This window comes from Ochotona princeps, chromosome 19 (assembly GCF_030435755.1).
Source record: "Ochotona princeps isolate mOchPri1 chromosome 19, mOchPri1.hap1, whole genome shotgun sequence".
NCBI lineage: Eukaryota > Metazoa > Chordata > Mammalia > Lagomorpha > Ochotonidae > Ochotona > Ochotona princeps.
In genome coordinates this window covers 3,409,452-3,480,755 of record NC_080850.1, presented here as the reverse complement: position 1 = coordinate 3,480,755, position 71,304 = coordinate 3,409,452, and the positions used below count along the sequence as shown (strand labels likewise).

General features: G+C 49.6%; 1 protein-coding gene across 3 annotated transcripts; it reads left to right on the top strand.

Annotated features, from left to right (window-relative positions):
- The first annotated feature begins 17,717 nt into the window (after nucleotides 1–17,717).
- On the top strand, nucleotides 17,718–64,176 carry HRH2 (histamine receptor H2). 3 transcript variants are annotated; one of them, XM_012927628.2, is made up of 3 exons: nucleotides 17,718–17,834; nucleotides 45,353–46,902; nucleotides 63,712–64,176. In XM_012927628.2, exons 2-3 carry the CDS (start codon nucleotides 45,818–45,820, stop codon nucleotides 63,902–63,904), a joined length of 1,278 nt encoding a protein of 425 aa, XP_012783082.2. In that variant the 5' UTR covers nucleotides 17,718–17,834; nucleotides 45,353–45,817; the 3' UTR covers nucleotides 63,905–64,176. The 3 variants fall into 3 exon arrangements, with proteins under 3 accessions (XP_012783082.2, XP_058533798.1, XP_058533797.1); XM_058677815.1 differs by lacking the exon at nucleotides 63,712–64,176 and adding an exon at nucleotides 59,494–59,586; XM_058677814.1 differs by lacking the exon at nucleotides 17,718–17,834 and adding an exon at nucleotides 42,096–42,169.
- Nucleotides 64,177–71,304: the final 7,128 nt, after the last annotated feature.

Genomic DNA, 71,304 nt, shown 5'->3' with positions numbered 1-71,304 from the left:
AGAAGGAAGCCACAGCCTGACTGGGAAAGCAGAGAACAAAGCAGCACAGTAGCCTAGTGGCTAAATCCTCACCTTGCTTGTGCCGGTATCCCATTTGGGTGCCAGTTCATATCTGGACTCTTTCACTTCCTTTCCAACTCCATGCTTCTGGCCTGAGAAAGCAGTCAAGGACAGCCCAAAGCCTTGGGACCCTGCACCCACGTGGCTCCTGGCTCCCGGCTTTGGATCAGCTCAGCTCCAGTCATTGCGGCCACTTCGGGAGTGAACTAGTGGATGAAAGATCTTTCTCTCTGTCTCTCCTTCTCTCTGTAACTCTGCCTTTCCAATTAAAATAAATAATTTATTTTAAATGCAGGCCCTGGCTGACTGCCCACAGAGTGGGATGCCTTGAAATCTATGGAAAGCCTACCAGCAGGACTGTCCAGCAGCGCCAGGACCAGACCCAGCTATGCATTGTCAAGGCCAAGCTTGTCCTTCTCCCAGGAGCAACACTCAACCCAGAGACTGTGATTGTTCCCCACACCACCACCAGAAAGTCTGGGATGGATCAAGCTGCCTTCCATTCAGCTGGGGCTAACAGGAGTGTCCTACTGTCTCATGCTTTCTAATCATTAGCTCTTCCAGGAAAGTCAGAACCACCCTCCCCCTCCCTCCCTCCACAGCCCTCGGGCATCCCGCCCCTTGTGCAGGGAGCATCTGGTACAGGGTGTCTAGGGCAGGCTCTCCGTGTGGAGCCGGGATGGGGTAGAATTAGAAAGATGAACTCATGTTTTTTTTCCCAAGCACAAGATGTGAGCCAGAATTAGAATGTGGGAAAAGAGATCTTGAGGTACCTAGGGATGCAGTTCAGCTGCTAGGGGAATTGTTTAAAAGAATTTCTTGGGAAAGTCAGTTTGAAATATGTTCAGTAATTTGCTGATTTTTTTGAGGGGGGGGCAGATTTTCTGCTCCCTGAGGAAAAAGGAAGTACCTCCCCGAATGCCTGGGAACTTGAGGCCAGGGAGCTGCCACAGTAAATGCAAACAGGGCTTGTTTATGCAGGCTTGAGAGCATTGTCCTGGGAACAGGTTGAACTGTTCTGAGCTTCCTCACCCCTCCCCACCCAGGTGGGTGACCTCTCTTCTAGTGCTTCGCCTCTGTCCCTGGTCTGGGAGCTACTTGACACCAGGCAACCAATCCCCAGAATCTGTACTTTCTCCGTGTCCAGGGCGGGGTCCACACTAATTGCTCAGTAGAAGTATGAAGGTAGTGAATTAAGGTCCAGGACCTGAAAGTGGTTGGAATAACAATGCCATGCGTAAGCTTGTATCTTCACTAAAATATTGATTTTATCTGGAAGTGGAATTGTCTTAGCCCAGTTTGGGGACATGAAGGTGGACACTCTATAAACCAGCTCCCACTTCTGCAGGTTCAAGAACATTTCAGAGCCCGTGTGGTGGTGCAGCAAGCTAATCCTCCACCCGTGACACTAGCAGCCCATACGGGCACTTGTTCTAGTACCATGTGCTCAGTGGAGGATGGTCCGAGAACTCGGGACCCTTGGCTTCAGATCAATTCAGCTCTGGCCATTGCAGCCATTTGGGGGGTGAACCTATGGATGGAAGTTCTCTTTCTGTTGCCCCTCTCTATCTCTGTAAATCTTTCAAGTAAAAATGAAGAAATCTTTGAAAACATATCTTCTTTGCTTATGAAAATAAACAGAACTGGTGCCAGCATCCTGGTAAGGGCCTTGCTGGCTGCGGCCCAACATGGTAGAGAAGCAGGAAGAAAACTGGCCCCAGGCTGGTGGGGGCAAGGGCATGGATGGCCTCACTGCACAGCAAACTGTTCTTGAGGGAACTCACTACCTCCAAGACACCAGTGGTAGCCCCTCTGGGAGTGCTGCAGCCATGTTGTAACCTCCTCCTGCTAGACTCCAACCCCTCAAAGTTCTGTCAGCTCAGCTTCAGCTCCAAATCCCAGTCAGAGCAAGCGTGTTCACAGGGGGCGGTTGGGGGTCATTGAGTGGCGTTCACTGTTGTGATTAAGTCCTTGTAGAGGGAGGACATTGGGGCACAGAGAAGAGCTGAGGAGACAGCTGGGAAGGCCAGGGAACAGGTTCTCAACTCCACCCTCAGAAGGAACCCACCCTGCTCACACCTGAATGTTGAACTTACAGCTTCTGGAAGGGTGGGGGGCAACGAATGTCCATTGTTTAAATCACCCAACCTGTGCCATTTTGTGATACAGTCCCAGGAAACTAATATGGACACAAAAATGAGAGATTACCAGCACAGTGTTTTAAAGGACACAGGTGTGTGTTCATTCATTCATTCTTTCATTATGTAAATTTGAGGGTACTTGGAAAAGTGTGGGAAAAAATCCAAAGATAAGTTTGGGGGGGTTGGTGTTGTGGCATATTGCAGGTATCTGTAATGCTGGCATCCTATATGGACACAGGATTGTGTTCTGGCTACTACACTTCTGGGCCAGCTCCCTGCCAATGTGGCTGGGAAACGCAGCAGAAGATGGCCAAAGGGCTTGGACCTCTACATCTGTGTGGGAAACCAAGAAGAAACTCCTGGCTCCTGGCTCCTGGCATTGGCATGGGCCAGCTCCAGCAGTTGTAGAATAAACAAGTGGATAGAAGACCTTTCTCTCTCTCTCTCTCTCTCTCTCTCTCTCTCTTTCTCTCTCTCTCTCTCACTCACTTTACCTTTCAAATAAATCAGTAAAACCGTTTTTTAACAAAGAAGTTTATTGTGCTACAAAAAATATTTTGAAACCCATCCATAATTTTTCCAGAATATACATTTGTCATGAGTTTTGTGAAGACCCCTCCTACGCATAGATTTCAAAAGTTTTTAGCCTTAGAATAACTGACTTTTAAATTTCACTTTCCGTGAACTTGTTCTGTGCCCTTGGACATGCTGAGAGTACTGTCCCTGTCCCCTGCCCTGCCTTGAATAAGGCAATGATCTTGTTGCTTGGGTTGTCTGTCCAGCTTTCTTGTTGCCCTGCCAATGGCTCGCCCACCTTCTTGTCCTGATTTTTTAAGATTTATTTATTTTTGTTGGAGAGGCAGATATACAGAGAGGAAGAGAGACAAAGAGGAAGATCCATCCGATGGTTCATTCCCCAAGAGGCCGCAATGGCTGAAACTGAGCCGATCCAAAGTCAGGAGCACAGAGCTTCTTCTGGGTCTCCCATGTGGGTGCAGGGTCCCAAAGCTTTGGGCTGTCTTCGACTGCTTCCCAGGCAACAGGCAGGGAGCTGGATAGGAAGTGGGGCATCCGAGATTAGAACCAACACCCATATGGGATCCTGGCGTGTTCAAGGCAAGGACTTTAGCTACTAGGCCATCTCGTCGGGCCCTTTAACTGCCTTTCAAACAGCTGAAAAATAATGAAATGTTGAAATTTGCAGCCATGTGCTAATGAATGGCGGGAAAGTGTGTTGCTCATTGACATTGTGGTTGTGTGAAAGGTGACCTACAGCTGGACATGACCTTCTGATGCAAGCCACAGATGTCCTAAACACGAGGTGTCAGAGGGGCTGCTACTGAGCTATATAACACACTTTGAGATAGCTTCTTTGAGTACCAGAGGAGTGTGCTCTAATATTAGGATGCACAGAATAGCCTAACAGATACAGACAGCAGTACCAGAGGGGCTTATCATCACTACCCAGTATCCCACACTGGACACAATTGCAGGGACTATAACTTCACAAAACTGACTGTGTATTGTTATGTTAACAGCAGGATCACCTTACACTTAGATACATTGTGCGATGACACTCAGTGATGGGATTGCAGCTCTGACTTCATCCTGTAGGACCACCCTGCTGAGTGAGATGCCATTGTGTGACGTATCATGACCGTACTCATCACAGCCCGGGACGAAAGTTCTCTTACACTTGTAAGAGGGGAGCCAGCTGGGGAGAACAGAGGGGAGGGAGATGAGCTTGAGCTCATCCTACTGGAAAGTGATGGAGCTGGATTCTCTGCCTCTCCCATTCCAGGGAGCCTAGCTTCCCACCCCCCCCCCCCACCCCCGGACACAGGACGAGACCTGGTGCTGGACTTTGGAGTTGAGATGCTGGAGCCTTGCAGCCATCAGGCAGCCTGGTAGCTGTCATTGGCTGTTGGTTTTGATTCTTCACACTGTCTCACCCCGAGGGAAGCACTTGAGTCAGAAGAGCCAGTCCTGCTTGCAGCCCTGCCTTAAACATTTGGAAGCATCCCAGCCTTAGCACATTTCAAGGAGCAGAAGATGTGGAGGGGATATTACCACGCACGCATGCAAGCGGCTCCCCCGATGTACTGATGCCACATGGTGACACAGCCGTGCGGGGTTCCTCAAGCTTGACTCAAGGCCAGGAGACCTGACTCCAGGTCCCAGTTCCAACACTCAGAAGCTGGGCAACCTGACCCAAGTGCCTAACCTCTCTGGACTTTCATTTCTTTATAAGCAAAATAGAGATGCTGCTGCTCAAAGTGGCCACCTCCAGGGGTTGTGGTGGGGGAGTCCATGAGCTGAGTTAAGCAAGGACCAGCCATGAAGCCTCACTCACAACTTGCTCTCTCAGGGACTGATGCCCAGGGCCCAGCTGTGATGAACAGCCTCCAGCTCTCTGACCCCCAAACCTCATGTAACAAGGGCTTATGGCTTCCCGGCTTGCAGCTGTGTTGTACCAAGGAACCTGGCCAGTAAAGCAGGAAAGAGACAGATTGAGGGGCTGTGTTCTCAACTTCTCCACTGAAGAACCCACAAAGGAGCTGCTCTACCAGGCGGTTTGGGGTCTGAGCTGCTCAGAATATCTGAACTTGGCCATGAACATGGGTAGGGGACGAAGCAGTGGCATTGGGGTGTAGATTTCCCTCCCAAATCCTCACTACATCTGCCACTTGCTCTCTACACCCCCTTATACCCTGCCTTCTGTGCTGTCTCCCCAAGTTTTTTCTCTCTGTATCTCATTCATCCCACCCAGCACTTCATGTCCCATCCCCAGTTCTCCACCAGGTCTTATAGTAATCCCACACTCCCCTACTCTGCACCTTTGGAGTCAGCATCAACATCCCCCTTAAGAACCCCCCAAAACATCCCTGGACTGAGTAATAAGTGGCAAACAGGGCCAGCCTTTAGTCACCAAAAAGGCAGAGCCAAGGGTGCGGTGTCAGAAATGATTTTTGCATACAGTAATACAAAATACTGAGCTTGAGAACACACAGCTTAGAGTTATTAAATATTTAAGGCCATAACATCCCTAAGTAATCCCAAGAGCAGACATTTCTTACAGATTTGCACTGATAAGAGGCACCACCCCAAGAGTTTCACCTACAAGGGTGTGCTGAAAGTGATGGCAAGCCTGGGAGAGCAGATGTGACTGCTGGAACAGACTCAGGGAGCGAGTGCGCTTTCTCAAGGTCACATACTCACCAAGTGGGCACCCACCCAGATCTGCTGCTTGGCAGAGCCAAGGACTTCTGACCAGCCTTTCCAGCATGAGGGATTCTAACCCAACAACCTATGTGCTCAGCTACTACTATGCTGGAAAAGAGGCACCCCTCAAACAAGCTAAAGGAAACCAAGTACCCAGGAACAGGCATCCAGGCATCCAGGCATCCAGGCATCCAGTCATCCAGGCATCCAGGCATCCAGGCATCCAGGCAAGGCCCTCAGCAAGGGACGAGGCTGCTATGCAAAAACACATAAGAAAGTGTGAGGAAAAGGCAGCGTGGATCATGTCCCTGGGTCATAGCGAAGGCCGACTCTGCAAATGGACTCCTGTTCATTTGTGGTGATGCTATTAAAAAAAAAAAATCCCACGAGTACTTTAAAGAAAGTTTGGACAACTAAATAAAATTAATTTGTGAGAAAAAAAAAGTTCTCTAGAGTAACCCAAGGAGTAGATTCAGGAGGGGAGCTCACGTTTCTCATTCATTACTCATGACTGAAGCTGCTACTGCAGGTATGGAGGGTTCAGGAACTGCCCTGTCCTCAAGAAGCTCACCATCTAGAGAGCACTGAACTATGCTGCCCAACAAGGGCCATGCCAAGGGTGGGACGTGCAGTGGACTAGGCACAGGAAGCAGGCATAGGTGCGTGAGGGTCAGGGCGATAATGAGGATGTCACAATCATGAAGCTATTTGATGAAACAATTGGCACGCAGCTCCTCATTTGAGTCCACAGCAACCCTGTGAATCCTGAAGACTGCCACTTGACAGATCAGGACACAGAAGCCAAGGAATGTTCTGTGATATGCTCCAGGTCACAGAGCCAGTCAGTGGCAGGGTAGAAGCCAGACCCAATGTCTGTCCCACTCAGATTGCCCTGTGGGTGACCAATGCAGATGGTAATACGACCAGACATCAGGGTATATTAGTACAGTAGAGAAACAAAGGCCACTCAGGCACCTGTGCTGGGAGCATGACTGGCGCAATGACTGATTAGGTCAGAAAAGCAAATTGGAAATCAGACTGACATTTAAATGTAAGGCATTGTGCTGTGACAAACTAAGCCACTGCTTGCAATGGTGGCAACACACATCCGAGCACTGGTTCATGTTCCAGCTGCTCTAGATCTGATCCAACTCCCTACCAATTCATGTGGAAAGGCAGAGGATAATCCAAATTATTTAGGCTCCAGCCTCCCATTTGGGAGATTTTTAAGTTTTACTCTGGCCCAGCCCCAGGCATCGTGGCCATTTGGAGGAATGAAATAACAGTAGATGGGAGATTTCATTCTCTCCTTGTCGCTTTGCCTCTGGGTGAGTGAACCAGCGGATGGAAAATCTTTCTTTCTCGGATTCTGTCCTTCTCTCTCTCTGTAACTCTGACTTTCAAATAAATACATCAACCTTTAAAATTAAAATAAAATCAAGTAAAGGGGAAATGCCTATGAATATAGAATGAATTAAAATTAGGTCTTCGCAAAATCTGACGGAGACAGGGGAGGCAGGGAGATTGGAGGTGAGCAAGGGAGTGAGGGCAGTGCAGCTATGTGTTTGGAACTGCACCTGTGGAATACACACCCTCTCTTTACTTTAGTGAAATGATTTCAATGCAGGCCTGAGTATGTGTTCATTTTTAAGTGCAAATATCTAACTAAAACAAGAAAAGGAAGCAGGTCTCATAAACTTGAATTGAGACGGGCCATTGTTGGTATGGCCAATGCCAAGGCTAACAAATCTAAATATGCTGAATGTAGATTTTTTTTTTAAAAGAGTTACTTATTTTTTAAAGAGTCATTAATCCTCCTTGAAAGTCAGAGTTACAGGGAGAGAGGGAGAAACAAAGAGACTGCTTCTATCCGCTGGGTCATTTCTTAATGGTCACAATGACCAGAGCTAGGTTGATCCAAAGCTAGGAGCTAAGAGCATCCTCTGGGTCTCCCATGTGGGTGCAGGGTCCCAAGGCCTTGAGTCACCCATCACTGCTTTCCCAGGCAGGAAGCCACATCAGAAGTGGAGCAGCTGCAACTTGAACCAGCACCCACATGGGCTGCAGGCACTGAAGGTGGAAGACTCACTCACTACACCAATGCACCTGAATACAGACCTTTTGTATAGTAAGAGGCATGGATACAAATAAGAAAAATGTAATTAGCAAAATCAGGACAACTTTTGATATTCAAGGAGCATGTCAGTGTCAGTATGGAGAAAAACAAAAAAAGAAATGAACCAATAGAGAAATAGAAAGAGGGCAGGAACAAGCCATGTTGGAAGGCGAAATTGAGGAGGATGTTGAACAAACTACTTGCTCAGTCATCATTTGCCTCCCTTCCAGCTCCTAGGACGGGCAGTCACGCATGGTCACTTGCTGGCATGAGACCCACATGAACTCCTTTTGGGGACCTGAGTGAAGAGATGTGTCACAGAGCTGTCGGCTGGTGAAGAGTCAAGCAGAAAGGGTACTCTTGGTCAAGGGCAGGGCCACTGCCATCAAGTCAGACCTAATGATAGGGGGTGTTGGGAATGACAATGGGCGACACCCAAAATGTCCATCAGTGGAGACGCTGTGAAGATCTGCATTTCACTCATATTGTGGGACACCATTCAGTACTGAATGCACCTTTTTTCCCCCCAAATTTATCTATTTTTATTTGAAAGGCAGATTTGTCTGAGAGAAGAAAACAGAGAGGTGTTCCAGCCTTTGCAGAGTGTCATTCCCTTGAGCAATGCTTCTAGCGAACAGAACACCTCCACACTGGCGGAGCATCATGTCCGTGCCTAGGCCACAGGAGATTCTGGTTTCTTCTTACTGGCACATGCTGTTCCTTGCTGGTTTTGATGAAGCAAGCCACCGTTGTTGGAAAGGCCCACGTGGAAGGATCTGAAGGCAGTTTCTGGCCCACAGTCACTGAAAAGCTGAAGCCTTCAGGTCAACACCCCAAAAGGATATAAACTCGTTCAACAACTATGCAAGTGAGTTTGGAGGTAGGTTGTCTTCTGTAACTGGTAAGTGAGAACTTGGGATTGGATGAGTTACAATAACAGCTTTGCTTTGGCTCACAGGTGTGGCTCAGGGTTAAAGGCCAGGATCTACTGAGGGTCTCGTGGCTGGCAGAGTCCTAGAGTGACGCACAGCAACATGGACAGAAACAGGAATGCGCATGTGTGTGTGTCCTCTGGCCTCACTCCCTCTTCTTACCAAGCAACCAGCATTCAGTCCTGATCTAATCCTAAACAGCTCTCAAACACCCCACGTCTTAACATCATAGTTGGATTAATTTTCACTTTCTTCAGTAAATCACAGTGGGGATTATATTTCAACATACAGATCCTTGGGGGACACTCAAACCATCTGTGTCAAATCATGGCACAGATCCTTCCCGGTCAAGCCCTTGGATGAGAGAGAATGCAGTCTTGGCAGATCCCCAGTTCAGTTCAGCAGAAGATTCTGAAAGAGAGGAACCAGATAGGCAGAAACTGTGAGACAAGAAGCCTGTGCGACTGAAGCCACTACATTTGTGGCAACTTGTTACACAGAACGTGAATGATGGTGCCATGTAAAAGAGCTAAGTTCTACCCATTTATATACATAATATATAACATTATGTATTTATAATAATATATACATTTATACACATGTATATATTTTCTGATATATATATATATCAGAAAATGTCCATGCTATCCTTACATTAAAAACTAGATAACAGGAGGTATTTTGACATGACCCCATCTTTAAAGTGCTTAAAAGATTTTTACAGCTAGATGAAATCTGAGTGATATACAGATTAGCTTGTTCTTAAAGTTTTCTCTGAAAGGAATTGGTTTGAGGAGATTCATGTGTGGCCAATGCGATTTCTATTTGTACAAGCTTTATTGCTTTCAAATTAGAAGAAAAAAACATTTTCATTTGGAAAAAAGAGAAAAACTTTATGCGTAAAACATCAAGGAACTTAATACAATATTCTATCATTTATGGATGATGTTGCCCGGTGGCCAATCCAACACTTCCATTTTTCGGTCCCTTTTTTCCCCTACCCTGTTTTAGTGTAGAAGATAGAAATGTGAATTTGCCCCTTTGCAAGTCTTCTTTGTAGCTATGGGCAGCCATGGGAGGTGTGAGCAATGAGAAGTAGGTGGAAGGTTCCTAAAGGAGACAAATATTATCCAACCAACCACATGTCAGCTACTAAAAAGACAAGTGTAGACAGGCAAGGAGGTGAGGAAGAGTGTGCTGTGATCCAGCCTGGCTGCTTAAAGATCTTATCTAAGTTTGGCAGGAGAACAGGTGGCCAATACAAAGAAAGTCCAAAGAGGAAAGTTAGGTGACCACACCCTGGAAGGGTACCACATTGGGATGATGGTCATATTATATCTGCGTTTGGAATTTCATCCTTGAATTGGGATATGTTCAACTGTCAGTAGCAGGTATCTTGATCCACATCAGCCTACCCTACCAGGAGTTTCACTAATACCCAAGAAAAACAGTTGGAAAGTAGGTGTTTCTAAGATTGATCCAGGAGCCCTAAAAAGTCTATATTCTAAGCTCATTTCTATTCAGTTTTGATTATCTCAAATTACAAGATCAAAAGGAAGGGGGGCATGGGACAGGCAGTCAGGGCAGAAGGAGAAAACATCTTGTATCTGTCTTTCTTATCACAAACATGAACTTCTCCGCCCTAGCCTCCCATTGGCCAAATGAGATCACGTGACAATCGCTGGCTGCAATGAACGGTGAGAAAGCAGGTGTCTGACTTTGGAGCCATTGAAGTGAATAAAAGGGAAGTCACAGATCTGGAAACGCTCGCAGGGCTCCCTGCATCTGCCTACACCAGGCACAAGCTTCCCAAGTCTTCCTGGGCCAGGTCCCGCACTCATTCATCTTTACCCTGCCTCACAGGACTTCAATGAATGACACAGCCAGGTTCCCAGGGCCTGAGTTCAGCTTGACTCTTGGACTGCCTTTCCCTTTATTCTGGACCCTTCTTTTCCTGGGGTCTCTCGTCCTGGGCTGCCTGTGTCAGTCACTATGTCACTGCCTACCTTGCCCTGCCCTGCCCGCTCTCATCCATCCATCCATGATTTCTGACTCTGTGTAGTACTTTGGGCTCTCCAGAGAAGGTACAGCCAATAGGATACATGTGTGTGTGTGGGGGGGGGGGTAGGAAACAGAATTAAAGGACACATTTATTCTGGTCCAAAAGCATTTTGAAATTCACGTGTAGGTTTTTCCTAATATGCATTTTCTATGAATTTTCTAAAGACTTTTCATCTGATAGTTCTTTTTTCAAAAAAAAAGTCTTTTTCAAATCCATACCTAGTCGCTGTAGAAAACACATCTTTTACATATCACAAAAAAATGTTTGCACCAAAATAAATTCATACTTTTTTCAATTTTTCCATAAATATTGTGAACTCCGCGTGTGTGTATGTGTGTACAGAGAGAACTTTATTTTAAGGAATTGACTCATACAACTGTGGGAAATGACAAGCCCAACATCTGTAAGGTGGGTGGGCTGGGGACCCAGGAAAGAGTTGGTACTGCAGTTCATGTGCAAGTTCTGCTGGCAGAATTTCTACTTGCTTGGGGGAGGTCAGTCTTTTTGTTCTATTCAAGTCTTCCACTGATTGGATAGATCCACCCACAAGAAAGAAGCAATCTGCTTTACTTAAAATCCACCCATTTACATGAAAAGCTCACCCAACACACCCTCACAGAAACATCTAGAATAACGTTTGACCAAATAGCTACGCACCATGGGCCAAACAAGTGAACACAGGAAATTAACACTTGTATCCAGCCACTTCTTTGCTCTTTGACTTTGAATACATATCTACCCCTCTTAGTCCGGTGTGGATGGATACTATTGACCCACAAGACAACTGTAGGTTTCAGGGAGATGTTACTTTAGCAAACATTCAAAAAAGGTTACTTCCTTCCTTTTCTGTTAGGTGGGCTTTTTAAAAAAATTATTTTACTTTATCTGAAAGGCAGAATTATAGAAGGAGAGACAAAGAGGTCTTCCGTCCACTGGTTCATTCCCCAAAAGACAGTCAGAGATGAAGCCAACCTGAAGCCAGGAGTCAAGAGTTTCTTCTGGGTCTCCCACATGAGTGTAGGGTCCCAAGGACTTGAATTATCTTCCAGTGCTTCTCCATGCCACAAGTAGGAAGCTGGATCAGAAGTGGGGCAGCAGGAACACGATACTGGCATCACATTTGGAGGCTTAGCCTGCAACACCATGGCTCTTCTGTTAGAGGTCTTGCAAGGTCTTTCCTGAGATCATTCTGTCTTGTGAGCTGAGTTAGGAGACGGAAGAGCTCCAGCTTACTCTTGGTGGAACCCAGAGTTGCTGTCATGTAGCTTTGAGGCCCCAGCAATGAGCCAAACCGCAAAACTGTGGACGTACAAATGATGGAGAATCTGAGATGACGGACGTGAAGCTGCTCCAGAAGACAAAGAACATGGTGTGCTGGCCGAGGTTGTAAAGAGGATGGAAGTTGTCTTAAGATGGCCAAGGCTCCGCTCAACCAAGCTGAGTGTCCTCTCTGTTACCCCCTGAACATTGCCTAAAAGTTTTATTTCCAGAAAGTCTTGCCTATGTGGGCTGGTTTTGGGCATCTCGGTACCTGGCAAGCAGAAGACCCAAGTCACTTTTCCTTTTCCTAATTGTCTCCATGGAGTTATTCTCCCAAGTTATTAGGATCTTATCCCACCCTAACTCTCCATCCCCATCACCCAACCACATCACTGCTCCTTCATTTCATCATCCCACTCTCCAGCCCACCAAAGTGCCTTCTTCCTGATGAACAGCCCAGACTCCCACCCTTCTACACCTCGTCTCTGCCTGAATCATCCCTTGTCGTCCCTTCCCATGAGCCAAGCTCCATTTGTGCTTCCAGTCCTGCAGCACACCCTCCCAACCCCAGCTGAATCATTCCTTACTCTGAATTCCAGAGAAGTTGATTTTGCTGATGGACTGGATCCAGAGGTCAGAGGCCTTCAAAGCAGGGGCTTGATTGAGCAAATCCTCCAGCTACCCGTGGGACCTTGGAGGAAATCTCTGACTTTGAGAGGCTTCAGTTTTCATCTCTGGGACAACTCGCTGGCTCATGGGGCTGTGGGAAGGACACAAGAATAATATGGAAGAAAGGCAGTGGCTATGTTTTGTCTCATAAGGAATCACAATGGGGCAGTAATTTCACAGACACTGGGGTAGCATCCGAGAGTAGACTCTCCAGAGTGGCCCTGAGGGGACAGGCACCAGTTGCTGCCATCCAGGCACTCAGCCTTGAGACCTACCCGAGGCCTGTTGCAAGCTTTCAGCACATGATAACCAGCAAATCCTGCACCCATACACCTCCACCCAAGTCACAGACTCAGAATCACCACTGCGCCCAGGATGGAGGCCAGAAATAAGCGATGACACCAACGAGTAGGCTTTCATTGGAACTTTCCATGCATCACCTGGGCGTGTTATCTCTGTACCTTATCACTCAGTATCTGTGCTGTTGGTTTTTTAAGAGTTCTTCAGTTTCAAGCAGCCAGACTCAGCAGTGATTACTCATTGGAGAGAAAGCACGTTTTTTCCCCATTTGGCCAAATAGTGGTTTGGGTTTCCTTAGAATAAGAAACTTCTGGTTTCCTTTGACAGATGACTCTTTGAAAAGAAAAGGTTTGTTTATTTAAAGGGCAAAGTGACCGAAAAAGAAAGACAAAGACAGAGAGAGATCTCCCATTCCCCCATATGGATGCTACTGCTCTACCAGTCCAAGCAATGGGCCTGGAGAAGGGACCTGATTTGCCCCACCCAGGCATTTTCTCATTGCTGCATAACAACCCCTCCCCCCATACTCATACATACATGTTTGACGCAACCTGGTTGCATAATTTGCTTCACTTTCCTGGTCGACTCAATGGTTGTGCTGAATCAGATGAACTCATTCTTGGGGCTTCCAGTCTACATGAGGGCTGCCACGGCTGGGCATCCCTCTCCAGCGACGCCATTCATCCTGCCGTCTTTCATCACTCCAAGACCCAATGACGGCTGCAACTGCAAGGCCTCTAGAAGTGTGACCTCAGAAGTCACACAGCATCATTCCTATGGGTCCTAGTGGTCCAGGCGCCAGGACATAGCCCTGCCTCCTGGTGGAAGGACCGAACTATGGCAGAGGAGCCTGACTGTGGGCTGATTTTGGCAGCCGTCTTGAAAAGCCTGGCATAGCCTGTAAAGGTTGGGACCAGTCTGATGAAGCCTGCTACCCTCCCCCACCCATCCCCAGCCCCACCAAGGCAGAGCAAGGGCACATGACCACCCAGGAGTATCAGATGATTCCAGAAATCATCCCAACCTATGATGAAGGTACCTTTCACCAACATCCATGGACACTAGGGCTCCTGGGGCTCTGGGGCATCACTCTGGAACCCTCGTGATGGAGTGAAGCAGGTGCTTCTTGAGTTCTTGCCCAGGAAAGGAATACAAGGGTGGAACTCGCTGGCCCAAGGAGCACAGATCATTCTAACCAACACATCAGCAGCTAAGCAAGTCATAGATATCTCATTCTCTTTCTGGACTTTCAAAGAGACAGAGGTCACAGAACCCTTGTCTTCTCCAGACATGCGTCCAGGCCTTGTCATTCAAGCTGCCTATAAACTGGCCCTCGTCCCCATCACTGGTGCCCAGCTGGACTCCAGTTCCAACGGTTTCTCATGTCCTCAAAGCTTCCCATGTGGAATCAGATACCTGAGACTCCCCCACCCCACTTTCACTTGTACCTTCTCCTCCCCATGCCTCAGCTTGCGGCACTGCAAAACCAGTGAGCACTTCCTGGGCGCCCCAGGCCCTTGGAATCTCAGTGCTTTTCTCTTCCTTCTCCCCAACTTGTGAATGCACTTTCCCCTTACCTGTGGCTTTAAAACACAGTCAGCCCTCAGTGTCCTAGCCAAGGGGAATTGGTTCCTGGAGCCTTGTGGAGGCCACAGATCTGCTGCTGCTGAGTCCCTCGTATAGAATAGCATGATGGTTGCACACAACTTACATCCTCCTGCACACCTTAAATTCATTTCTAGACTATTAATGATACCTAATGCTTGTGCACACAGTTATTAAGCTATGTTGTATAGGAATGAGCAATTAGGAGCTGTAATGTGGCACAGCAAATTAAGCCTCTGTCTGCAATGTCAGCATCCCAAATGGGTACTCCATGTCTGGTTCATTTCTCTGCTAATGGCCTGGGGAAAGTAGCAGAAGATGGTCCAAGTACTTCGATCACTGACACCCACGTGAGAGACCCAGAAGAAGCTCCTGGTCCTGGCCCAGCCCTGGCCATTGGAGCCATTTGGGGAGTAATTCAGTTGGAAAATAGATGTGTGTGTGTGTGTGTGTGTGTGTCCCTCTAGCTCTATAACTCTGCCTTTTAAATAAATGAAATCTTTTAAAAAGAGGAAGAAAAAAGAATGACAAAGGAGAAAAACACCTGTATATATTAAATACAGACACATTTATTCCGCAGTATTTTCTAACCACAGATGGTAACTGTTACCTTTGCAGACAACGCCTTTGGCCATGTCAGCCACTTTTCTCTAAACATCCTCATTGTGGAATTCATTCATCCACTCAGTGCATATGGAGAAGGCTTGGACAACATGCCAGGACTGTTGTAGGCTCTGCGGCCCAGGGCAGCATACAGACAAGGTCCTTGCTCGTTGGCTGATGAGTCAAACAGAAACTTCACACCGAAAGAAAAGAGTTTTAGACAGTTGCAAAGGACTCATAAATATGCATGTCCAGGGACTGACTGCTTCAGATAAAGCCCCATCTGGGGAGGTGACAGGCATGCAGTCAGCAGGAGTGGGATGGGCATAGCCAGTGCAAATGGCCGGTGGCATGGTCAGCTGGGCCTGCTTCAGGAACAGTGGCTGGAGGCTGTGTGGTCGAGCAGTATGGAGGGAGGCAGAGAACGATGAGAGATGAAATCAAATAGGTGAGTCATGTGGCGACAATCACTCCTGGCAGTAAGGAGGAGCTTGAATTTTGTGTATTTACTTGTTATTTTAAAAATATTTATTCATTTTCATTGGAAAGATTTACAGAGAGGAGAGACAGGGAGAAAGATCTTCTGTCTGCTGGTTCACTCCCCGAGTGGCCCAATGGCCAGAGCTCAGCCTCTCTGAAGCCAGGAGCCGGGAGCTTCCTTCAGGTCCCCCACTTGAGTGCAGGGTCCCAAAGCTTTGGGCCGTCCTCGACTGCTTTCCCAGGCCACAAGCAGGGAGCTGGATGGGAAGTGAGAGCAATTGAGACATAACCAGGCACCCATGTGGAATGCTGTGCTTGGAAGTAGGGGTGAGCAATTGCACCAGCCCTTGGAATTTATATTTAAAAGGTCTATCTTTCTGGCTATCTATTTAGATATCTATCTATCTATCTATCTATCTGGACAGAGAGGGAGAGTCAGAGAGATGGAAATCTTCCATCTGTAGGTCCATTGCCCTCAAACACCTGGAATAATCAGGGCTAGGCCAGGCTGAAGCCAGCAGCCAGGAACTATCCAGGTCCCTTACGTTGCCTCCCAGCAGGCACATTAACAGGAGGCGCAGGTGAGCCTCACTCCCAGGCACTCCGACTTGGGGTGGGCACATGCCACGTGCCTCTACGCCCACCTCAGAAGCTCAGATCTGATTTTAACTTGAACAGGAAGCATGAGAGCATTGGAAGCAGAAAGGTGTGGTATGATGGGGCATCCCATGAGGTATACTTCTTAGAGACAACCAGGGCTGCTCTGTGAGTCGCAGATGAGCAGGTGAGGACCTGGAGGCTCCTGTCCTTCCAAGGTGAAATGATGCAGGTGCGTGGCATGGTGTCTCCTGTGAACTTGGGAGCCCAAGGAGACTGTGGCCTCCATGCCTCTGCACCTGAGGCCTCAGCTCAGGGCCGGCCCGCAGAGACAAAACGGCTTCAGATGTGTGTGCAACGGCCCAGACATGTGACATGGAGTCATGTCCAGCTGGCCTTTCTGCTTTAGTTCCCCTTTGCCAAACTTGTACAGAACATCCTCCACGCATCAGATCCCACTGCCACCACTACTATCCTGGGCCTTCCTCTATCCTTGGCAGCTGCTGCCCCAGCCTGGGCACAAAGTCTCTGGCTATCTTTCCCTCTCAGGCACCTCTGCTATGGTTTGTGCAGGAGACACAGCTTCCTGTCTGAGCCTCAGCTTTCTCATCTGGAAGATGGGCGTGATTTTCCCTACATAAATAGCCCCTTTTCCCAAGTCTCCCCACACCCCCCTATTCTTACTTCTTTATTTCTTTCTCTTCATTGCTTACTCCAAGCTAAGCGAATACAGTCCAAGGTGGTTTTTTTTTGTGGGAAGTACTGCTGATTTTATTTTTTTAATCATTTATTCATTTGGAGAGGCAGAAAGAGACAGAAAGCTCCCACCCACGAGTTGGCTTCCTAAATGCCTGTCAGGGCTGGGACTGGGCCAGGGTTAAGCCAGGATCCAGGAAGGCCACTCCCATGGGGGTGGGCTGCAGGGACCCACGCATGGACACAGCACCGCTGCCTCGCAGGACACTGGGGCCAGCTGTCTGAGCAGGGACTCAAACTCAGATATTGCGGGACCCCCTCATTTAGGCTACCTGGCGGCTCTTCGATTTGTTTTTAATCAATAAACCCCAGATTGATTTTTCAGTACCGGTCTGCTCCTTTGAGCGTCCAGGTTTCAGATTCCAGCGTTATCCAGCCTTTCCCCTATTTGTGTCCTGATTCCAGCCACGGAGACCCAGAACTAGAATGCCCTGCTCTGCGGGGGGTCTAGCGCCCCAAACCCCCACTCTCCCGTGCAGGGTCTCCCACTGAGCTCGAAGCCAGCCTGGGGCAGAGAGGAGCGGGGGTCCACCCCTCAAAGTCCCGTTTCCACCCAGTCAGTGACCACACTGGTGAACGCTGGGTCTCCAGCCAGGCTGCGCCCCAGTCGAAGGGGGCCGGGGCATCACAGCTGGGAGCTGGGGTGGGGGAAGCCTGAAAAGGAGGGTGCAGCTTGACAGCAAGAAAGGGTATGGAAGAGTGTCAGCGGCGGAGAGATGAGGCGAAGAGAACTGGGGTCAACATGGGAGGCGGGGACTGGAGAATGGAGGGGGAAGGGGGAAGGCGGAGGGGAGGGTGTGCGGGAGGGAGGGACGGAGGAAAGAAGGGAGGGAATAGAGGGAAGGGAAGGAGCGGCGGAGAGCTAGGAGGAGCGAGCCGGGGGCGGAGACGAGGAAGTGGGTGCGAGGCGCGGGGCGCGGGCCGTGCGCGCCGCCCGCTGCATCCCTTCCCGGAGCGCAGCCGGCAGCGCGGGCGCGCCGGGCCGAGGCGAGCCCCGGTGTGGAACCCCCAGTCCGCGGCAGCAGCACCAGGTAATGCGGTTGCCACCTCCCTGTGGGGCCTGGGCTCGGAGTGGAAACTGGGCGGGCGCTGGTGGGGCCGCCCCGGCGCGGCTGATGCAGGATCCCTGGCGTCCGTCGTGGCTCCGACCCCCGGTTCGGTTCGAACCGGGATCCCGCTGCTCCGTGGCTGTGCCTGACCTTGGGCAGGTGCCTACGCCTGCAAATCTCAGTTTCCTGCCTTGGGATTCGAGGGGGGTCGTGCCTGGGCCACCCGGGTCAGGATTACCTAGGCAGGGGGTCGGTTTGGAGAATCTGGGCGGTGGCATTTTCTCGAGGGCGATGTGTTTGTGGGGCAAGCAGTGACTTTGTGCTTAGGGAAAGCGGGTGGAGGGCCGGGGATGGCAGGCAGGGGGTGCTTCCAGTTTCCGGCCTTGTGCTGTCTGTGTGCACTGAACACGGAGGAAGGACCAAGGATCCCGTGGAGACCTGAGGGGAGTCCCTGCTCAGATTGTTAGGGAAGGGGGAGAGTAAGGGGTCAGAACTGGCCCCCTGGAGGGATGAGAGGGAGTAGGTGGCCTTGTAAGTGGTGACCTTGAGTTTGGGAGCAGTTTTCTGCCCCAGAGAGACACTTGTACTAATGCTTCCTATGAGATCCCAGCGAGCATGAGAGGGAGCGCAGGAAAGCTGGCACTCGGGTGGCCGCCATACCCTGTCTCAGGGGGCCTGTCAGGTTATCCCCTTGGAACTCAGTTGCATGTATCAAGTCCCCCTCTTCCTCCTCCAGACATGGCCAATGGGTGATGCTGGGTGGGGGGAGCCCAGCAGAGCACAGAGCAGGAGCCCCACCCCTCTCTCGCCATGCATCTCGAAGATGGATGTGCCTCAGGTGATGGTTTGGGTCCTGTGGAGACTTCTGGTTTATTTCTGTGGGAAGATCTAAATTCCTACAGCCCCAAGAGTTCTCTGTTGTTCGATGTTGTTGACAGCAGCGATGGCCCTGCCACACCAGGTGAATGAGATACAGTGAGAACAGCAGGGTTCTTGCCGCACCTGCTCTGTGTGGGCCGGGTGCTCCGTTCCATGGGTATGCAGTGTGGACTGTAGTCATCACCATCCTGAGACCCGGGGTCATTCAATCCCTTTTACAAATGAGGAAATCTGGGCTTGTAGACGTAAATGGCTTCCATGGGGTCGCTCTGGAAATACTACTGCTGGCACTGGACGTAGATGGGCCAGTCTCCGGGGTGCTTCTGACAGCACCACCACCCTAGCCCTAAACTGTGTGCATGCCACATGGCTTGGCACCTGACGTGTGTCCATCAGCCTATGATAGAAAAATGAGTCTGAGGGGCTGGCATTGGAGTTGAGGTCGTTTGCCAGGTGGCTGGTACTCTGGGGTCTTGCATGCCACCTGGGAAACAGACACCAGGCTCATCCCCCAGGCCCACCCATCATTTCCGGTCTACCTATTGCCTCCACGACCCTGGTCTTGACTCGTCTCAGCTGGCTCTCCTGGTGCGTGGGAGGGCCCTTTCCTCCCTCCACCCTTGGCTGATGGCGAACTGAGTTGACCCCCACATCCCACAGCTCTGGGCGGAAACCAGGCCAGCTGTGGTCCACCAGAGCCTCCAAGAAGGGGAAATGGGATTAAGTTTCAATCCTAAGGATTTAGCTGAGCCTTGGGAAAGAGCTCCTCAATGATGGGAAGGGGAGTCCCAGCAGACCAGGAAGGTTCCTTCGCCAAAAATGTTTGAAAAGAAGAGGAGTCTGTCCAAGTGAAGCAACAAGGATGTGAACAAAAAAACCTTTCAAAGGCAAAGCCGGTCCTCAACCAGCAGAGCGCGCCTGCCCAGGCCATGCACCTGCTACCAATGGGGCGTTTTTAAGGAACAGAGCCGTGCTGGAACATGGGCGTGTTCTTGGCCCAGTCCTTGCTGTGTGGTAAGAACTTTGGGAAAAAAAAAAAAAACTAGAAGGAAGACGACTGAAAGAGTGTGAGCAGTGTTTGCCCGTGAGTGATGAGTTGAGGGGTATTTGTTTCCCAACTCTCCATTTTGGGGGGGCTACACAGATGCAGCCCCTTCTGGCTTCTAATAGTGTGATTTCATTGAGAACAAGGAGAAGGGTCCCCAGCTGAAAGCAGCACTGCCAGGTTAGGTAACGTCCATGCCCAGCTCTGAGGGTCTCTGGGCGCCAGGTGCAGACTGAATTGCCTCTTGTCTCTCTGTCTCCCCTTTGATGCTGATACACCCTCCAGCCAATGTGCTAACGCAGGTCTGAAGAATTTGCTCCCCATCTCAAAATATTCCAAGGCGCCCCATGCCTGAGGGACTCAAATCAAAACAGCTTAGACTGGCACACAGGGCTCCCCCTGGGGTGGTTTCTACCCAGCCTCACAGCCTCCAGCTGCCTCACCCCACCCACCCCCACCACTGCAGGTCCGTGTACCAGTCTACACCCACTGGCCTGAGTTAGCAAAGGTGCTTGCTTGCCCGCTGCTGAGGCTGTGCACCTGCGATCTTTCATGCCCACATTTTGCTTAGCAACCTCGTTCCCACTCAGCTTTCAAGATTCCATTCAAACTGGACCTCCTGAGACATCCACCCTGCCACCCCCATTTGCAGGCCTACTCCTCCCCCCAGGGCTCCTTGGCGATGGGGACAATATGGCTCACTCCCCCCTGTACCTCCCCTGCCAGCACCCAGAACAGGGCAGCCACGCGCGCACTTGTCCTTAACAGAGTTTGAGGTCCAACAGGCACCTAGAAGAAAAGAATGCTCAATGAACAGTGCCAATGAAACCTGATGAGCGCTGTGTTCTTCCGCTGTGCTGGTGCTCACCCAATGAGGATGGCACACCAACCTCCCCATTGGCAGAGAGGAAAGATATATGCAGCCTCTTACCAGATGTCACCCAACTTTCAAATCCAGGGCATCTAAGTTCACGGTCTGTGTTCCTTACCTGAGTCAGGGAGAAGATCAGAGAGTATTTAAGCGCTTTCAGGAGCATATGGGAGTTCAGATGGTATAGGTGCAGGTAGCGCAGTGCAGCCGGTCTGGCGGAAACAAGAAAACAGCAGGTGAACAGCTGCACCAGCACTTCTCACCTGGGGACAGCTCTGCACCCCCTGAGGATGTTTGTCACTGCCTGGAGGTGTTGTTGGTTACCACAACCTGGGGGACAGGGAGTGTTGGGGGGGGTGTCTAGTGGGCAAAGGTCAGGGATGCCGCCTATAGCCCACAGTGTAGACTGCCCAAAGTTCAAGTGCAAGCCTGAGAAACCCTGGGTTGTAAGAGTAGGGATGTGGTCCTTGGCCTCAGAAGAGGTATTCACAGGTGCTTCCCAGTGCCTCCTGTGGGCTGGGCACTTTTGAACCCTGATGGACCACCTGGATGCCCCACTTTCCCTCTGCGCACACCGGTAACCAGGGTCACTCTTGCCTTGAACTTCCATACAACATCACAGAGCTACAGTCCCATCAGATCCACCCATGGTTTTGAGTATATGCACAGAACTGTAACTCCAGCACCAGAATCTAATTTCAGAGCATTTTCATCCTCCCCAAACGAAAACTGTGTACATTAACAGTCACAGCTCCCACTTGCTGGCTGGCCAGCCACGAATCTGCATTCCACTGCTGCAGCCTGGCCTATTCTGGACTTCTCCTATAAACAGGCTCCCACAAGATGCAGACAGCTCGCTCACTGTTTCCAAGGTGCAAGCGTGTCAGTGCTGTGGCAGGACTGAAGGCCTTTTGATGTCAGCATAATGTTGCACTTGCAGGTGATGAGGCCTGGCCGTTCCCTTATCTCTTCGATTGTCCACGGACACCTGGGCTATTTCCGCTTTTTGGCTAGGAAGGATGACGCTGCTGTGTACAGGCTTGTTTTGGGAGAAGCATCTACTTTCATTTCTCCTGGGCAGCTACTGAGGAGCAAAATTAGTAGGTCATATGATAATGTGGGGCTTTGCTTTTTGAGGAACTGCCAGCCTTCTCCCCGTGCGTTTGCACACTGTGGATTCCCACCATCTCGGATGCAGGAGGTCCCTGGTCCTCTGCAGCCTCACTGGCTTCACGGGTAGCACCATTTGAGTGAGTGGGAAGTGGCATCCTCCGGGTTTGGATTTGCATTTTTCTATGCTCTTAAGCACGGAGATGTGACTGCTGGACATTTGTGTGTCTTTGGAGAACTGTGTATTCCAATCAGAGTCACCGGTTTAAACTTCTTTCCTTGGACAGAAATTCAAATGAGACTGCACCCTCCAGGGGTCCTGTCTATGCCTTCAGACCTAGGTTGTGTCTTTCCTCCCTCCGGCTCCCAGCCAACCTGTCTCAGGGCAGCTGGCTCCTGCCCTCACTGTTTCTTTGGCTCTCATCTTTTGCCTCGGAACTCCTGCTGCAGTCAGCCAGAGAGGCCCTCTCTGTTACCACCCTCCCACCTGCAGGGCCTGCTCCAATATATCTCAAGATTGACTTTGATCACTATTTCCCCTGATAAGATCTTCACCAATGGGATCCACATTTGACTGCCGAGTGGCCCTGGGCAGCCCCTTCCCCTCTCTGGGCCTCGGCTACTCCAGTTGAAAATCAGAGAAGCAGGAGAGGGCATGAGTGGCTATGAGCTGACAGAGACTTTACCATCCTGGGATGCTGTACTGCTCTGGGAAGACGATCTTCTGACCTCCCAGGCTCTCTCTGAGCATCAGAGCAAGGCATGCATTCTCGCAGTCATTGAACAAACATCTCCCACGGTCCTGTTTGTGCTCCGTCTGGGGCTCCGTGTGTGTTCATGTTTGAAGACACAGACATGGCTAAATCTAGCACCTGCTCAAGGATTCCAGACGACATGGGCTTGGTCCCACTGCAGGAAGAGAGGGATGTCCAGAGCCACACTGGGCGCAGAGGAGAGCAGGCAGGATGACCGGTTATCACAACCCCTGGCATCCATCTCCGTCCAGGGGCATCCCCTGGGGTCTGCAGGAAGGTCTGTGAACACCTCCAAGCCAGCACGAACTGGGCACTGGGGCCACTTGCAAGCTCAGGATCACCCACTTTCCCCGGCAGCATTATCTCCCAGCCACTGCCTCTGAGCATCAGCACCTCCCAATCTGAGGACACAGATGCAGAAGGGTTCCGGTGAGTGCCATAGGGAGCCAAGGAACTGCGGCTGCTTAGCCATGTATAGGGACTCCCTGTTGAGATCAGCAGAGCCGGGTGAACAGGTGGAAGAAGAGCTTGTGGGAGACAGAGAGCTGCAGGACTGAAGGGTATGTACTCAGGGCCTTCTGAACCCTTGGATTTGGCTTGAGGCTTGGGGGGCAGCAGCAGAGTGTGGCAGGGAAGTGACAGGGCACAGATGCTGGGAAGCCTTTGTCCTCTGGGCTGCAGGAGCCACAGCCTTTTGAGCTGCAGATAGAGGCCCATCAATTTGCATTCTCCGAAGTGCCCTTTCTGGGAGAGAATGGGAACCTGACCAGGATGCCCTGGCTCTTGTCCCTTACCTGGGGCAGGACTGAAGGCCACGGCGCTGCAGCTGGAGAGATGGAAATAGGCTCAAAATCTACTAGGGAGGTAAAAAAAAAAAAAAAATCACCTGAGGAGTGAACAAACAGCTGCTGATGGCAGCCTCCTGCGGACCCTGTTACCATAAGGGAGCACTGGCAGCTGGCATTGGAGTGTGACATTTTCCAGGTGACTAGAGACAGGATAGAGGGAGCAGGAGGGAATGGCAAGCAGTCCATCCCCAAGGATGTGGGTGTGGAAAGGCATGGAGGTGCAGGGATACAGAGAGTTAAAGGGTGAGAGTGGATGGATGCCTGGAGCCCAGAAAGCTTGGTGGGAAGAAGGGAGGGAGAAGGGAGACTGCGGTGCCCTAGGGGCAGTGATGTTTGGAGAATCGTCATGGCTACAAAGTTACTATCACTTCAGATACAGACCAAGCAGCACCCACCAGGAAACCCAAGGGCCAGGATTAAACAGCTGCTTCCTGCCTCCTTACCAACTCCCAAACCTATGTCAAATGGAAGGAAGTTGATGTCTACCCCTAAGCAACTGGCCAGTGAGTTAGATGCCAATTAGAAACCAGATTCTCAAGGCAATCATGAAATGAGGAAGGCTGGTTGGAAAGGAAGGGTGGATCCCAGGAGCTGACAAGGCTACAACACCCAGGAACTTACTCAAGTCATGGTTTCCATGCTGTATGTGTCGTCCTCCTATCAGTCATTGCAGAGCTTTCTTGGTTACCAGGTTGACCATGGTATCACAGGGATGTGTTCAAGGAACAGTGGATGCTGTGTGACCCAGGGCTTGTGAATGAGGTCCTGTTCCAAGGGAGACCATAGAACTCACCCCCTGCCTGTGGGGATCTTCCCTTTAAGACAGGTGTCCCCAGGCATACAGTTTAGGGATTGTAAAACTACCCTAGCTCAGCCTCAAGCCAGCTGGGCAGGGACTGCCTGTATCTACACCCCGTGACAAACCTACAGTGCCTCAGCCAGAGAGGAAACTGCTACACAGCTGTGTTAGCTATGAGTCCAGGGTCATCTCACTCCTATGTGGGTGTTGTGACACAGTGGACAGAGCCACTATTGGGGATGCCCACATCCCAACGTAGAGTGCCTGGTTGAGTCTCAGCTCTTCCCCACACTTCTGATCCAGCGTGGGTGGTGGCCTGAGGACTCCAATTTCTGCATCCCATGTGGGAGACCTGGATGGAATTCCTAGTTCCAAGTCTTGACCTGACCTGGCCCTGGCTGTTGTGGACATCTGAGAAGAGAACTGGAGACTCCAACAGTGGAGGAGAGATTTCTGTTTATTTGAATAGGAGGGAAGAGAGAATGGAGAGAGAGGCAATGGATATCGGAACACCTGGGTTCAAGTCGTGGCTTTGCTTCCGGTCCAGCTTCCTGATAATGTACATCCTGACAGGTAGTTGTGGTGGCTCAGGATCTTGGGTCCCTAACACTCACGTGGGAAGGCCCAGATGAACTACTGGGATTCTGGCCTCAGCCTGGCCCAGCCCTGGCTGTCGGGGGGCATCCAGGGTGTGAGCCTGAAGGTAGAAGGACTCTGTCTTTTCTCTGTTTATTGCTATACCTTTCCAAAAAAACAAATGAGAATAAGTAAATAAAAATATTTTGGAAAACCCCAATCTTTCAATGAAATCTTGTTTTAAAATATTGTTGGATCATTAAAGATTTTAAAACATCTAAGGAGCCCTGTCAATACCTCTAGCTGGCTACCAGCCATGACTTGAGTTCCTTGTAGCCTTGTCAGCCCCTGGGATCCACTCTTCGTTTCCAACCAGCCTTGCTCATTTCATGATTGCCTTGAGAATCTGGTTTCTAATTGACATCTTACTCGCTGGCCAGTTGCTTAAGGATACAAGGATGGGTAACTGGTATCCCAGGTGGGATAGAACAGGACAGTGGAGAAAATTTGTTTACGTTTCTCACAACACTGCACAATTTAAAACGTAATGAATTATTTGGTTCTGGAACTTTCTGTTTGGTATTTTTTGACTTTTGAAACACATGCACCGTGTAATGTCTTAGTTATACGCATGGCTATGTTTCTTTCGCATTGTTTTCCTGTACTGTCTTGGCGCCGTGGACTGAGCCAGCACTTGCAATCCAGTCGCCTCATGTCAGAGTGTCTCGCCTACATGTAACTACTCCACTTCTGAGCCAGCTTCCTGCTAAGGTGCCTAGGAAGGCAGCAGAGCATGGTCCTGGTTCTTAGGCCACTCATGTGGGAGAGTCACATGGAGTTCCTGGCTCCTGGCTCGTTCTGCTTGACCAGCTCTGTGGAGTTGAATCAATGGATCAGAGATATCTCCCCATCTTCCTGTCCTTCCCTCTCTTTGTCACTTTGCCTATCAAATACGTTATTAATTCTCCAAGAGAAAGAATTAACTCACTACTTAGAAAATTTTGAATAATGAAATGGACAAAGACAACAGCAGTAACTGGTACCACTAGTCAAAGAAAACTACTATTACCATGTACACTTCTTTTCTAGGCATTAATTTCAGCTGTTGTTCCCCGCCGCCCCGCCCCCCCCCGCCCCGTCAGCTAACAGGGTAGGAATTTGCATCTAACAATCATTCTCCATATACAATTTGAATCCTGCAGTTTCTTTGACCTATATACAAAGCATTTCCTCTTATTACTTCATAGTTCCCCAAATGTGATAGTAACAGCTGTTGTAATTCCTATGACATAATTTACTCACTGATTCTTCCTTTGAAGACTGTAACACAGTTTGCAGGGCCGGCATTGTGGCATAGTGAGTAAAGCCACCAACTGCAGTGTTGGTATCTTAAACTGACACCGGTTCAAGTCAAGGTTGTGCCACTTTTTTTTTTTTTAAAGGTCTCCCATATATTTTATCCACTTCATTTTTTTTTTTAAAAAAGATTTATTTCATTTTTATCTGAAAGGCAGAGTTACAGAGAGAGAAGAAAAGAGAGAGAGAGAGAGAGAGAGAGAGCGTCCTTCCACTGGTCCAATCCCTAAATGGCTGCACTGGCTGGAGCTGAGCCAATCCAAAGCCAGGAGCCAGGAGCTTCTTCCAGGTCTCGAATGTGGATGCAGGAGCCCAAGGCATTCAACCATTCTTCACGGCTTTCCCAGGCCATAAGTGAAGCAGCTGGGACAAGAACCAGTGCCCACATGGGATGCCAGCACCACAGTCAGAAACTTAGTCTACTAGTCCTCGGTGCTGGTCCTGACATGTACATTTTTCTTCTTTCTTTTTTCCAAATTTAAACTAATTTGATTCAATTTATTTTTAAATATCATTTGTGTAATTGAGAGGGATGCACCCTCCATGTGGGTCTCCCATAAGGTAGGGAAGGGTTGAGGCATGGAGGAAGGTGAGTGCCACAGATGTTCCAAATTTTTTTCTCTTGTGTCCACAGGGAAGAAGGGGCGGGGGTCACTCCTTGCTGTCAAACAACATCAGCACCCGGGGGTGGGGACAGTCATTTGATGACACCTTGGATACCTCAATGTGGGGAAGTGTTCTGAGGGTGTTGCTTGAGTGGTTTTCGTAGTTCTGAATCATCGTCAGTTTCTTTGCACCAGGATTGAGGAAATCCTTCCAAGGTCCATTGACTGACCAAGTCCACCTTGGTGCATCTACTGACCCAGGAACATGCTACAAAGCTCAGTCAAGAGAATTCTCCAACCTGTTCTGCCTTTCACCCTCTGAAGAGGCACTTGGCATCCTCTGCCGGCCTAGATGAGCTGGCTGTCATGTGTCATAGTGTATCTGGGCCTGCTGTCCACTGCACAGGCATCAGCAACGGAAGCCCAGTCCCAACACATATACTGCAAGGTCAGACCACGTACTTTGTTATTTTTCTTGTGGCTGGGATTTGAGTCCAGAGGTCCCTTCCACACCTTGTCTGGCTCTTGTGCACACCCATGTGTGCTGCAGCACAGATCAGCGTGACCAGCCCCCAGACCCAGCCCACATGCATGCCAATGGGTGATGCTGCCCCTTGACCAGTCTGGCCCACACCCTCCCTTGGCTGTCAAAGGCTGCTCCACTTCTGATCCAGCTCCCTGCTAAAGACCTGGGAAAATAGCAGAAAATGGCCCGAGAAATTGTGTGTCTGCCACTCAAGTGGGAAACCCAGAGAAAGCTCCTGACTCCTTAGAGCACAGCTGAGAGACAGGACATGGCCAAGGTCCCGGAAGGATGAACCACAGATCAGGCAGAGGAGGCAGGTGCACAGTCCCGGCCAGGTGTTACCTCAAGTGTTTGTGTACCGTGAATATGTACTGTTCACATTCACTGAGTATCAACTCAGCAGTAAGTGCTGCTGGGGACTGACACACATTTGCCCTTCAATTCCTCATAGCAATTGGATCAACTGACAGGGGACTTGGTTATTTCCATTCCTGCTGTGGAGGGGTGCAATGTGGAGAATCACGAAGTCACTGCTCGGCCACAGGAGAACAGCAGGTGCAGGGACAGAATGTGAACCAGGTGGTTGGCTCCAAAAGTGCCTTGCTGTTAACCCAGTACCATTCTCCACAACCTGTGGTGTCAGGACTGTTACACCCACTTTATGAGAGAACATTGGGACCAGGAGCCAAGACTCCTGGCCAGGGTAAGTCCCAGTTCAGCTGCTCAGAAGGTATTTTTACGTGTCAGAGGTCTGAGAGGAAGGTTGGAGTGAAGAACAAGCTGGGAGGAGAGAATGGCTGGCCAGTGAAGAGAATTGCAAGGTGTTGTTTTGAGAGCTGACAAGGTTGGAATTATTTGCTTGCCAGATCACTGCAAAGGTGAAAGGCATTTGAAACAGCTTATGGAGGAGGTAACCAGGACATGGACAAAGTTTTTCAGACCCAGAAGGGGGTTGGGAGAAGCAGGGGAGATGGGATTCCTTGAGAGCAGGCGAGGGATTGCAGACAAGGGGCATCCCGGGGCTGAACTGTAGAGTGAAGTGAGATAAGGCTGGTGCAGGAGGGTTCATGTAGACTCCACTGAGGCGGGGGAATCCCTGCTTGGTTAACCTGATTTATGGTGGGTGTTCAAAGGATCCACACCAGCCTGGAAAGGTGTACAACAACCCACGAACCTTTCCATTTCCCTTTGCCAGCTTCCAGCGTCCAACTTCTTACCAATCAATGACCTCTCCTCCATTTCCCACCACCACGGGTATTTTTGCTTGTCTACCTGCAGCCTTTGAAGTGAGCCTATGGCATCTAGGAATGATTTTAGTGCTCATTGCTAACAGATAAGCGTATGGGGCCCTTTTCTTGACTTCAGTATACAGAAATACCAACGAGCACAAATGCACTGACATCATCTGATAGCAGCCGATCTGTACTCCAGGAGTTCTTGAGATGCCTTTGCAGCATGATCCTGTGCACAAATCAGGATCCCAACAAGATTCACATCGTGTTTGGATGTGACATCTCCTAAAGGACCCTTTTAGAGCTTCCAGAAGTAAAGTATTACGGTGGCACTAAAATAATTTCCCCTTTTCTGTTCACAGACAGAACAGAACCTTGAAGACCAAATGTTTGTTTAACTTGACATTGCTTTTCTTCTCTCTTTATTTGAAAGAGAGAGGGAAAGGGAAAGACAGAGATCTTTCCCCAACAGGTTCATCGCTCAAATAGTTATGAAAGCCAAGGTAGGGCAAGGCCAAAGCCAGAAGCCAGAAACTCCATCTTGGTCTACCCTTAGAGGTGGCAGGGACCCAAGGAGTTGGACCATCTTCTGCTGCTTTTCCCAGGTGTGTTGGCAAGAAGTTGGAGAGAGAGCAAAGTAGCCATTACTCAAACCCACCCTCCAATGTGGAATGCCAGTGTTGCAAGTGACAGCTCAGGCTGTTGTACAACACCAGACCCGACATTGCTTTTCTAAGGACCTGAGTGTCATTAGCCACATAAGCTTCTCCCTCAAGGTGACAAACTCCAGCACTTCAGAGGCCAGATAAATAGGAGGGCTACCTACTCTTTATGACCTAGTTGGCCCATGCCTGCTCAAAGGGATTGCTAGCACTGAGTCTCAGCCTAAAGAGGGTAGATGAGAATGTGGGCCAGAATTCTTTTACAAGAGCAGAAGGTCCTTGATTTATGATGGAATTAATCCCAATGACACCACGTTAAGTTGAAGGCATCCTGTGTGGAACAAGCATTTGATTACATCAAACCTACTGTCATGGTTTAGCCTGGCTTGCCTTTTACAGGATACTTGCCTTGTTCAGAACACTTACCCCAAATCATCTCAGCCAAACTTTTTGTGTTAGCCTGAAGTGTTGACTCGCTCTGAAATTTATGAAATGTAAAACTGAGACAAAAAAAAAAAAAAAACAGAATGCTTGTGTACTTCTTTTGCATTGTAAATTCAAAAAATTAGGTTGAACCGTTCTAAGTCTAGGACCATCTGTAACTGGAAATTTGGAGTTTGCATAAAATTTTCCAATTATTTGATGCTGGCACATTTTTTTTTTCTAAAAAGTTATAAGCATTCTTTGAATCCAGCAGTGCTCTTCAATGGGCTGAATTCAGCCGAGGGCTACTACTTGCATTTTCCATGTGGAAGTGTCTTCTTCCCATCTTAGCAGATATTCTAGAAGAGGCAGCTTGACCTTGGACCAGAGAGCTGGATTGGATCACAGCATGCTCAGTGACCAGTGACCACTGGGTTATTTCCGGTCCTCCAGTATGCTACTAGATGATTCGGAGAACCCACACCCCTTTTCTCTCTCTCTCTCTCACACACACACGCGCACACACACACACACACACACACACACACTTTCCCCTTGGACAAGCAGTGTGCCTTAGAACATTGCAATATTCAGGTTGCAAATGCATTCATTGGCTTGAAACAGAATCCCATGGCCTGTGACCCCACTGGGGACTGGGTTTGAGAGTCTCTGCACCATTCAGATTGCCACTTTAATCCACACCTCCACTAATGGCAAAAGATCGGCCACATGAGAACAGCCAAAACCCCTTGTGCCAGACAGCCATTTGGGCTGATCCAGGATGAACTTGGCCAAGCCCCGTATGGACCCAGGCTTGTAGCAATACTTGCTGGTGCCTCGTCTAAGGGCTATGTTGAGCAAACAGAGGAACCCTGTCCCTATGGGAACTTGCACTTGCTGGGGGCAGGGAGTAGGTAAAACTGAGTGGTTCAGATGGTGTTAAGGACAAGAACAGTAAGTGCCATGCAGGAAATGCAGAGTGACGAGGACATTTAACCAGGGCTGACCACTGGCATGAGGTCTGGTTGAGATTGGGGTGATGCTTTGGGGAACTGAAGAGCTAGTGTGACCAGAAACCTGTGAGCAAGAAATAGCTTGAAAACCCTTCCTAAGAAGGCCACCAGCTTTGTGGGCTGCTGTCTGGCTTTGATATTTTCTTTTTTTTTTTAAGATTTTATTTTTATTACAAAGTCAGATATACCGAGAGGAGGAGAGACAGAGAGGAAAATCTTCCGTCCGATGATTCACTCCCCAAGTGAGCCACAACGGGCCGGTGCGTGCTGATCCGATGCCGGGAACCAGGAACTTCTTCCAGGTCTCCCACACGGGTGCAGTGTCCCAATGCATTGGGCTGTCCTCAACTGCTTTCCCAGGCCACCAGCAAGGAGCTGGATGGGAAATGGAGCTGCCCGGATTAGAACCGGCACCCCATATGGGATCCCGGGGTGTTCAAGGTGAGGACTTTGGCTGCTAGGCCACACCGCGGGGCCCCTGGCTTTGATATTTTCAGCAGAGCCAAACACAGGGCCATGCAAGCAGGGGCGTCGGGAGAAAGCTCCCCTGATCCCCTGGCCTGAACTTGCTGGTCCTGTCCCATACTCTGCTGGGAGAGCAGGGCTACACCCCTTTCCCAGGGCTGGATTCCAGCTCAGGAAACAGCCCGCCACCTCCCACCCGCCCTTGCCCTGCTTCCTTTGCTGCTAACCCAAACACAGCCCATCTGGCCCTGCACCCCTGCACTCAGGCAGCTACATACCAAGACCTAGCTGTGCCTGGAGCGTACACTGCCTCTCCCCATCTGGCGACATGAGGTGGCTTCTGTTCTGTCACAGGAGAGGTGGGAGGCAAAGACTGATGTTTCCTAGAGGAAGCCCAAGGACGGTTGTGGGGAGGAGTGGGCAGTGTCCTGTGGAGCCAAGATGCTTCCAACACAACCTTTGACTGTGACATCCATCAAGGTACAAAAACCCAGTCTCTCTTGCAGCACACAGACTCAGATTGGCCTGCGGGGAGCAAAGTACCACTCCATTCAGTTGGGGGCCAGCAGCTCTGGGGGTCCCAAGATGGATTCAGGGGGTCAGTGACACAGACACCAGCAGGCATCCATCTGGGCTGTGACAACATGCTCCCTATAGTTCTCCACACCTTCTTGTTTGAGGCATCAGCAGGTATGAAGCTACCTGTAGCACCAGCCCAGCCCATGGTGGCTTCCTTCTGTCACCAGGACAGAGAATTAGCCAGGGGCCTCTGTAGCAACAGTAGCTACACAGACTTGAACTACCCTGGTGACCTACCTATGGTGCGGCGTGTCCATTGACCCGCCCTGGATTCTGGTGACTGGCTGTGATGATCAAACAATCCCTTTTGCAGTAGGATCCACCATTTGAAAGAAAAATGTTAAGAAAAAGCATATGGCATTGGCATTCTGTAAATCTGTTAATGCTCATGCGTGAGGTTTGGAATATCCAGAAGGAGACAGAGAGAGTAAAATAGGGTCAGGAATTGGAAGCCCAGAGGATTCCGATATTCCTGGTCATGCCCAGCAATGTGACCTCAGTCCAGGCCTTCAGCCTCTTTGTGACCAATCGGTAAAGTGGGTACAAGTGAGACCGTCCCGATAGCTCCCCGGAGCTAATCCGCAGGACTCAGATGCAGACGATGGGCTGTGGGGGGGAGGACAGAAAGGATCCTGTGGCCAACCAGCAGGTCTGCGTGTTGCTGGCCAGGTCAGCTGTTTGCTGCCATTTCTTTTTTTTTTTTTAATTCCTAATTGAATTGAAAGGCAAAGAATGTGACCTAGACAGAGGGAGACTTGCCACCCACTGATTCCCTCCTCCCAAATGCTTGCAGCAACCAGGGCTGGGCCAGGCTGAAGCCAGGAGCCCAGAACTCAAATCTGACTCTCCAGTATCGGTGCCAGGGACCCAGAGACCTACGCCAGGGCATGTATTAGGACGCTGGGATGCAGCAGTGGAGCTGGGAGGAACTGAAACCAGGCACTCTGATGGGGAATGCAAGTCTCAATTGGCAGCTTAACTACTGTGGCAAACACCTGCCCCACTGCCACTATCTTTAAGGTGACTAAGCCTGCTGTGGACTTGCCCCTGAGAAAGAACAAGCTGTACCTTGCTGGCAGAGCAGAAATTCCAAGGGCAGAGAGATGAGGAGACAAGAGAGGGAGGGAGGAAGAGGCAGCATTGGTTTGGGCAGCTGGGTGTCCAGTTCATCCGGCTCTGCTACAGGTGGTGGAAGGGGAGGTGTCAGTGATGGCGACTCACGTGGTACTGATGAAAGTGGCGATGATGGTGATGTCGACGAGTCCACGTGGAGGAGACTGTGAGGACATGGAGCTTTGGGGGACTCCTTGGGTAAAGGGACTTGGACCTGCTCAGCAGGCCTCAGGGTTTTTCAAAGACCACACACACACACACACACACACACACACACACAGGGTATCAGATCTAAAATACAAAAAAAAGCAAACCGCAAAAGTTCCCATGCTCAGTGCCTAACTGGCCGTGCCAGCTGGTCAGCGACAACTGATGCTGTAACTGCTCTGATTGGAGACATTGCCTTGTGTGCAGAACACTTGTGTATTTCCACATGTGCATGCTTTGGCAATGGGGCATGGCCTCCCAGAGGGAGAGTGTGTAGAGATCTATGATGGTGGCTGAATAGCTGATGAGCACATGAGTTCGTCATTGGCACAGAGTTGCTGGGAGAGCTTGGAGGGCTGCCTCTCAAGGCTGTTGTAGAAGGGATCCCTGCACTCCAGAAAATCTGTGGTTTTCTTTTTTGTTTGTTTGTTTTTAAAGATTTGTGTATTTATTTTTATTGGAAAGGCAGATTTACAGACAGAAGAAGAGACAGAGAGAAAGCTCTTCCATCTGCTGGTTCACTCCCCAAATGTCCACAATGGTCAAAGATGAGCCAATCCTTCATCAGTCCATCTGAGCACCGCCCTGAATGCCAACCACTCCCGAAGGGGGACTTTGGCCGAGGCACAAAAAAATCCCACTGTAGATTCAAGACTCACATCTCTAAAATAGAGAGAAATGCTGGAGTCCACATCATAGCACTCTTTCAAAGTAGATTGGCTAGTGTATGTCAAGTACGTAGATTGCCTCCTGGCACTTCCACTGTGCCAGATCCCTGCGGTTCTATTTCCATAAAGGCTGCTTTCAGTATAGGTTTAGCCAATCCAGTGAGCGTTCATGTATTCCCCAGTTAAGTGCCTGTCAGAGAATAAGACAGCGTCTCCTAGATCCTCATGGAGCTCACATTCCAATGAGCAGAGGCAAGCAATCAACAAATAAAAAAAAATAGGCAGGAAAAGACATGCCGGTAGAAAGAAAACCAAATGGAGGCTTGTGATGGTGAATTGTACTGGTTTTCTGGACGGGGTGGGGGACTGTCACCTGACCCGAGCTCTAGGATAGCAGCACCTGCCAAGGAAAGCAGATACCTCAAGAGATAAGTCCTGATCTACCAATCAATCCTTATCCATCTATCATCTGTCTATGACATCTTCAAAAAGTTTACGGAAAATCCACATTGCAACACTATGCATTGATTGCAGACATTTTTACACCAGTATTTTTGTGTGTGTGTGTGTTTACCATAAACAGTCGGGGGCATATTGGGATGGAGCTGGTTAGGCCTCTGCTTCAGCTGCAGGCAGTCATTATCAGAGCACAGATTTGAGTCCTGACTGCTCCGCTTTCCATCCAGCTCCCTACCCATGCACCTGGGAGGACAGCAGAAGATTGGCACATGTGCTCGGGCTCCCGGCACATGCGTGCGAAGCTTGGATGACGTTCCCAGCTCCTGGCTGTAGACTGACCCAGCCCCTGTCATTGTAATCATTTAGGGAGTGAACCTATGGATGGAAGAATAACCTCTCTGTATCTCTTCTTCTCTCTCTGGCACTCTGCCTTTCAAATAAATAAATCTTTTAAAAAAATGATAAATGCTTGAGGAGATAGTTAACGTTAATCTGAACATTTTATATATATATATATATATATATATATATATAAATACAGAAACATATACGTGTCACCTGAATAATTATATATAACAATGGCATAATTAGAAATATAATATGTAACATGTAAGTATAAACATTATATACATATATATAATATATATATTATATATATATGTAAACATCACCTGGATAGCTATTATGTCCCCTGAACATAAAAACATAAACATCTTTCCATTCTGTTTTCCACCAACTTTCTGAAGCACCTGTGGGTGTGTGCGTGTGCATCTCAGAGGCAGAATGCCCGGACCTAGTGGAGGAGTTGGCTACTGGGGGTGAAGGAAGTTGGGAATCGCAGGGCTGCCTCAGTGCTTGGCCCGAGCATGCAGATGATGGAGACTGGTTAGGAGCGAAGCATGCTGGGAGTTCCCCCTTGGCTCCCATCACAGCGTGGATGTGCAGACACACTTATTGGTAGAGAAAGAAGCAGATGGTGGCAGTCAGGGCCCAGGATCGGGGAGGATCAGGGACCACCTGCTTCATGGTAACAGGTGCCCTTCAGGGATAAATAAAAATCCTATGAAATAGAGGTGGCACTGCACAAAACTGTGATGGCACAAAGTACCGCTTTTTATGTGTCTTTTAAATTTTACTAGAACTCTACCTTTCTAATAAATAAATGGATCTTTAAAGACAGACCCAGTGAGAAAGAAAGGACATCTTTCATGCGCTCACTCACACCCCCCAGATGGCCTCAATGGCCTGTCACAGGACAAAGCCGGGAGTCAGGAGCTCTGAGTCAGGTCTCCTACATGGGTGGCAGGAGCCCAGGTGCCTGAGCTATCTTCCCCTGCTTTTCCAGGCACATTGGCTGGAATGGGATTGGAAACAGAGTATGCCAAGTTTGGAACCAATGCTCATGTGGGATACTGGTGTGGTGGACGACTCAACTTAGTGTACCATAATGCCAGCCCCCAAGATGCCACTTTAAAATCTATGCTTTATGGGGCCACTGTTGTGGCATAGGTTTTTTATTTTTTTAAGATGTATTTACTTTTATTACAAAGTCAGATATACAGAGAGGAGGAGAGACAGAGAGGAAGACCCGTCCGATGATTCACTCCCCAAGTGACCGCAATGGCCGGTGCTGCGCCAGTTCAAAGCTGGGAACCAGGAACCTCTTCCAGGTCTCCCATGTGGGTGCAGGATCCCAAGACTTTGGGCCATCCTCAACTGCTTTCCCAGGCCACAAGCAGGGAGCTGGATGGGAAGTGGAGCTGCCGGGATTAGAAGCGGCGCCCATATGGGATCCCGGGGCGTTCAAGGCAAGGACTTTAGCCGTTAGGCCACGCTGCTGGGCCCGGCATAGGTTTTAAAACCTCCATCTGCAATACTGGCAACTTTATATGAGTGCTGGTTCGAGCCCCAGCTCCTCTACATTAGCTGCCTGCTGATGTGTGCAGGAAAGCATCAGAGAGTGGCCTATTGGCTTGGGCTGTTGCCACCTGCATGGACATGGGAGACCCAGAAGAAGCACCTGCCTCCTGGCTTCAGCCTGGCACAGTCCTGTTCTTGCCATTTGGGGAGCTGAGACCTTTCTCTCTAAGAAGCAGCATAGACTGAATTCTTCCCCAGTGGTGCAGCTTCCGAGCCAGTGCCCAGCCCACTAGGAAGAAGTTGGAGTTCAGCCACCATGAAGAAGATGACAAAATGCCCTGCCTGACGCACAGGCATGGACAATAGAACTATTTCTTATTTTCACAGTAAGAAGGGACTCTTGGAGGCAGGCAGCCTAGTTCTGAGGCTTTGGGCAAGTTCTGTGACTTTTCAGAGCTTAAATTTCCCAGGTTTCTGAATTTGAAGAGTAAAGTCAGCACAGGAAGTGCACTGATACAAAGTAGCAGTATTTCCCCTGTGATCTGGCTGGGGCCCCGAGGCAAGGGTTCCTCCATGTGTTACCAGCTCAGGCACCGCTCCCTTCACCTGTTACCAGCTCTCTGTTGATTGGACCTTCACTGGCTCCCAGTGGCCTTCTGAAGTAAGCCTGAATCCACTAGTATTCCATTTCCTAGCTGCATTTTACCTGCTGAGAATGGACCGGGGCAGTTGACTGAGATCAGGATCACGCTGGCCAACGCAGGCACTGTCATCTTTATCCCAATACCAGGGAACACTTAGGAAGATACAAACAGACCAGAGTTGTCTCATGGCAAAAGCTGTGAGGGGAGGGGGCTGAGAACAACCAAGGAGCTTCTGAGATGAGCCAATCAAGAGTCATTGCCAATTGAGAACCCATCCCTCCCATGTGGCTTTGTCCTTCTGGTTAGCCATTTCCCACTTAGTACACCGCCTGCCTCCTACCCAGCGCACCCTATCAGACATGAAGCAGATTGCACCTACTACAGGGACAAAGACTGATACCTTTCCAGCTTTGACCAGACCATGCAAGCGCTCCCTGGAAGCAGCTAAGAAAGCCCTGCCCAAAACAATCTTCTATCCCTATAGACCTGTGGCACATAAGGCCCACGTGTGTGTGGGTTCTCTTTCCGAGGCCAACCCGCATCAGCCCAGACTGGACATTCCATTCTGTCCGGCACATTTTTGCTCTCCAGCCTCTGCTAGCATGAGCCATGCTGTGGGGACTCACAAGACAGATTCCTAGAAATGCAGTTCCTGAGTCCGTAATGTTCCAGACCAAAATAACATTGCCTTCTACAGACACCCACAGGGCACGGCCCGTGGATCCCCATCCCCAGATTTTAATGTGCATTCCTGGCTTGTGTCTCAAGTGGCCCGTGTGTATCCCTGGTTGTCAGCTTGCCTATACTGAAGCAGTCCGGGCACCTGAGGTGGAAAGAAAGGGCTCCCTGGAGAGGCCAGGGTAATTCTGCTGTGACCATGGAGCCTAAGCTGCCTTGGCACCCCCACAGTGGAGCATATGCAAGGTGTAGGGAAGATAGCTATGCCCTCCTTAATGAATGAAAGTCGCAGCCTCTGAATCACCCCCAGCCTGCTGGGCCCCTGTGGTGCAGTTCCTTGGGGCTTGATCCTGGGATGAGTTTCTTGTGCTCTCAACATTAGGGAATTGGGACATTGGAGTGGCTGCCTGTAGGGAGGTGGGGAATGTCCTGAAAAGTGATGGTGCATGGAAATCAGGAGCTGCCTCCCAGGGATCCAGTGACATCCACAGGGATGTATGGGGGCAGACAGCAGTGTCACCAGGGAGTCCCAGTCTTTGCCTAATGCTCACGCCCCCGCCTCCTGAGGTGCACTAGGGGCCCTGGGGTCCATGCAGCTCCCTGCCTGCCTCCCAGTCACATCACACTGCACTCAGACGCCCCCTGCACCTGCCACAGTCTTCCCCCAGCGCTTACATTTTTAGAACCCACGCCTCCCTCCTCCAAGCTTTTGCTATGCTGTTCTCTCTCAGGAATCTGCCTCCCGTCCTCCTCTCATTTTCACATAGTTCACTGCCACTTTCCCATCGGTATGCAGGTGACACACCACCGCTGGGGGATGCCTTCAGCAGATCCCAGATTAAGCACCCCCACCCTTGCACACTCTTATGGCTTCCTTTGTTTGCTTCACCAGACTCTCAGCCGAGCTGCCAGAAAACCCACAGCACTGCAGTAGCTCGCCTTGTAATCAAAGCTCCCAGCTGTGTCTGTCCTGCCCGCAGCAGCACCCCCAGATCCCAATGCATAGTCAGCAGCCAGAATGCCACTTCCTGGTCATGTCGCTTTTCATAATAACGCAAAGAAATGTTCATTGAGAACCTACCATGGGCCGGGCCCTAAGGTCATTCATTCCTCTTTGTCTCTGCATCCTCCTAGCTGCCAAGTGAAAGAAAATACACCATCCATCATCCCCATGTGACAAGTGAGAAAGCCGAGGCTCAGGGAGGTGGAAGGAGGGCCCCCGAAGTCTCAACACTATTTAAGAGACAAAAGGGAATTACAACCGGGTCTGTTCTGTGTCAGCGACCTGGCTTTCAGCCTGGGGTTGCCTTTTGTTCCTACTGAGCCTGCTCCTGCAGGATAGGAATCAAGTCTCCCACCAGTTTCGGCTGCTACTGCATGGCTAGCCACAGAGAGGTCACTCAGGGAAGCCACTCTCTCCACCTGCTGCAAAAGACTGCCTGGAAAGTCAGCCGTGCCTCCCAGGCTGGGTGGGAAGGCCAGGCACTGAGTCCCTCCAGCTGGCTGCTCTCAAGCTGTTCAGGTCCGCCGCATGCCTGTGCCTGGGACTCAGGACTTGAACCACTAAAGGGGGGACCTCCCACTGACTCCCCACTGATAAGAGAAAGGAAAGCACTATACCTAGATTGATGCCCTTAGAAGGGATGCACCCTGGCTGTCCACAGGCTGGCTGCTGCCCAGGGAGGCCTCACCCTCTGGAGGACAGGCCCAGTGCCCAGCAGTGGCATTCCTGGGATGGGAGAACAAGAGGGCAGCTGTGACACAGACAGGCCTGGATTTTCCCCACATTCCCACCCTCTGAGTCCTTGTTTCCACGGTTGCTGGGTGGAGAGACAGAGGCAGGAAATTGTATTCCAGGTGTCCCCACAACGCAACTCCTGTGGGGACTCCTCACAGCGCATCAGCAGGGACCCCCCGAGAAGTTTTCTTAAAGCCCAGAAAACTCAGAACTCTACTCATAGAGGATAAAGATCCCCATTTCTTGCCCACCTCAGGAAGCAAAGGTGGGCGGGTGCAGGTGGGAGATGGAAGTGAGAGAGGTGAGAACTATTCTTGGAAGGACTTCCTGGAGAAGGGGTCAGAGGAGCCCAGTGATTGAAAAAATACAAGCTCACCAGACAGGGAAGGGAGGGTCTTCCTGGCCACCGAAGCAGCACATGCAAAAGCTCAGAGCCACAACTGAAGGAATTAAAGCCCAGCACAGCTACGGCTTTGGCCCAGGTCTGCAAGGTACACTGGGACCTTGGCTGCCCCTGACGGCGGCTCCCCAGGGAGCTGTACGGAGTGGGGGTTTGGGGTTACCCAGCTACTCTTCCCATGGCTGTAGTAGTTTGATGATGACTGCAGGAAAAGGCTCAAAGCCTCCATGGGCTGAATGGGCAGGGGGAGCTAAAGGGACATCAAGTTCTCCAAAAAGGGCCTCTTCTCAGGCTGCCGAGGCAGATTCAACAGGAAGCAATGAAATGTGTAACTGAAACATCTGTGGTCAGCTTGCCAGGCAGGGAGAGGAAGTGGCTAAAGCCTGCAGGAATGAATTTCATATCCTTTTCACTCACAGATACACAGAGAGGGAGAGAGAGACAGAGAGAGACAGAGAGAGGAGGTTAAAGCAGTTATTTAATATGTGTGAACAGGTGGACATGATAGTATTTATTTTTTTTTCAAACATTCTGAGAGTGCTTGAACACATTTTTTATGAAATGTCAGGGAAAATAGGGCCACCGCCACCGGCACATTCAGACATCTCTCCCAGCTCAAAGAATCCCAGCCTAGGGCCCGGCAGCGTGGCCTAGCGGCTAAGGTCCTCGCCTTGAGGGCCCCGGGATCCCATATGGGCGCCGGTTCTAATCCCGGCAGCTCCACTTCCCATCCAGCTCCCTGCTGGTGGCCTGGAAAAGCAGTCAAGGATGGCCCAAAGCCTTGGGACCCTGCACCCGTGTGGGAGACCCGGAAGAGGTTCCTGGTTCCCGGCTTCGGATCAGCGTGCATCGGCCCACTGCGGCTCACTTGGGGAGTGAGTCGTCGGACGGAGGATCTTCCTCTCTGTCTCTCCTCCCCTGTGTATATCTGGCTGTAATAAAATGAATAAATCTTTAAAAAAAAAAAAAAAGAATCCCAGCCTAAGTACACCTTGGGTCTCCAAGGTGGGAACCGACATGTACGCACACCATGCACCTTGAAAATCTCTGGGTTTACACAGAAAACAAAATCTTTACTGGATGGGCCTGGCAGCGTGGCCTGGCGGCTAAAGTCCTCGCCTTGAACGTGCCAGGATCCCATATGGGCGCCGGTTCTAATCCGGGCAGCTCCACTTCCCATCCAGCTCCCTGCTTGTGGCCTGGGAAAGCAGTCTGAGGACAGCCCAAAGCTTTGGGACCCTGCACCCACAAGGGGGGCCCGGAAGAGGTTCCTGGTTCTTGGCTTCGGATCGGCACAGTACCGGCCGTTGAGGTCACTTGGGGAGTGAATCATCAGACGGAAGATCTTCCTCTCTGTCTCTCCTCCTCTCTGTATATCTGACTTTGTAATAAAAATAAATAAATCTTAAAAAAAATCTTTACTGGATGAATAGATAGACCTACAGACAGGCAGATGGAGAGATGGACAGAAGGGTAGATGGATGTATAGATGAGAGGATGGATGGATGGATGGATGGATGGATGGATAAATGCTAGATGGGTAAATGGGTAGGTAATGGGAGGATGAATGTATGGATGAGTGGATGGATAGGTGGGTGGATGTGTAGATGGATGGATACATGGCTAAGTGGGTGGATGGATGGATGGATAAATGCTAGATGGGTAGATGGGTAGGTAATGGGAGGATGAATTGATGGATGAGTGGATGGATAGGTGGGTGGATGTGTAGATGGATGGATACATGGGTAAGTGGGTGGATGGATGGATGGATGGATGCATGGATGGTTAGGTGGGTAGATGGGCCGGTGGGTGGGTGGATGGATGGAGAGAGTTGAGAAAGGTCCAGTTGCCAGCCTACAAGGGCCATCATCTGGCTGGAGGACAAATACCGAGGCTTATTAACACCACAGAGTGGCAGGTCCAGCAGAGTCAAGTTCAATACAAAGTACAGGGGACATTGCTGCTACCTCTAAAGTGACAAAATGTGAAAGTGTTTGTCATCAGCGGAGCTTGCTGGATGCTTCCAAGCCCTGAGCTTTAAATAGAAATACAACAAAGGTGGTTCTTCAATGGAAATTCTTTGAAGAAAGGAATCAAATCTACTCACTACTGTACCCCAGCACCTAGGACAGCAATCAGCCCAGTGTAGATTGACTCTTTCTTTTTAAAAGATTTACTTATAATGAAAGGCAGCATTTATGGAAAGAGAGAGAGAGAGAGAGGGAGAGAGAGTTTGCATCCACTGGTTTGCCCAACACAGGGCCACAACTGCCAGGCCTGGGCCAGGCTAAAGCCAGGAGACAAGAGGTTCTTCCATGTGGATGGCAGGGTCCAAGCATGTGGGCCATCTGTTGCTGCTTTTCTAGGCAGAAGCTGGACCTAGGTGGAGCCCCGGATTCCTTGCTTCTGCCATTTGGGTAGTAAACTCTCCTTTTTACAATCCATTTTAGGAAAAAGGAAATATTTCATGAAGAGAACAGACAAGAGAGAAGAAAAGGAAAAAATTCCTTAAACATGAACTACAATGTCAGTCCTATACCAAAAGGCGCATACCCAGCTGCTGAAGAATCTCAGAAAATCCTGATCAGAAATAAGGATCATTTTTTTAAAAATCACCCTTGTTGCTACCCCCTCCAAAGTTAATTAAGTGTGGTAGAGAGACTCATGCTGCTTGGGCTATTTATGTAATGAAAAGATCTTCTAAAAATAATGCTCGCGGGCTTGGCGGCAGAGCCAGCTGGAACTGCAGAAGGCGATGAGGAGCCCTGATCCTTGCTCCAGCACGGCCTGTTGGACATCCTTCCGAGTGAGTGCCACCTCCCCTTGCCCAGCTTTGCACAACTGCCCCAGGCGAGGGCCTGGGCAAGGATTCGTTCACATCCCCCAGGGAGACTGTCTGACTCCCAGGGTTTCCTGTGGGCTGCATTTCTGCACTTGCAGACCCCAGAGCTGCTTGCTGGCTATGCGCTGACTAGACTAGACGAACCAAGCTGGGCGCCGACTCAGCCGGGGAAGTCACGGGATGTCGTCATTGTGATGAGGGAAGCCTGGATGTCTTGTAGTTACTGTCAGTTCTGATGCAATCACTGGGCATGACTTTCAGCGAAGTCGTATTTGTGGCGTGTGTGTTTGGGGGAGGGGATGGGTAGGGAGGACGAGCCATTCACATGCCCACGAGTGGGTTGTGTGAGGATGGCAGAGTAAACGTTGCCCGGCCCCTCCTCCCTAGGCTGTCCCAGGACACTTAGAAGGACTGCTGGGTTCTGTACTAGCTAACAGCAGGAGGTGCTCAATAAGCCCAGTGGGATTGAGGGATGTGCTGTAAGCAGGTCTGGGGCTGATGGGCCCTGGAGATGACAGGGGGCGCATGGCAGGCTGGCCCTCTGCCTGTTTTCCTGCCACTCAGGAGCCAAGAGCAGGCTTTTTTCTGTAAAGTGTATTTGCAGAACTTGGTGAAATTCTGTGCTCCTTGCACAGACCTGTAACTGGGAACGACCATGACTGCCATCACCTTTTGATCTGACTTCGGAAAATACTATTACATTCACCACTCTGTCTGAAAGGAGGAACATAGAATGTGCTGTATGCTTATAATTAAGAAAAAAATAGGCCTCTGGATTTTATTTATAGCTGATACCTGAAATCACTGACAGGTTTTGTAAGTCTTCAAAGTTAAATGAAAGTTAAAGATTTATTCTTGGACCCGGCACCATGGCCTAGCAGCTAAAGTCCTCGCCTTGAATATGCTGGGCACCAGTTCTAATCCCGGAAGCTCCACTTCCCATCCAGCTCCCTGCTTGTGGCCTGGGAAAGCAGTCAAGGACGGCCCAAAGCCTTGGGACCCTGCACCCACATGGGAGACCTGGAAGAAATTCCTGGCTCCTGGCTTCGGATTGGCGCAGTACTGGCCATTGCGGTCACTTGGGGAATCAATCATCAGATGGAAGATCTTCCTCTGTGTCTCTCCTCCTCTATATATATCTGACTTTCCAATAAAAATAAGATAAATCTTTTTAAAAAGAGATTTATTCTTATAAATCTCTGTAGATTTACAGAGAAAAGGAGAAACAGAATGATCTTCTGTCTACTGATTCACTCCCTAAATGGCCACAACAGCTGGAACTGAGCTGATCCAAAGCCAGGAGCCAGGATGGGTGCAGAGTCCCAAGGCATTGGGTCATCCTCTACTGCTCACCCAGGGCACAAGCAGGGAGCTGGATGGGAAGTGGAGCAACTGGGACACAAACTGGCTCCCATATGGCATGCAAGTGCTTGCAGGTGAAGGATTAACCAACTGAGCCATTGTGCCAGCCCCTTTTTCTTTTTTTATTTTTCTTAAAGAATTATTTATTTTATGGTAAAGGCGGATTTATAGAAAAGGAGAGAGAGAAAGCCTGATTTTAACATGTTTTAATCAACATATAATATTTTTGCTTATTTATGGAGTCTGTTATAATTTGATGCATATATATAGTGTGTGTAATGATCAAATCATGGTCATGAGAAGTTCCAGCTTCTCAAATATGATATCCAGGTGTTGGAGACCTTCAAACTCTTCTCCCTCTAGTAATTTTGAAATTTGCAATTAATTAGTGAAGACTATGGTTATATCCTACCGTGCTATCTATAACATTACAGCCAGTTCTTCCAACCTAGCTGTTTGTTGGGTCCCATTATCCAAACTCATGTTCCTTCTTTCTCTCCTAGCCTCTAGGAACTTCTATTAGTGTTTCTGCTTTTAAAATGTTTTTAAAAAGTGTTGGGGAAAGCGAAAGTGGCTGCACAGGAATGTGTTTCCATTCTCTGATTTCATTGACCCATGCCCACACAGGGCTGGGACTGGGCCAGGTGGTTCCTGAAGCCAGGAGCCTGGAACTGAATTGAGACCTCCCCATGAGGGGCAGCAGTCCCGGTCCCTGGAGCATGCCCCACTGCCTTCTAGGATCTGCATTGAAAGGAAGCTGAAGTCAGAGCCAGAGCTGGCAGTTGAACCCAAGAATCCCGGTGCAGGACACACATGTTATCACTATAGGCTAACTGTCCACTCCTCATTTTTTAAAAAATTGATTTACTTATAGAAAGAGTCACAGAGACACAGTGAGATCTTCCACCTGCGATTCACTCCCCAGATGACTGCAATGGCAGGAGGTGGGCAGGACAAATCCAGGTTCCAGATCCTCCATCTAGGTCTCCCACGTGGGTGGTAGCGGCTCAAGCACTTATTCCGTCTGCTGCTGACCTCCCAGCGGCATTAGCAGGTATCTGGATTGGAAGTGGAGCAGCCAGGACTCGAACCAAAGTCATGAATAGAAACTTCATTTCCAGTGCCAGGAGGCCAGCCCCACCACTCCTGAATTTAATATTTTTAAATCAGTGGAGAAAACCAAAAGAAGAGTTTTGCAACACATCAAGACTCCATTATGGTGTGATTGGGATGCTGCTACACTCACTCACCTAACGTGCCATCTCTTGGCGGCCCTTGGCAGCAAAGGCCATGCTGGCTGCACAGCAGATTATACCCACCACCTGGCCCTTGTCTGCCAACATGTGCCAGCCCCTACTTTAGACTATAAGGAAGGCGTCTGAGACAACAGTAAGATCCAGGCTGTTCTCAGTACTCCGTGGGAGTAAATTTGTTGCAGGTGCTTATTCACTTCTTAATTGTATTGTTTGTTCAACTGATGCCAACCCGTGGGGCCAGCCATGAGCACACAGCGGTAACTCCAGTTCTCCTGGAGTATATATAATCTGTCTAGATGATTCTTTGTCCAGTAGATAAACATGCTTCCTGCCTCTGCATCCCCCTTCTCTTCCCATCCCCTGTTGTGTATCCTAATGGCTTCACTCCCTCCTAAGGAGTGGTACCCAGAGCTGCCTCTACTTGCCAGTTTCTGGGTGAGAAGTGAAAAATTACAAGGACCCGTTTTGAATGGGGTCATGCTCTCGGTCTGGTCTCAAAGTGCTCAATGCTCAACCTTTGGCTTTTTAGCTCCTGCTCTCTGGACACTCCCCCCACCCAAGAGAGAACACAAAACCCAGATGCCAGCGATGAAGGAGGACATGGCCACAAGTTCACCTGACCCTTCCTGCATAAAACCAAAGCCACCTCCAGACACGTGCCCTGGTGCCTCCGTCTCTATGCAAAACCTGGAGGATAGAAACCTATCCCAGATGCAGCAAGAAGCTGACTCAACAGGGAACCATCTCAGGACTGCAGTTTGAGCTACACACTTGGCTTCCGAAAATTTGCCTTTCCCTCATCTTTGTTGAGGTCAACGTCTAACAATTTAGAAGAGATACTGAATCAGGGATTGAAGGCCCATCAAAATTTGTACACCTGTTTGGGCTCTGCTGGGACCCAGAAGCCCAGTGCTTGGTACGGTTGATGCTCCGGAAAGCTGAAAGAGAAGCAGCCGAGGCCTGTGGCTGAAGGAAGGAACTGGAGGGTCCCAGAATGGAGCCCAATGGCACAGCCAGTAACACAGCCTCCTCCTCTTGCCTGGAATCAACCGCATTCAAGGTCACCCTCAGTCTGGTCCTCACGGTCCTCATTCTCATCACCGCCGCCGGCAACGTGGTGGTCTGCTTGGCCGTGGGCCTCAACCGCCGGCTCCGCAGCCTGACCAACTGCTTCATCGTGTCTCTGGCCATCACCGACCTGCTCCTTGGCCTCCTGGTGCTCCCCTTCTCGGCCATACACCAGCTGTCCTGCAAGTGGAGCTTCGGCAAGGTCTTTTGCAATATCTACATCAGCCTGGACGTGATGCTGTGCACGGCCTCCATCCTGAACCTATTCATGATCAGCATTGACCGTTACTGCGCTGTCATGGACCCACTGCGCTATCCTGTGCTGGTCACCCCCGTCCGGGTTACCATCTCGCTGATCTTAATTTGGGTCATCTCCATCACCCTGTCCTTCCTATCTATCCACTTGGGCTGGAATAGCAGGAGCGGGACCATCCAAGGCAATCACACCTCGCCCAAGTGCAAATTCCAGGTCAATGAGGTCTATGGCTTGGTGGACGGGTTGGTCACCTTCTACCTGCCCCTGCTGATCATGTGTGTCACCTACTACCGCATCTTCAAGATCGCCCGGGAACAGGCCAGGAGGATCAACCATATCAGCTCCTGGCAAGCAGCCACCATCAGGGAGCACAAAGCCACGGTGACGCTGGCCGCCGTGATGGGGGCCTTCATTATCTGCTGGTTCCCCTACTTCACTGCCTTTGTCTACCGTGGGCTGAAGGGGGATGAGGCCATCAATGAGGTGGTGGAGGCCGTTGTGCTGTGGCTGGGCTATGCCAACTCAGCCTTGAACCCCATCCTGTACGCTGCCCTCAACAGGGACTTCCGCACCGCCTACCAGCAGCTCTTCTGCTGCAGGATGGCCGGACGCAACTCCCAGGAGGCTTGCCTGAGGTTCAACAACACGCTATCCAGGAGCCAGAGTCGAGAGCCCAGGCAGCAGGAAGAGAAGCCTCTGAAACTCCAGGTGTGGAGTGGGACAGAAGCCACAGCACCCCAGGGAGTCACAGACAGGTATAGTTCTTGGGACTGTATAGAGGATGGGGTCCCTGGGAGGGGGACCGTCACACTACGGATGACCATGGTGAAGGCAGCTGCTGGCTTTTGTGCCGGGAAGTCTAGTGAGCACATGGCAAACATTGTCTCATTTAATCCACCCGATGTCTGCCATCCCCAAGGTAGAACTCAATCTTCCTCCGTTTGGAGCAATGAAATCCCAGGGCCACACTGCTGGGATTTCTCACTCCCAGAACTGATAAATTCTTTGTTCTGGCTACATTATCCTTCCCTCCAAGAGTCCTATGTGCGAGGCTGCCACATGGGGGTCCAGGATGGCACTCAAAGTGCCGTGAACGGGTGCTGTCACCCGATGGGGCTGTGGTGGAGTTAAATGAGAAACCAGAGCTCAAGGCAGCATTTGTTGAACACCTGCTCTCAGGCATCCACTCTCACTTGTGGGAGTGTTCCAGTTGGAGGGGAAAGAGGATGATGGGGTAGGAAAGGTGGGTCCCAATGCTTGGCTAGCAGGGACAGGCCTGTTGCAAAAGCAGGGACAGCTGTGGTACACCTGCGCTTTGACAAGAAAGCTCTGGTGGCCCCTAAGACGTGGACCAGCATCGGCGAGCAGGGGTGGTTGGCAGTCTGCAAATAGGAATATCAGTAAGGGGACTGTGCTGTGTGCTTCCAGGAGAGAGGGAAAGAGACAGAAAGGCAAATTAGGAGATTATTTGACGATGATGATCATGAAAGAGATGCAAGGAGGACTCCACTTCCAAGAGATGTCCCAACCGACAGAGTCAGAACAAGGTCTGGATGACGTCACAGGCAACAGAGCCAGTACAGGGTAATGACAGAAAGCACACTTGAGACCTGAGTGTCCCTGGAAATGCCCGCCAGATGCAGAGGCAGCTACTGGGCTGGGCTCTAGTTGGCAAGGGCAACGAATACCAGAATGCTCAAAGAACATCTGGCAACCAGCAGTTGCTCAATAAATGCTGCCTTCCCTTCTCTTCCCGTAGACAATGAGTCTGCCCCTCTTTTCCCCCAGAACACCGATTTGTGGAATTGACCCATCCATCCATCCGTCTGTCCGTCCATCCATCCATGCACTCACTCCTTTGTTCCTTTCCTCATTTGCAACCATTCCTCAGATACCCACTTCTATGCCAGGACCCATGCTGAATGCCAGGGACACAGAAACAACATCTGGGGTGGTGACTGTGGTGAGGAGCTATGCAAAGTCAATGGGGTGACCTTGACATCAAGCTCTAGGCAAGTCCCTGCCTCCTCTGGGAGTTCAGAGTGGAGCATCTTCATGCAGCCAGCCCTTCCTACTCGCCTCTCCAAGTGGCCTGAAGCTCACAGGAGCTGAGGGATGTGAGCAGGTGCTACAGGCCTTAAAGAGATGCTATGATCCACCAACAGAATAGAAGTCCTCTCTCAAGCATTGCATGTCCATATCAAGGAAAACATGGACGGCAGTGTCCTCCCAACGGCCATACGTCCCACTTCAAATTCGTCCTGCAAGCCACCCCAGAGGTGTCCCTCCCCCAGGTGCATCTAGAGCCTTCCACATCCTGTTCTGAAAGAGAACCTGCCCATCTGACCACATCCTTGAGTGCAAAGCCAGTGGGGTTCACAAAGCGAGAGGCAGAGAAGTTTCAAGGCTGCAGATAGAAAGCCGTGACCCTCTGCAGGTTAGTCACTTCATGCTGTGCTCCCCTTGACCAAAGTTAACAAGCAGCCTTTTAACACTAATCTTTAAGAAAACTCACTCAACCAGCACTTAGCAACGTAGCCCACATTTACAAAGCGTGTGATGATGCTTCGGCATTTCTGGTCACCAATCATAGTGTGGGACCTCCTGCTCGCAGCCCTCACATCAGGTGCATGGAGTGTCCAGGGACACGGAGTCCATGCCCAGCCTCCAACATAGGTGCCTGTGCTTGGCACCTATGACTGCTCAGTATCCTGTGAAAGAGCAGATTGGCAATGGCCCAAGGCAGCCAGTGCCAAGGATGGACATTCAGCATGCTTGGCATCTGAAGGGAACCGGTGCATCCCACTCCAGAAGGGGCAGCTCACAGGGCAGACCTCTGAGCTAAGCTTTTTTAGCACAAAGGGGATTACCTGTGTGTCCAGGGTAGGACTGGGCTCTTGAGCTTAGGACCTCATTTCAACCTTAGCATAACACTGTGGAGTAAGGGGTTACTTAATCCCTGCTTCATAGTCGCAGCTGAGGCTCCGGAAACTCCAAATGACTCAGCCAAAGCTCCCAAAAGAACCAGAGTCACCAAAGATAGACTGTCCCCTGGTGCCAGGGACACCACACGTCTGATGTCCATGCTGGCTTCCCGAAGCCCCTGGGGGCGGTGCCCCCTTGGGTCACATAGAGCCACCACAGAGGCAGGTTGGGAACATGCAGTCCCTGTGCGTCCGCAGCCAGGGTTTGCCCCCGCCCCAGCACTAGGGAAGAGGACAGAGGGAACCAGCCAAAGGACCTCACAGCAGGGTTGGGAGCAGGGCCAGCAGGCCAAGAACAGCCAGAGGTTAATTCCCAGTCCCCAACACCCTCCCCAGTCCCAACCATGTTCCAGAAGCTGCCACAGGGGTCAGAGACACATGTGTCCCTTGATACGGCTGGCTCCTTGCTGGCTGATAACATGTCCTTCCTGCTCTCTGTCTGGGGACAAGAGTGGCTTCTGACCCCATGCCCTTATCGCAGCCCAGCTTGGTGTATCTGCCTGAGCCAAGATTCCAAAGGGAACTGATTCAGCCCACACTGGCAAGTGCATGTGTGTGCGTGTGTGTGTGTGTGTCTGCATGTGTGTATCTGTACATCTGAGTGTGTGTGTCTGAGTATGTGTTTGCACATGTGTGTATGTGTGTGTCTGCAAGTGTGTGTGTCTGTATATCTGTCTCTGTGTGTCTGCATTTATGTGTTTCTGCATGTATGCCTGTGTGTTTTTGTGTGTGTGTCTGCATGTGTGTGTCTCTGCATGTGTCTGTGTGTATGTGTTTCCTGCACCCACACTCCCAGGCCCCTCCTCACTCCTACCCCCTGCACCCACACTCCCAAGCCCCTCCTCACTCACTCCTACCCCCTGCACCCACACTCCCAGACCCCTCCTCACTCACTCCTACCCCCTGCACCCACACTCCCAGACCCCTCCTCACTCACTCCTACCCCCTGCACCCACACTCCCAGACCCCTCCTCACTCACTCCTACCCCCTATACCCACACTCCCAGAACCCTCCTCACTCACTTCTACTTCCTACCTCTGCAGTCTCAGTCCCTCCTCTTCTAGAGCTGTGTGCCCTCTGGTCCTCTGAACAGGACACGTGTGTCCTCCCTGAGGTCCCTAGAGAGTTTGTGATAATCTCTCCATCTCAGGTCCCTTAGTTTGATCACACCTCCAAGGTCACTTGTGGCATATCGAGTGATGTTCTTGAGTAACAAGGACACGGCCTCAACAGGTCCACCTCCAATGGCCACCCCCGTTCTGCATTCCTCACTACCCTTCTGACGCATCTGCTCCTTGTCTGTGGGGTGCACTCATGGGTCTGGGCCCTGTGTCTGGCATAGAGCAAGCTCAGAACTATTGCTGCATGAATGAGCAAGTTCATGCTTGCACCAAGTCCCTGAAAGTCCCAAGGATACCATCTGAATACAAGAGATCAGGAAACCCAAACTCAAAGAACAGAATTCCAGGTACCTAGTAAGAGCCCAAGACTCCCGGTTCCTTTCCAGCCTTGGGCCTTTACAAGGGTGCTCTCCCATCAACACTCAGTGCCACCAGTGGCTCACAACACTGAGGGGGAGAACAGCCTACCGTGTCCCTCAGCGCAGGAAGGTACAGCCACTCTGTGCAAGCCAACAGTACAAAAAAGCAGTCGGCATCCAGAGCCGCCCACACCTGCTACGGCTCCACAGCATGTCCTGGCTTGGGGACACAAACGCCAGAGAGGAGGAAGCTTTCCCTGACTTCTGCCCCCAGTTCTGTCTGGGCAATTGAGGCGGGGACATCTGTCGGAGTAAAAGAAGTACGTGGCTGCTGAGAAAGGAAGTCTCCCTGTCAGGCCTAAGCCAGCTTTAACCCTACAAAAGCCCAAAGGTGCTGGCTTACTTGGCCTCTGGCCTCTGAACTGTTCTGATAAGAATCCCCAACTCCAAAGGGGGGGAACCTTGAGCACTGGGGTCCTGGACCCCCCACCCACCTCTGAGGCCACCTGAGCTGTCCCTCCTGACTACCCAGAGTGGGTGGATGGATTAGGCAGTCCTGCAGGAATCAACCACTGTGCTTACTGGCCACTCTGTCCCAACGGCGGTTTCCTTGCCTGCAAAGCAACAGCACTTCCAAGCTCATTTTGCAGAGCCAAGACAAGAACACAGGCTCATGTATGACTCCTGGCATGAAGTGGGGACCTGGCATATGTGCTGGTTTATTCTCCACCATCCAATTCTCTCTCTGTCTCTCCTGTAAGTTTGATTGAGACACAACATCACATACTATGTACTGCGCTCACTGAAAGTACACGAGGGGGCTTCAAACACGTCATGGAAGACAGAATTAAAAGATCAATTTATTTCAATGGGGGGAAAAAAAGTCTATGCAATCTATGCAGAGGAGGTTTCTATCCACTAGATCAGGAGCATCAGCAGGGAGCTGGATCAGAAGCAGGAAAGCTAGAACTTGAATCAGGCATTCTGTACAGGATGCAGGTATCCCAAGCAGAAACTTCAGCCACAGTGCAACCGTCTTTGGCCCTAAAATAAGTGGCTGTTTTACATCTATTTTTCCATGAACATTTTGAAGTCCCCTCATATGGGTCAGTGTGTATGTGTGTCCTGTATACTCAACCTTCTAGTATACACAGATTTGTGCGACCATCACCCCAATCCATTTCAGAATAATTTCATCCCCCACAGAGAAACCCCATTCCCTGTACCCTGTAGCTGCCACCTGCCCAATCCCTGCCTGCCCCATCACTGGCTTACTTCCTGACTGTGTAGTGAGCCTACCCTGGGCATTCCACGGGGCCTGTGCTCTGTTGTACCCGGCTTCTTGCATGCAGCATGTTTTCAAAGCGCCACCTTTGCCATCTTCCGTTTCTGCTTTCTTTTCTCACTCTGTTTTTCTAGTGGGTTTGTCTCCTGCCCTCAGTCCCTCCTCGCCTTCCCTGCCTTCCCTCTGAGGCCTTGCTTCTCTCGCTCTCAGCCACTCGTGGCTGTCACAACCTTGAGAGGAGGGCCTCAGGTGTGCACTGCCCAGGTGGCCCAACCCCACCTGTGGCCCCGAGGGGTTCAGAGTCCCCTGCACTCTGCACAGCTGTGGGGTGGGTCACGTGGCAGGCTCCGCCCAGGGAGTTAATCTTTCTCCTCTTCTGTCTCCTCAGAGTGTTTGGGGAGTGAGTCCCCTCCCGCCCCAGAGGAAGGCAGGGGAAGGAGAACAGGAAGAGAGAAGGGAAGCCCTTCACGGCCTCGAAAGTCGAGGAGAATAAATCGTGGCCCCCCAGTCGCTCGAAAGGTAGAGCATTTCTCATTTACGGGTCTGGGGACTGCACCTCGGAAGCCCTGGCTTGTACCTGCAACCCCCAACCTGTGCCCTTTCTCCACCAGGAATCTCCCAGGTCCTTCTAATGCAGAGCTGAAGGCCCTAAGGCAGGGGAGGTGAAAAGCAACGGACCTGCAAGACTCCTAGGGCTTGCGTCTTTGTGGTCTAAGGGAACGGGCACTGCGCTGGGTGAACACACAAACATCAAGCCCTCCCTTCCAGAGACTCAACTGCTGGGCACACGGCTTGGCAGAGGGAGCGCTGAGGTTCACCCCTGCTGGCCCCCCCTTTCCCTTGTCACCTTGCACAGAGAACAATCTGTGCCATCCATCAGGGACTGCACAACAGGAGACACTATGGCTGTTGTAAGGCAGGGGTTGGTGCGAGTTTTTGTTTTGTTTTTGCCTGTATGATCCATTCAGTACTGTGGACAGTGCATCAACTAACGAGGATGGCTGTTGTGATACAATTGTCTTGAGGAGCGCTGTAGATGGAGTTCCATATCATTTTCACCGGTCCCCAAATGTTCTTCCACTAGGACTCCCTTAAACCTTATTATTGCAGCAATGAGTCCAACAGACTGTCTTTTGCCAACGTGGTATAGGGGTGCTAACTAGCAATGGGTGCTAATTGCAGCCCCTGGCTCTGTGACCTTATGGCGTGTCCTTTCTGAGCCTCCCCTTGTCCTCGCTCATCTGGGAAGGGACAGTGTGATAATACAATACGCAGCACTGTTCTATGCAAATGCCCAGCACTGAGTCGGTGCCTGGGAGGAGCAGTTTGGGTTCCTGTTACTCCATTTAGAAGGCAGCAGCTGTGGAGTCCAGGGTGGGCTCTGTGCCCTGCTGCCCGGGCTGTGCTAAGAATGACTTAAGAGGGGGCTTGGCCCTGAGCCTCACAACACGAACGTAAATGACTAACATGGCAAAGACATCATACCAAGCCACCACCTGCTTCAAGTTGAAAATCTTCTGGCAAGGGCCACCATGAGAAAAAAAAAAAAACCTTTTCTCATCTCAGTGAAACCCTCAGAGTGTGGAGGAGAGTGTATCCCTGTCATAATTTGGGATCAGGTGCAAGATCCCAGGCCAGCAAGAGACCACTCCTTGCCTGGGCTGGAGGGACAGGGGACATGGGTTTTCCTTAGGCTTCTTCTGAGGACAGGGTATATGACCTTGAGGAGGCCATGTCCCTTTCTGAGTCCCAGTGTCGTCATTTGTAAAACACAGCTCAGGACACTGGCAACTGGCGCCACCCCGAAACAGTCTGTTTCAGAGGTGTTTGTTTTGGAACAACACTAGCCTTCATCTGACCCCCGGCATTCACCTGTGGCCATGGCAGGGGTCAGCAGGGGGTGTGTCTAGCACCTGCTATGTATTGCAGGGTCCCCACCTCCCCCAAGGCTGGATTAGGGTACAAGTGTTGCTCTCTTTCTAACTGCAGAGGAAGAGAGAGGTTATCACAACTGCCCCGAACTGGCCAATGATGCTAAAAGCCGTTGTACGTCACGGCTCCTCCACCCCCGCGCCACTCCAGGAAGCTAGCCAGGTCTGCTCTGCAAGCTGAGAGTATGTCCAGGCACCAAATGTCTAGGTCCATAAAACACCGCTGGCCTCCTCCTGAGCTCTCCCAGGCCAGGTGGGAACTAGCCACGGGGCTTGCCACAGGCTCCCCCTGGCTTGGCTCTGCACTGCAGCTCGCTATAGGCCCTGGGAGATTGTAGGCCTCTCCTGTACCCCAGGGGATATCACTGTATATTGTTGCATTACACATCAACAGCTGGTCGCAGACATTGTATTTTTCCAAACAGAGGGTGTGTGGCCACCCACACTGAGCAAGCCTACAGCTGACATTTTTGCAATGACTCAAATTACAAGTGCGTAGTTCTTAGCAAGTAGGAATTTTTTTTATTTGTGTTTGGAAAGCAGAGTCAGAGACAGAGAGAAAGAGAGAGATCTTCCATCCACTGGTTCACTCCTCAAATGCTCACAATGGTTACAGTTCAGCCGATCCAAAGTCAGAAGCCAGGAGCTTCTTCTGGGTCTCCCACATGGGTACAGGGGCCCAAGGACTTGCCCCATCTCTTCTGCTTTCCTGGGCCATCAGAAGGGAGCTGGATCAGAGGCAGAACAGCCAGTACTCAATTTGGCGCCCATATGGAATGCTTGCACTGCAGATGGAGGCTCTCTGTGTCATTGCCTCAGCATCCACCAAAGTGGGATTTAATTAAGGTATGCACATTGATTGACCTCAGGCATAATGCTGTGGTACAAACTACAATGCAGGTACAACTTTCATAACTACCAGGAGATGAAAAACCTGTGTATGGCTCATTCAGTGCAGTGGTCTGGCGCCAGGCCCACACTGTCGAAGGGCTGTCCATCCTGGGCAACCTGAGGCCTCCACTTGGCCACCTCACCTCCGCTGGAGACACCCCTGCCTTCCAGGCAGCTCCATGTGGGGCTTCCAGGTGGGAGATGGGAGGCAAGGCCCTTTAGACCCTTCATGCCTCTGGTGGTGCCACTACACTCCAATCAGGGTTTAATCCCCACAGCGGGGACACAGGCAGCGCCCACTCCAGTCCAGTTTCCCGCCACTCTGTCCTGGTGCCACCTCCTCCCTAGGTGGTAGAGAATTGAGAACTGCCCCCCCTGGGCTGTTTTTTAATGATTTATTTGTTTATTTATTTGGAAGGCATTGTTACAGAGAATCTTCCGCCAGCCCATTCACTCCCCAAAGGGCAATAACGATCATAGCTGGGTCAGGTCAAAGTCAGGAACTCCGTCCAGATTTCCACATGGGTGGTTGGAGCCCAAGGATGTGTGCCATCTTGTGTAGCTTTCCCATGCACATTGGCAGGCAGCTGGATAGGAAGTGGAGCATCTAAGACTCCAACCAGTGCTCATATGAGATGCTGCTGTTGCAGGCAGCAGCCTAACCTCTTATACCACAACATCTGCACAGGCACCGCTGGTTCATGTCCCGGCAGCTCCACTTCCCATCCAGCTCCCTGCTTGTGGCCTGGGAAAGCAGTAGAGGATGGCACAAAGCCTTGGGACCTTGACCTGTGTGGGAAACCCAAAGGAAGTTCCTGGCACCTAGCTTTGGACTGGCTCAGTGTTGGCCATTGCGGGCTCTTGGGGAGAGAACCAGAGAATAGAAGAGCTTTTTCTGTGTCTCTCACTCTCTATCTAAACCTGCTTTTCCAATAGAAATAAGTAAATCTCTTTTTAAGAAGAGAGATAGGAAAGAAAGAGAAAGAAAGAAAGAAAGAAAGAAAGAAAGAAAGAAAGAAAGAAAGAAAGAAAGAAAGAAAGAAAGAAAGAGAAAGAAAAGAAAGAGGAAAAGAAAAGAAAAGAAAAGAAAAGAAAAGAAAAGAAAAGAAAAGAAAAGAAAAGAAAAGAAAAGAAAAAGATCATGATGGACATGTTCATTTAGAGACCATTTTGTTCCTTTTAGATTCCTTCCCCAGAAATTCAGTTTCTGGAAAGAAAGTGGTTGACCCAAGGGAAAGACTGCTACAATTTCTATTCTGCTCTGAAGTGGCTGTGAGACCCCCTCTGCTGCCAGCCACAGCCAAAGTCTTCATTTCCTCAAAGCTGTTTCAGCAGCAGGACCCTGGCAGTGCTGTAAGGATGCTCTTGCGCAGAGCGGAGACCCAGGGAGCAGGGGCCACTGGCCTTCAAGGATGGCAGAGGGGAAGGCTCTGAAAGGCCTGAAGGGGAACCACGAGAGATGGAAGACCCTGTCGCCTGTCCTAGGCCCAAGTCACCCAGAGAAAACTGACCAAGTCCCAACCCAGCTAGCCAGCGTGGTGATGCAGGGAGCTGGCCTGAGCTGACCCCAAGCTCTGCCTGCCGCTCACGGCTCGATGACCGTGGGCAGGTCACAGGTCTCTCCAAGCTTCCGTTTTTCCATCTGCCTTAGCTTCTGCAGTTGCCCCCTTGAACTTTGCCACTTTCCTGTTGTCACTTCTCTGCTGGAGTAAGACAGATTCCTAATGATGTCTGAGTGTTTGGATCTAGCCATACTTGAAACTACTCTCAGGATTTCAGTTCTGCCAATCACCTTATTCCTTCTTTTTTTTTTTTTTTTCTTTTTTTTTTTTGCTAGAGCTTCTGTCTGCTGGCCCACACCCCAAGTGGCCACAATGGCTGCAACTGAGCCGATCCAAAGTCAGGAGCCAGGAACTTTCTCTGGGTCTCCCATACAGGTTCAGGGTCCCAAGGAGCTGGCCATCCTCTGCTGCTTTCCCAGGCCACAAGCAGGGAGCTGGATGGGAAGTGGAACAGCTGGAATACAAATCAACATCCATATAGGATCCCGGCATGTGCGAAGCAAGGACTTAAGCCACTAGGCTACCATGCTAGGCCCAATCACCTTTTTTCTTTTCTTTTTTTTTTAAGATTTATTGATTCTCATTGGAAAGGCAGATCAGATTTGCAGAGAGGAGACACAGAGAAAGGTATCTTCCATCGACTGCTTCCCTGCCCAGATAGCCACAACAGCCATAACTGAACCAATCTAAGTCAAGAGCCAGGAGCCTCTTCCAGGTCTCCCATGTGGGTGCAGGGTCCCAAGGCTTTGGGCCGTCCTCCACTGCTTTCCCAGATCATAAGCAGGGAGCTGGATGGGAAGTGAAACAGCCGGGACACAAACCAGAGGTGCCTATATGGGATCCCAGTGCTGGAAGGGGAGGATTTAGCCACTGGGCCATCATGCTGGGCCCTCCAATAATCACTTTTTTAAAAATATGATGGGGAGAAAGTAAGAGATTTCAAAGCTACAAAGCAAGAAAAAGAGAAGGAAATTTTTTAATCTGTGATGAAAACAGACGGAAGAAAGAAATAGAATATATCAGTAATTACAGTGAATGCAATGAAATAAGACAGCCAATTAGAAAAATGAAAAATGCCAGAATTGATTTATCAAATCTAAATAAGTGGGGTTTTTGGTTTTGGTTTTTTGTTTTGTTTTGTTTTGCTGTTTTACCAGAGAAAGGTTTAAAATATAAGGAAGTAAAAATGTTGAAAGTACATGAGGAAAAATATATAAATACAAGGTTCATAGCAGAATTATCAGATAGTTTTACTTTAGTGGAAAAAAGTTTTGAAATTCATGCAGCTCTATTTTTCATAGGCTACATTATCATAACTTTTTTGAGGACACCTTTATTCATGGATTTCAAAATTTTTCAGCAAAATATATTTATTTTTACTCCAGTTTCCCCCAATTTTTAGAAAGTATACTCCTTCTAATCAAGAGAAATATGAGTAATTATAGTAATATCAAAGTAAATTTTAGCAAAATGTGTTATTGAAAATAAAGATGTCACAACATTTGTATAAAAGAAGCAATTCACTATAAAGATTATATTCTAAGCTTGTGTATGGCACCTAACCTAAAAAATGTGAAATTGGCAGAACCAAGAAAAGAAATTAATCAGTAATTATTTTACTAGGAAATATGTAAATATCAAGTGTATTTTAAAAATCAGTAAGGATACAACAAGGTGGAGGAATACACCATGGGGGTTGGGGGAGGGAGGGAATCCCAGAGCCTATGAAACTGTGTCACATAATGCAATGTAATCAATACAAAATTTTTTTAAAAAAATAAATCAAATAAAAATCAGTAAGGACGGGAACAGTGAGATAGCCTAGTGGCTAAATCCTCACCTTGCATACACCAGGATCCCATATGGGCACCAGTTTATGTCCCAGCTGTTCCACTTCCCTTCCAGCTCCTTGCTTCTGTGAAAAGCAACTGAGAACATCCCAAAGCCCTGGGACCCTGAACCCGCTTAGGAGACTCTGAAGAAGCTCCTGGCTCCTGGCTTTGGATCAGCTCAGCTCCAGCCACTGTGGTCACTTGGGGAGTCAACTAGGGGTCGGAAGATCTTTCTCTCTGTGTCTCCTTCTCTCTATAAATATGCCTTTCCAACAAAAATGAAAAATACATATTTTTAAAAAATAATCAGTAAGTACAGATATTATTTAGGAAAAAAAAGCAAATTGAAAACTTAACTTAAATGAACAAATTGGGCACTGCTTTTCATACTGCAGCTATCAACACACACTCCATTTAAACATCCCTGGAGTATTGTAACAGTTGGCTAAATGAGAAACAAGGAAGCCAGAGTCGATATATTTAAGAGAATAATCTTACCACCACAGCAAAGTTAAATTAAATAATTACAATCAAAAACCCTCACATAGGAGCTCTTGGGATGAAGAAAACATAATTATGCATATTAGAAAATATTTTAAAGTAAAAAAATGTAATGAAACTATGGTACATCACAATTATACACTGCTGCTAAAACTCTTCAAAGGAAAATATTTACCCCTACATTCTTTTATGTTGTGATGTAAATCTAAACACCTTAAGTTGAGGAACTTAAAGGGGGCAATGAAGGAGTCAGCACTGTGGCCTAGTGGATAATGTCATAGTGTGATGATGGCATCCCAGACGGGCACCAGTGTGTGTCCCAGCTGCTCCACTTCCGATTCAGCTTCCTGCTGATGATCTGGGAAAGGCACCGGCAAGCAACCCGGATGTTTAGGCACCTGCCACATCCATGGGAGCCAAGAAGAAACTCCCGGCTGCTGATTGTGGCCTGGCACAGCCGGGACTTTGTAGCCATCTGGGTAATGAACCAATGTCGGAAGATCTCTCTGTCTGCCCCACTCTTTCTGTAACTCTGACTTCCAAAGAAACAATTAAGTCTTTATAAAAAACCAAGCCAACACTAGAGGAAACAGCCAGAACAAAGACAGAAGTTAATTAAACAAAACACAAGGTTTTCGTAAAAAGAAAGGCAACAAAAGCAAAAGTTGTTTGAAAAATTCTGATATTAACTAAATTACATCAATCAAACTCATGGTAGTAAATTAAAGATAAGCGTATCAATGGAAGCAGAAAAATTTGGACAAGTTTTAGCCTTTGTTCATGATTTGAAACACAAATAAAATTTCTGAGTACCTTAAGGAATAGACAACAAACCCTCTGATCTGGAGAAATACTAACGAAATTTTTCTTCTAAGACAGGCACAAAGCTGGCCTGTGTACTGCTAATGCAACATTTCACTGGAGATGAACACAGCAAGCCAAGAAAAATTAATTAAGAAAAGTAAGAATGGGAAAGCAAAGTTTTTGGTATTCATGGCTGATCATCATTATCTATACAAACACAGTAAGATGAGTAGCCTTGGCAGATGTAGAGTCGATGTAGGTAGTTGCTATGGTTTGAATTTGATTTGGCCGCCCAAGGCATGCAGACAGCTAAACTCCATCAGTTAAGGTTGTCAAGAGGGTAGGAACTTAATCCGGTTCTGGTGCTTGGGTGAGTGTAGTGGAAGATCCCTAGGTCTTTGGGGGCTTGCCCCTGGAAGGGAGTTCCCAAGGAGACCCAGCCACTCCCTCTGCTTCCTGGTTGGCCACATACTCCTTCCATTGACCACACTGCCGTCACCATCTGTCATCTGCATCAGTGGCCAAACCAAGAGAGTCATGCGCTCATGGACTTAAGAAGCCTTTCCTCCCTGTGAAGTTTGCTGTATTGTCATTACAGTGACAAAAGGCTGAGTGGCACAAGAGTCAGTTTTTGTAAAGGGCCATTTCTAACAGCAGTCAGGCAAGTAGGCATGGAATACCTAAGCAGATAACCTGTGCTTGTGAACTTCTCTTCATGAAAGTATTGTGTCAGGGTGCTCCTAGGGGCCTAGGAGAAGTGAGGGGTGTTGCTATTGCTTGCATAGACTTTTTCTGGTGAAGTATTGTGCATGCATGGACAGCAAGTTGGACTTGAGCAGTGAAATGGAATTTTGTGGATTTATCTTATTCCAGTAACCTTGTCATGCCCTCATTAATTCAAACAACTTGTACATTCTGGGTGAGAAGGCTCATTGCTGTGAAGCATTTGTCCTTGCCAGATTAATCTGTACATTTGGGACTATTCCCATTAACATTCCAAACCATGTTTTCATGGAAATTGACAGGCTGATTCTAAAAATTTGTATCGTTTAGAACAGGCGCAGACCTAGCCAACAAATTTATAAAGGGAGAAAAATAAGATAGAGCGATTAAGTCCTTATGTGGATGCTGCAAGGGCAATAGAGCAGTATAAAAGAACGCAGCGTCCACTTGGCACTGTAGCTCAGTGGGGACTGTCAGTGAACAGCCTTTAGATATTGAAACTGACGAAGAAAGAATAAAATAACATTGGATCTTACACGAAACACAAAAGCTAGTTCCACCAATGCGCTAAACATGGAAGACAGAACTTTCACTTTTAGGAAAAAAAAAAAATAGAGTATTCTCCTACCACTTTGGGATAGGCAAGAATTTCTTAAACAAGAACAGAAACCAAACATAGAGGGGGAAAAAAAAAGAGATGAAAAAGACTTAAAATTAAGGAAGTCTGTTTTTCAAAAGGAACCCTGAAGTGTGAAGAGACAAGCCACAGATTGGGAAGGGGCTTGCCACGCAAGTCAACTGGTTAGTATTTAGACAGAAGTGAAGACCTCTGTGCACCAGTAAGAAATGGGGAGAGGACAAGAGAGGGCAAGAAATCTAAGGTATTCAGAAAGGTGACAAGAAGACAAGAAAAAAAAAAAAAAGGAGAGAGGCAGCCATTTAGGGTAGCAGTAAGACCTCTGCTTCCATATCCGAGTGCCTGGCTTCTAGAATTGCCTCCTGTCCTGAGTTCAATTTCTGCCAGTGCAGACCCTGGGAGGCAGGAGGTGATGGCTGTAGTAGTTGGGCCCTCGCCTCCCACCTGGGAGACCTGGATGACATTCTGACCGCATCTTCAACCTAACCCAGCCACTGCCATTGTGGGCATCTGGGGAATGAAACAGCAGATGGAAGCAGTCTCTCTCTTGCGCTCTCTCTCTCTCTCTCTCTCTGAAACAGCAGATGGAAGCATTCTCTTGCGCGCACTCTCTGTCTCTCTCTTTCTCTGCTTCTCTCCCTCCCTCTGCCCCTCAAGTAAATTAAAAATAAAAGAGAGATGATGGGTGGGAGGAAGGACAAGAGATGGAAGGGAGGGAAGGAGGGAAGGAAAGAGAAGGCAAATGGATGGAAGACCTGAATGGGCATTTCACAGAAGAGAATGTGAGAATACAACGGACTCCAACCTCCCAGGCAAAGAGCACAAGATCCCATTGCATGCCCACCAGACTGACAGCATCTTCAGACTCTAAGACCAGACCCTGGTGAGGAGGTGGCGCCATGCACGTCGGGACCTGCTAGGGAGCGGTGTGGGTCAGCACCTTGGAAACCGTGTGCCCAGAGAAGACGACATGGGGAGCCCCTACAGTCAACTCAGAACTTCAGCTTCAGGTGGCTCCTCTACAGGAATCCTGACACATGGGCGCTGGGAGGCAGGTCCAGAGATGTTCTTGTGTGAGGGTCAAACTCTGAAACAACCAGAGATCTATCAGTAGATGGATGGATAAATAAACTGAAAGATATTCAAACATTGAAACACTTCACAGCAGTGAGGATCAGTCAGAGGTGCACCCGCAACCCAGTTTAATCTTAAAGACATGCTAAAAATATGACAAGAGGTTAGCTATAGAAGAGTGCTAACGCACGCTTCCATTTATGCAAAACTTGGACACAACAGAGAACAATGTAATGTATTGTTTGTGGATTCAGAACGATTACAGATTGCTTCGTATTCTGTAAGCCATGTATGTGTATGTTCTGTAGAACACCTCTTTGGATGAGTTATACATTTCATTGAGAATATTTAATGACCAAATTAACATGTAATCAAACATGTGTCCAAGTACAGAGACCGAGATGTTTGTTTTCTTTTTGTGCATCTGTGTTTTCTGCTGTTCTTTGATGAATGTTTATGTCCAAAAGAGTCTCTAGGATTGTTTTTTTTTTCTAGCCTACAGAGAGCTCTCCCCCCACTGTTTCGTTCATTTCAGTGGCAGTTGCTTTCTAAGAGCCAAGAATTGCTTCAAGAATGTTAAATCCAAGGGCAGGCACCTGTGTGCTTGGTTAATAAGTACACTGATAACATAGAAAAGGGCACCCCTGGAATGCCACAGGTGTGACCTTGATGTCTCGGTGAAGGTAGAGTGTCTGAGGGTGGAAGGTGGCCAGACTCTTGGGGAGAGCTGGGGTTGCACCCAGGCTGCCAACACTGGCTGTGCTGGAACGTGTCCACGCATGGAAGGACATGGGGTGTCCTTGCTCATGGAGCCTAACAAAGTCAGCCAGCAGACCCACGGCTGCAGTCTGACGGACTCTGGTGGAAGTCCCCCACCCTCTCTCTCTTTCTCTCTGCGCAGGACAGAGGGTGCACTAACTTGATCCCTGGATGCCTACCTGCTCACCACTGATTTCAACGCCAGGCAAAATAACTGTATTATTGTAGAGGGTGTTCAGGAGTCATTTCTGTAAGATTTAGAAAAGGCAACCATGAATGGGACTCCTGCAATGAGCCAGCCTATGTATGTGTCATGAAGGAACTTCAAAACATATTTATGGCAACATGGAATTGAAAGATGAGTGTGTTTGGGTACAGAACAATTTCTAACTCCATGTGCTCAGAACTCACATGCTTCATGTGGGCTGGCCTATGTGTGGCACGCTTCTAGGAAAGGTGAGGCTGACATGATCTGGCTAATCCTCCATCTGCAGGACCAGCATCCCATATGGATGCCAGTTCGTGTCCCGCCTACTCCACTTCCAATCCAGCTTCCTCTTTACGGTCTGAGAAAGCAGCAGAGGCTGGCCTAAGTTCCTGGGCCCTTGCATCCACATGAGAAGCCCAAAGGAAACCCTTGGGCTCCTGATTTTGGATCAACTCAGCTCCAAGCTGTTTGGGGAGTGAACCAGAGGATGAAATATCTCTCTTTCTTTCTCTCTTCACCCCTCCCCATCTTTCCTTTTCTCTATAAATATAACTTTCCAATAATAATTTATTAAAATGATAAGGATGGCTACTCTGACCTCCATGTGAGATTCAGAGAAGCTAAATCACTTGACCCAAGACACACAGCATATTAGAGGCGGAGTCAGGGTTTGAAAGAAAGTTTCTGCAATGTTCCTTCTTTCTGGTTGAGAGAAAATATTTCTGTTGTGCACTGGGCTGCAGTGGTTGGGAAAAGAGGGCCCCCCGGGTGCATCCCACCACCACCACCATCACCACCACCACCCTCCCCTCCCTGGGGCTGGGCTTCACAGAAGCCACAGGGACCTTGCTCATGGCCGCCAAAGCCCTGACCTGTGCTCGTGTCTCCTCAGGAAGCCAGCGCTGTCCCGCCCCGTGTGCTCCAGCGACCTCCTGAGCTGCTGCAAGAGCCTGTGGGGGCTGAGCTTTCCTCAGAGACACACGGGAGGCCCCGCAGAGGAGCAACCGGGAGAGCCACCATCTGAGGGGCCACTAAGGACACCGCCCCATGAAGCGGTGAGGACACCGCCCTCGGAGGTTGTCTAAGACCCGGCCTGAGGAGGCTGGGCTGCTGCTCCCCGTCTCCAAGATCTGACTCCCTGAACCTCTCAGGACCCCAGCTCCCAGAACCACCAAGGATGCAGCCTCACGCAAGTGTGGGGGATCCTGGAACACACAGCAGAGTGCTGGGATCCTGGGTCCTTGGACAGAGCCACCAGTTCCATGCCCAGCCCCCCAGACGGATGCTGGGGGTGCCTTGGCCTGGATGTGCAGAATCCAATGGGTTGCAAACTCAACGTCGGTGCTGACCCTAGGAGTCGTGAACAGAGGCAGTAGGGTATACGGGGACATGTGCACATGTGTGCATGGCTGTGTGCATGTGGGAACACACGTGTCCTCTGGACCAGGTGGTTGTTGTTGCTATCAGATATTGGCCTCTATCCCTTGTGGGAGCTGCAGACCAAAGGCATGGCAAGGAAGTGAAAGGGCAGGCACGGGGACTTAGCCTATTACAAGTACCTACTATGCACCAGGTCCTTCGCCTGTCTGAGGTCCCATCATCCTTAGAACTCCATGTACTTGGAGTCAGGATCACCGTTCACCGTCCCAACACTACAAGCTTGGAGACCTAAGGGGATCCTCTAAGGCCACTCCATCAGAAGAGTGTTCTTAGCACAGAGGAGTCACTCACGGATGGTAGTTGAATGAATGAATGAGTCAAGGAGTGGGGGAATGGGAGGTTAGACAGACCTCAAGCCCATTCTCTTAACACCACTACTCTACACTGCACTGCCTCTCCAGAGAGAAGGCCAGATGCTTCTCGGACTCAGCCTACCTTTTGCCTAGCAAGGTTAGACTCCCTGAGCCTGGGAATCCCCCTCGTGCTAGGTTCTAACCCCTCTCTGGTGTTAATCAACAACAAGAAGTGCTTTGCAGCAGATTTTCCAGGAAAAGTCTGTCTGTCTTGTCTGGGAAATTCGGGGAAACACAAGGGTTGGGGCTGGATGAGGTTGGCCCACCAGTGCCCTCTGCTGGCTGGGTGACCTGAGGCTGCATCACCTGCTCCCTTCAAAGGGCTTTTCACTATTTTGGTCAAACAGGCAAGATCGCCTTTGCTAGACACAGGATTGTTGGAGAGCTCCCAAGGAGCTGAAGGAGATGAGAACCCAGAGAGAGGAGAGCATCTCCCCAATGGCCACCACCCCTCCAAGTACCCTTTCTTCTCTAAGTCCCCTTCCCGCCCACTTCCCAGGCCAAAAGGTTGTATTTCACCATCCCTCTGTCCAACAGTTAGATAAGGCCCTTCCCCCAGGCTCAGTCCTGAGCCTTCACATCCTTCTGGTGTGTTCTTTGAAGCCAGCAGGCACGTGGAGATAAGCTCAGAGGGTCACAATTGTGGGTTTCCGAGTCACTATTGCCTCCGCAATGCCTCCACCTGCGGGTTTAGAAGACCCTGCACCTGCAGCATCATCCGTCACTATAGTGTTCACATCTCCCTGTACCCGCTCCTCTTCCAGGGTTCCCTGTCTCAGACAAAAGCTCCACCATGCCAAAGGTCAGCTCTAGCACCTTGCTTTGCCCCTGCCCTCATGGCTAACCCTCCGGAGCCCACTATCTGCTCAAGTGGCTCCGTCTTCCCCATTGTCACTCAACTCTCATGGTCTCCCTCAGGGAGAACTGAAACAACTTCTGAGCCCTCTTTTCTACCTTCTCCATTTTCATTCCTCCTGCCTGTTATCCACCCAAAGTGAGCTGTGACCACACCACACACACAGAGGATCCTGCTCCGCATGAAGTTCAGGCCCCATATGGCCGATCCCTCCACATTCCTCCATCATCTTGCACTCCATACTTCCTTCCAACCCAACTGGCCTTTTTCTGTTTCATTTATTCCACTCTTTCCAGCTCCCAAACCATGCACAGTGCTATTTTCAGGAGTTGAAATATTCCTCCTTGAACTCTAGGCCACTCCGTTCCATGAGGTCTCAGCTAGTGTCACCTCCTGAGGGGAGTCGGAAGTCTGGTAAGATTGCCGATGTGAGAGTCATTTTTGCGACTCCTTGAATGTCATGTGATTACCTGTTCGTAGGGCTGTCTGTTACTGTTCAGCCTTAGAGCAGTGTCTACACACAGTGGGGTTTTACTATTGTCTGAATGAGCAGAAAAGCTGAAGTGCGACAGACAGCAGTGAAAGCTGATGGTTTTCAACACAGGCCTTCCAAGAAATCAGCAGGTATGGTTTTACCCTCATGATTCCCCAGAGATGTTTAATCCTTTGATTGAATCCCTTTGGGAAGCCCTCAGAATGCCTTCCTCCAAGATTTTCCAAGGATTCTGAGGCAGGTGGCTATCAATGTCATGGTCAAGTAGTTGCAAACGGAACACCTGCCCTGTGTGCCTGATCAAAGGCTCGGATGACCAGAGCTCCAACTCACACGCCCACACGCCACCTGCACCTGCAGATCTGTCTCTGAACCCCGCTACCTTTCTGGAGACCTCCTGGAGCCTCTCTTGCAGGCTGCAGAAGTGGGGCGCATGCTGCCTGGAGGAGGAACATCTGTGGTGACACCCCAAATCCGCATTCTACATCGCCATCAGGTTCCAATAAAGCTTTGGAAACATGCACTGCCTCACAGTTTTATTTTTTACTTCCTGGCAAGCAAATAACTTCCCAAATTTCATCATATGGTATCTTGATTTAGCAAGAGTCATAATAAAACACTCGGGAAAAGGCCAAATTGAAAATTGCCTGGAAAAGTAAGCTGGATTTCGTCTTAAAAACCTACATTGGAAATGTGGGAAGTGCCGGTCAGAAGGGAGAGTAGGAGCTTAATAAATATTTGTCAAAGGAATGAGCAGAAAAAGTAAAGAGCAGAGCGAGTTGAGAAAGCTGATACCCCAAGCAGCGCTCCTGCCTGGTCTCTTGGCTGCATTCCCTCTGCAAACTGTTCCCCCGGCAAGCTGAGCCCACAGAGGGGCTCAGCAAGTGTGGACTGGCGTATTTCTGAGTTGGTCAGCTGCATAGATACCTGTGTTCATCCAAAGAGAAAGGCACCTTTAAGATACAGAACTTGATTATCATACTCAGCAGGTGTGTGAGGTGCAAAGCCTAAAACAAAAGAAAAAAAAACAGACCCAGAGAAAAATGCACTGAACTCTGCACGAGGAGAGAATCCAATGAGAGGTTTCTGAAAAGGAAAGCAGGAGGCCGGCACAATGGCCCAACTGGCTCATTTCCTCTTACAAGCCCCAGGATCCCACATGGGCACTGGTTCATGTGCTGGCTGCTCCACTTCCCATCCAGCTCCCTGATAAAGGCCTAGGAAAGCAGCAGAGGATGGGCCAAAGCTTTGGGACCCTGCATCCATGCGGGAGACTTGGAAGATGCCAGAAGATGTTCCTGGCTCCTGGCTTCAGATCAGCTTAGCTCCAGCCTTTGCAGCCATTTCAGGAGTGAATCAGCTAATGGAAGATCTTTCTCTCTGGCTCTTCTCCTGTTTAAGCTTTAAAAAAAATTAAAAACAAAGGAAGGCAAGAACCCACCTAAAAACCGTAACTCTGGCTGTGAGCCATGTAAAATTCTGACCTTGAGACCCTCTGGGGAAATCATAAGGCTAATCTTGATGCATTTGCACAATAAGTAGACAGGGACAAAGGACCACAGCATACCAGAGATGCTCTGCTCCAAAAAAATTTTAAGGCTTAGGGGAGGACAAAGCCACTTGAATAATGGGAAACTTAGGAAAAGTAAAGGTAGCCAGCCCCAGTGACTTGAAAATAATTCTTTAAAAAAAAAAAGATTTATTTATTTTTATTGCAAAGTCAGATATACAGAGAGGAGGAGAGGCAGAGAGTAAGGTCTTCCATCCAATCATTCACTCCCAAAGTGGACACAACAGCTGGAGCTGAGCCAATCCGAAGTCAGGAGCCAGGAGCTTCCTCTGGGTTTCCCACGTGGGTGCAGGGTTCCAAGGCCTTGGGCTATCCTCCACTGCTTTCCCAGGCCACAGGCAGGAAGCTGGATGGGAAGCAGGGCTGCCAGGATTAGAACCGACACCCATATGGGATCCTGGCATATTCAAGGCAAGAACTTTAACCACTATGCTATCACGCCGGGCCCCATGAAAATGATTATGTCCTGAATGAATCTGTCCCCACACCCCCACTCCGTGCCTGCAAATCCTTTATCTGAGGGTCCACCCAGCTGCAGATATTTTAGAAAAACATAAAAATTGAGTCTATACTGAACACGTACAATTTTTTTTTTCTCTTCTTGTATCTATTCCCTAAAGAATAGAGTAGAACAAGCATTTATGTAACATTGACAAGATAGTAGGGATAGTAAGAAATCTAGAGTTGATTTAACGTATCCAGCAGGGTGGCTGCTGCAGTACGAGGCTCCTGGTTTAAATGAATCCTGCTTCGTTAACTGCAGGGAAAAAAAAAGCAGATAAGGTATCCAGGAGGGGATGGGCATGTGGCATAGCAGTTCAGTCCCTGCTTGGCACACCCCATCCCATTCAAGAGCACCAGGATCAAGTCCTGGCTACTCTGCTTCCTTCCCAACTTCCTGCTAGTGCAACATCCTAAGAGGCAGCAGATGATAGTCCAGTCTTTGGACCCCTACCACCCATGTGTGGTGACCCAGGAGAGTGTGTGGACTCCAGCTGCAGTCTGCCACAGTCTTGGCTGCTGTGGGCATTCGGGGAATGAACCCGTGGATGGATGACATGTCTCTTTCTCTCTCTCTCTCCCTCTCCCTTTCAGCTCAGATAAAAAATATTCTTTTTTTTTTTAAAAAAGATTTATTATTATTGGAAAGCCGGATATACAGAGAGGAGGAGAGACAGAGAGGAAGATCTTCCGTCCGATGATTCACTCCCCAAGTGAGCCGCAACGGGCCGGTGGGCCGATCCGAAGCCGGGAACCAGGAACCTCCTCCAGGTTTCCCACGTGGGTGCAGGGTCCCAATGCATTGGGCCGTCCTCAACTGCTTTCCCAGGCCACAAGCAGGGAGCTGGATGGGAAGTGGAGCTGCCGGGATTAGAACTGACGCCCATAGGGATCCCGGGGCATTCAAGGCGAGGACTTTAGCCGCTAGGCCACGCCGCTGGGTCCCAGATGAAAAATATTCTAAACACACAGGCGAATGTGTACTTTCTATGAGGATCTTGTTGAGCATCCACAGTGTGGTACACCATGATGACTGACTGTAACTGGACTGTGATGAATACTTGGCCACTAGCTGGGCTCAAGTCTGGGAGCTATAATTTCCAGAATCCTATTCCAGCAGCCAATTGGGGATGCCACCAGTGGGGATGGGAAGAGAATCAAAAGTCATCCCTGCTAATTCAGGAGAGGGAAAGGAGATGAGGGAGTCTGGTGGGAAAGCCTACAGCGAGTTCAGCACTAGAGCAGGCCGAGGGGTAGGTCAGGGTTATGGCAGGTGCGTTAGGAGTTCGCTCAAACTCTCACAGCACGGGATGCCTGGAGAGCATTCAACACCAATCTATTTCCCCAGAAAATGGACTGCGGGGATCAAGTAGTAGAAACAGAGAGAAGATGAGGCAACCTTGAACCAGGAGTTTCTTCCAGGTCTCCAACATGGCTGCAAGAGCCCAGATACTTGGGCCGTCTGCTGCTGCTTTCCCAGGTGTAGTAGCAGGGACCTGGATTGAAAGCAGAGCATCCATGACTCAAGCCAGAGCTCACACTGGATATTGGCACTGTAGACAATAGCTTAACCCTCAAGCCGCAGTGCCAGCCCTAATCATCACATCTTGCAAGGATCTGTTACCATAGATGCCTGACTGCAGGTTGAGAACCCACAGGAGTCAGACTCTCCCTGCCCTCCAAAAGATGGGCTTGTATCTAAGCACCACGGGGGAACTTGGGGAGTGAATGGGCAGTGGGGCGAAAGCCAGAGGGAAGATAGTCCCCAAGGCAGGGAGATGCCGTGTGCAGGGTGTAGAGGATGTGCACACAGGGGAAGCTCCAGGGGAAACACTCTGGGGAGACAGGACCAGTGTCAGCTGAGCTCAGGAGACAGAGAATCCAACTGCAGCCGTGCAGGTTCCTGGAGGACCTAGGGGGTCCTGCGGTCTAGCATCTGAACATGAGTTCATCATCCTCGTCATAAAGTTGTGGTATCAGGGGCTTGCCCAGTTCCACTGGCTCTCCCAAGGTCCCTGAGCATTACTCTAAGCATTACTTGCAACCTTCAGGGGGACTAGGAAAAATCCCTTCACCCTGCTCACATGTGTTTCCCAGGAGCTCATCACTTGGTACTTAGGAGGTGCCACAACCCTGATCTCCTGGCTCAAGGTCACAGAGCACCATGTGTCTCTCACACCCTGCCACGTCAGCACGCAAGCCATAGCACAGGTGCACCTGGCCCACAGCCCTGCCCTATGGGGCACTGCCCAAGTTCTGCTGTGCCCAGTGGTACCTCCTGGCCTAGGCACACCCCCATCCCATGCATGAGTGCCAGGATTAAGTCCTGACTACTCTGCTTCCTTTCCAACTTCCTGCTAATGGCCAAGAGACAAAGGCCCTCTCTCTCTCTCTCTCCTCCCTTTCTCAAACAACTAAGTAAAAACTTGAAAACTAAAGACACACATGGAAACATGCAAAACCACTGGAGTGCACCTGACCGACTCTTCCACCATTTCTTCCAGTAGCTAAACAGTTTCCTCCAAGGAAGCTGTTACTTCCATTGCTATAGGCGTTTGGTTCTATTTTCCGTGCTTTGACTTTTCATATAAAAGCTTCGCTGTCCCTAGCAACTGAACTCCACTATATGCCTTTGAGCTTCAACCTTGACAGCACATAAAGGCTTCCCTGTTTTGAACGGCTGAAAGCTGTCCCATGGTGCCTCAGTTCCAGTTTATTGAGTTTTCTTGCTAGCCAGGGACATTTGAGTCATTTTTTACTTTTATTCTTTTTGGCTGTTGAAACAGTGATATGTTAATCATCTAATAGTTTCTCCTTGCACATGTGCACAAGCGTCAAATTATTTAGATCATGACAAATAGATACAAAGATGATAGATGATCATTCTGTGTCAAGTTGGCCATTACAAAAACAATTCCATGCAGACCAAACCAGGCCTTTTATCAAAGCTCATCTGAAGGAAGGTGGTCAGTTCCTGGTCTTGGATACAGAACTTACCTGCTACCTAGAGGAGACTTGCCCCTAGAGGAAGAGGTGGGAGCACGGCCATCCAAAGCAGTCACCCCACACCACACACCCCTCTGCCAGCCCTGTCATGCTTCCCTGGGCAACCCCATGCAAGCTGGAGAGAGTTGGCAAGAGTGGAGAAGAATGAGAGGAGACTAGGATAGCTTCTGCCCCAGCAGGGCTTCAGTGCAACACTTAGGGGAGACCCAAGGAGCCACTTAGACCTCCATTAGGTTCTTCCTTGTGCCCCTCCTCCCTCTTCCCTC

Coding starts and splice junctions, on each gene's coding strand:
- HRH2 (XM_012927628.2), top strand. CDS start 45,818: ATGGAGCCCAATGGCACAGCCAGTAACACAGCCTCCTCCTCTTGCCTG. Junction 46,903..63,711: donor CCCCAGGGAGTCACAGACAG/GTATAGTTCTTG, acceptor GTGTCTCCTCAG/GAAGCCAGCGCTGTCCCGCC.